Source organism: Equus przewalskii, chromosome 16 (genome assembly GCF_037783145.1).
Source record: "Equus przewalskii isolate Varuska chromosome 16, EquPr2, whole genome shotgun sequence".
NCBI classification, from domain to species: domain Eukaryota; kingdom Metazoa; phylum Chordata; class Mammalia; order Perissodactyla; family Equidae; genus Equus; species Equus przewalskii.
The window spans coordinates 11,999,574-12,071,662 of record NC_091846.1 but is presented as its reverse complement, the minus strand read 5'-3'; the positions used below and the strand labels follow the sequence as shown (position 1 = coordinate 12,071,662).

Here is a 72,089-nt window from a genome sequence, read left to right as displayed (position 1 = left end):
ACCCTTTTAAGGTATTGCTGTATTCAGTTTGCCAATATATTGTTGGGGATTTTTTCATCTATGTTCCTAAGACATATTGCCCTGTAATTTTCCTTCTTTGTGTTGACCTTGCCTGGCTTTGGGTTTGGGGTGATGCTGGCCTTGTAAAATGTGTTAGAAAGTGTTTTGTCTTCTTCAACTTTTTGGAATAGTTTGAGAAGGATAAGGTATTAAATCTTCTTTGAATGCTGGGTAGAATTCTCCAGAGAAGCCATCTGGTCTTGGACTTTTATTTTGAGGGAAGTTTTTTATTACTGTTTCAATCTCTTTACCTGTGATCAGTCTATTCAGATTCTCTATTTCCTTTTGATTCAGTTTTAGGAGGTTGTCTGATTCTAAGAATTTATCCATTTCTTCTAGATTGTTCAGTTTGTGGACATATAATTTTTCATAGTATTCTCTTATAATCCTTTGTAATTCCGTGATATCCATTGTAATTTCTCCTCTTTCACTTCTAATTTTGTTTATTTGATCCTTCTCTCTTTTTTTCTTAGTGAGTCTGGCTAAGGGTTTGTCAATTTTGTTTATCTTCTCAAAGAACCAGCTCTTAGTTTCATTGATCCTTTCTACTGTTTTGTTTGGTTGCTTCCATTTCATTTATTTCTGCTCTAATTTTTATTATTTTCCCTCCTTCTGCTGACTTTTGGCTTAGTTGGTTCTTCTTTTTCTAATTCTGTTAGATGTAGTTTAAGATTGCTTATTTGAGATTTTTCTTGTTTGTTAAGGTAGGCCTGAATTTCCCTCTTTGGACTGCTTTTGCTGTGTCCCATATAATTTGGCGTGGTATGTTTTCATCTTCACTAGTCTCCAGATATTTTTTTACTTCTCCTTTAATTTCTTCAATGATGCATTGGTTGTCCAGTAGCATGTTGTTTAGTCTCTACATATTTGTCACTTTCCCAGCTTTTTCTTGTAGTTGATTTCTAGTTTCATAGCTTATGGTCTGAAAAGATGCTTAATATGATTTCAATCTTCTTAAATTTATCGAGACTTTCCTTGTTTCCCAAGATATGGTCTATCTTTTAGGATGTTCCATGTACACTTGAGAAGAATGTGTATTCTGCTGGTTTTGGATAGAGTGTTCTATATATATCTATGAAGTCCATCTGTTCTAGTTTTTCATTTAATTCCACTATTTCCCTGTTGACTTTCTGTCTGGATGATCTATCCATTGATATAAGTGGGGTGTTAAGGTCCCCTACTATTATTGTGTTGTTGTTGATATCTCCTTTTAGGTTTGTTACTAGTTGCTTTGTGTACTTTGGTGCTCCTTTGTTGGGTGCATATATATATATATTGATAAGTGTTATGTCTTCTTGGTGGAATGTCCCTTTATCATTATATACTTCCCCTCTTTGTCTCTCATTGCCTTTTTATCTCGAAGTCTGCTTTGTCTAAGTATGGCAACACCCGCTTTCTTTTATTTGCTAATAGCATGGAATATCATCTTCCATCTCTTTACTCTGAGATGTGTTTCCTGGAGACAGCATATTGTTGGGTCTTGTTTTTTAATCCATCCAGCCACTCTATGTCTTTTGATTGGAGAATTCAATCCATTTACATTTAGAGTGATTATTGATATGTGAAGACTTAATGCTGCCATTTTATCATTTGTTTTCTGGTTGTTCTGTATTTCCCTTGTTTCTCGTCCCATGTGTTTTGGACTGCTAATTCAGTTTGGTAGTTCTCTGTGGTGGTTTTCTCAGTTTTCTCTTTATTTATCATTTATGTCTCTGTTCTTATTATTTGTTGAGTGATTACCATGAGATTTGTATTAAAAAATCTCATAGATGAGATAGTCCATTTGCTGATAGCCTCTTATTTCCTTAGTCTAAGCAGGTTCCATCCTTTTCCACTTCCCCTTGTAAGTTATCATTGTCACAACTTATTCCATTTTGTGTTGTGAGTTTGTGATTAAAAGATTATAGTTATTTTTGATGTTTTCCTTCCCTTTATCTTTATGTTATATTTAAGTGTTTGCTAACCTGTTCTGATAGAGAGCTGAAATTTTCTGATTTTGTCTGCCTATTTATCTCCTTGCTCAAGGCTTTGTAAACTTTTCAATTTTTTGTCAGGTGTGAGGGCCTTCTTGACCATTTCTTGTAGTGGGGGTCTTGTGGTGATGAACTCCTGCAGCTTTTGTTTATCTAGGAAAGTTTTTATTTCTTCACCATATTTGAAGGATATTTTTGCTGGATAGAGTATTCTTGGCTGAAAGCTTCTGTCTTTCAGAATTTTGAATGTGTCATTCCACTCTCCCCTAGCCTGTAAGTTTTCTGCTGAGAAATCTGCTGAAAGCCTGATAGGGGTTCCTTTGTATGTTATTTTCTTCTGCCTTGTTGCCCTTAATATTTTTTCTTTGTCGTTGACTTTTGCCAATTTTACTACTGTATGCCTTGGAGAAGGCCTTTTTAGATTGATGTAATTAGGAGTTCTATTATCTTCTTTTACTTGTAATTCCAGCTCCTTCCCCAGGTTTGGGTAGTTCTCAGCTACTATTTCTTTGAACAAGCTTTCTTCTGTTCCTTTCTCCTTCTCTTCTCACTTTGGAATAACTGTAATCTTTTTGTTGCATTTCTTAATTGAGTCAGATATTTCTTGGAGAATTTCTTTACTTCTTTTTAGTCTTAGTTCTCTCTCCTCCTCCGTCTGGAGCATTTCTATATTCTGTCCTCCAGATTTCTAATTCTGTCCTCCATAATATCAACTCTGTTATTCAAGAACTCCAGATTTTTCTTTATCTCATTCATTATGTTTTTCATATCCAACATTTCTGATTGGTTTTTCTGTATAGTTTTGATCTCTTTTGTGAAGAAGTCTCTTTGTTCATTAATTTTATTCCTGATTTCATTGAACTGTCTGTCTGAATTTTCTTGTAACTCATTGAGTTTTTTTATGATAGCTATTTCGAATTCTCTGTCATTTAGATTGTAAATTTCTGTACCTTCAGGATTGATTTCTGGGTGCTTGTCATTTTCCTTCTGGTCTGGAGTATTAATATACCTCCTTATATTATTTGATGGAGTGGATTTGTGCCTTTCCATATTGGTAGTATCTGGTCGCAGATTCCACCTGTTGCCACTGGGGAGTAGGGGCAGAAGGTGTGTATTCTGAGCCCACTGCAATCCCTGATGTCTGTGCCTGTCCTTTGGAATCTGTGCTGACAGGGTCCATCTGCAATTGCCTGCTCACAGCTGCTGCCTTACTAATATATGCATAGGCACTCTGGCAGGGGTCCCTTGCTCTGGCCAACCAGCTGAGCTGGTATGCTGGGTGGGAGGAGGGGCACTTTCTTTCACATGCATGATCCCAGAGGTGTTCTCACTCTGCCCTGGCTATCTGCCCTCCTGGGGTGCTGGCTTGATGAAGACACCCTACAATAGCTTAGCCTCCTTTGTGTAGAGCTTTCCCATGGCTGGGAGGCAATTCAGAGAGCGAAGGCTTTCCCACAGAAAGCTGCCCCTCCCCACTCTCTTCTCAGGGCCAGTGCAATCCCACACCCTAGATCACTGCTGGGGATGGAGAGGGGATCCCCTTACCTCCTTCCACTTCCTCCCAGGGGGTCCAGCACCTCCATCTTCAGATGTATGGCTGCATGGGTCTCTCAGACATCTTTTGTGTTGTGTGAATGTCCTCTGTTGATTTATGAATATCCTTTTCATTGTATCTTAGCGGGGAGAGTCTAAGGAAAGAGTTCATTCTGCCATGATGCTGACATCACTTCCATTTTGTATTATTTTTAAAAGTTATAATTCTAATTGGAATTGCAATATTATCATTATAAGTTACATGCAAATATTATATTTGTCATATGTAAATATTATATATACATTTATATAGTGAGTTTGGAAGATCTAACATTTTAATTATTTTCAGTCTATACATCTAAGAACTTAGTATACAGTAGTCTGCCCCTTATCCACGGAGGATATGCTCCAAGGACTGCAGTGGATGCCTGAAACCACAGATAGTACCAAACCCTACACCCACTATGTTTTTTCCTGTACATACGTACCTATGATAAAGTTTAATTTATAAATTAGGCACAGTAAGAGATTAACAACAATAACTAATAATAAAATACAACAATTATAATGATATACTGTAATAAAAGTTATGTGATGGAGGTTTCTTTCTCTCTCTCTGTCAAAATGTCTTATTGTACTGTGCTCACCCTTCTTCTCATGATGATGTGAGATGATACAGTGCCTACATGATGAAATGAAATGAGGTGAATGATGTAGGCATTGTGATGTAGCATTAGGCTGCTATTGACCTTCTGATCATATGTCAGAACGAGGATCATCAAGCCATTACCGTGTCTATGGTTGGATGTCAGGAGCAGATAATGTCTGTGGCTGACCATGGAGAACTGAAACTGTGGGAAGTGAAACTGTGAGTAAGCGGGAGACTACTGTCTATCTAAGAACTTAGTAGGATTTTCCATTTGTTTGAGTCTTGTTTTCAGGACTTTATAGTTTTCTTCACACAGTATTCCTTTGCATTTTATCACAATCATGAAGTAATTCTTTCCATTTTCATGTTTAGGTGATTTCTGCTATAGATTGTGTAAACATATTTTTATATCTATCCAACTTACCAATTCAAATACTTTCTTCTAAGGCTCTTAGGTTTTCCAGGAATATAATAAAAAGTAGAGAGTTTTGTCTTTTCTTTTCCACTGCTTATACAAATTATTTTACCATCTATTCTTACTGCATTTGCTGAAACTTCTACGACAATGCTGAATAAAAATGGCAAGAGCAGCAATCTTATCTAGTCCCTCATCATAATTAACGTGATTTTAGTGTTTTGCTATTTAGAATAATGTTTACCAATGTTTTGTAGTCTTTATCATCTTTAAAGTGTTCCTCATGTGCATACTTTCTTAAAGTTATTATGAAAAATAGCTGCTGAATGTTTATCAAAATAGCTTTTCAGCATCTATTGACATGTTCGTTTATTTTTCTGCTTTAATATGCTGATGTAATGAATTATATTGCTTGATTTCCTGATACCTATGCAACCTTGCATTCTTGGAACAAACTCTACTTGGCCATGGTTTATTAATCTGCTAATGTACTGCTAGATTATTGTAGCTAACATCATATTTAGAATTTTTTGCATCTAATGTTATATTGATCTTTTTACAGCATATGATCAAGTTATATTAATAAGACTGGCTTCATAAACACTACGAGAACTTGTCTATCTTCTTCTATAGTCTAAAATAATTTAAATTACAACAGAATTGCTTGCCCCTTAAGATTGGATAGTGTTCAGCTATGCAATTATCAAATCCTGTTAACTTATCAATAATACATATTTAATCATTTTTCCAATCTCTTCTGTGGTGCTTGGTCTATTTAAGTTTTCTACTTCTTCATTCAATTTTTAAAATTTGTATTTTCCTAGGAAATCATCAATGTTTTATCAATTTCCAAATTATCTTTTTGAGATTAAGATTTTCTGCGCAGTCAAGTAGATGATCAACATTTTTTGTAAATATTACATTAAGGTTAAAAATCTACATATTCTTTAGGGGTCAATAAATAAATAAATTTGTGTCTAATAAATAGAAATGTATTGAATGTACCTTGTAGTAGACACTAACTATAAGCTTAGGATAAATAGATCAACTTTCCCTGTCTCCCCCAAAGCTCATCTCCAAACTTTTTTATGAAGGTATTCACCACACCAGTCCCAATGGCTAGGTAACTTTTATTTATACTTAGGTCTCTATTTCGTGTTACTTCCCCCAGGAAGTTCTCCTTTGTACCCTAGACTGAGTTGTGGAACAGGCACAAGACACAGAACGTTTTCTTCTTAACACTTATCTCATTTGTAATTATATTGTTATTTGTATAAGGAATAGAGTAATATCTTTCTCTCCTACTTTTTAGTAACCTCCATGAGGATGGAATAATGTCTGCTTTATCTTACCCCCAAAACATAAGTTGAACATGGTAGAGTGTGTGGCACATCATAGGCATGCAATAACTGTTTTTTACATGAACGAATGAATAAAAGATCTTTTAATCAAAGGAAATATAAATCCAGGAACCATCACTGGCAGTTTTCCGCCATGTGGTTGGAAACCCAGGCTGCCTGCATCAGAGAATTTTGAAGCAGACATGGAAGAAAAAAGCACAGTAGAGAAACCGAGGAAAAGAAAATTTCCTAGTTCACAAGAGCATAAAAGTTACTGTCTAAAGTTTGAATCAGAGGCCCAATCGCCTCCCATTCATTGGGTCTGTGAGACCTGCTCTAGCCTTGTAATTCCACTTTTTGTTGAAGGTAAAAACAAAAGCACATTTCCTTAGTTTTTACCTCATGTCCATTTTCTGTCCCAGGAGCCCATCCGGGACACATGCTACATTCAATTGTCATGTCCCTTAGGCTTCTCTTGGCTGTGAGTGTTTCTCAGACTTTCCTTGTTTTCTATGACCACATTTTATTTTTTGTACTTTCTTTTATTCCTTCTAATTTTATGTTTAATTTGTGTTCACCTTGGTTTACTTTGTTGTCTCCTTCTCCTCTTGCTATTTTTTGTCGGTTTTCATAAATTTCTTTTCATTATCTTTTTCCGTTTGTTAATATTGTTATTCTACTGTAACTTTCTATTCCATAAATGTTTGCCCCCCCCCAGGGGCTCATAACAAAATACATAACTTTGTAATATTTTTTAAAAAGCAAGACGTAATTTATTTCCTTCACCAAGATACTCTGCACTAATAAGTCTTTTAGAATGTTTTCACTCTTGCTCTTCTCAACTCTGCCCTTATCCAGACCAAGATAGAATCTCTGAAATGCTTTGCTTCATGACTTTTCTCCTCTTTCACCTCTAACTTCTAGATTTCTCTGAGATAGTACAGTACTTTTGGTTCCAGATTATTATTAATAACTACCCTTCCATGGTTCCTTTCTATTCTAAGCATTCTTATGTAGGATAGCTAGCACGCACTCCTACTCTATTCCTGTCCGTCTGGATTTAACTGTCTATGCACTGCTGAGCATTGCTCCTTTTCCTCCTCATGTTCTCCTGTCTTTGGTGGTGGGGCTGGGAGTGGGCAGAGGTGTAATTGTTTTGGTGTCATGGTTTGTCACCTAGTCCTCCCTCTGGTAGTTTCCTCTGGTACCCAAGATGCATGAGTGAGATGCTCTGTGGGTCACAGCACAACCACCCTTCCAGCATCTTGAAAGGTGAATGACATGTTAGTGGGTAAGGGGTTTCCGGTTGTAGTCTTTTTCTCTCAATAGTCAGATGCCATTCCACCATCTTCTACTTAAGGCGCAGCATATGAAACATTGTATAGCAGTGTGATTCTTTAAGAAACTGGTTATTTCTGTATGGAAGTTTGCGATGGTTTCTCTTCATTCTTGGACCTTAAGAATTTTCCAGACTATCTTCTGGGACTTTTTTTCTCATTCCTTCTGCTTGGAACATGGTGAATAGTTTCAATTTGCACATTTAGGTCTTTCTTAATCTTGGGGACGTTTTCTTCTTTTATTAGTTTAATTATTGCCTCTTATCCATCTGGTCCTTTTCTCCTCTCTAGATCTTCTTTTAGTCACATGTTAGTTCTTCTGGATATATTCTCCAAAAACATTTGTTTTCCTCTCATGATTGTCTTCTTCTTGTGTTCCTGCTCCATGTTTTGAAATACTACTTCCAGTTGAATTTCCAGGCCACTAATGTAAGTCTTAACAGTGACCATTACTCCCCTTCAATTCATTTGCCAGCATTTTTAGTTCAAAAATCATGCAGAAACTCTTGTAAAAATATAATTGAATACTCTCACATGTTTCTATATTTATGTTCAAGTTTTAATCCTTTCATCTAAGGGCTTATCCTGCATATCTCTTGTTTTCCCTCTCTCAAGCTGCTGGGCCCTCTCAACCCTGGAGGTTGGGTCCAGCTGTCAGAGTTCTTCAAACAATGCCACGGAATGTGGTTCTCAAAGTGTGGTCTGCAGAGCCCTGGAGACCCCTGAGACTCTTTCAGGGGGTCTACAAGATCAAAATACTTTTCATGATAATCTTAATGTGTTCTTTGCCTTTTTCCCTGTGTTGACATTTGCTCTGATGACGCAAAAACAACGATAAGTAAAACTGCTTCTCCCTTGGCAGGAATCAAAGCAGTGTCACCAAAATGTATCAGCTGTCACTGTAATGTTCACCACCACGTGTGAGAAAGTGAAGAATTAAGGACACGAGTTGTTTGTGAAGGTCTCATTGCAATAAAGGGCCAAGCCGGGCTCACATACGGATCTCCAGCCAAGCATCACAGACACCAGGCTTGTCTGTGGTCTCCCTCTCCATAATAAACCGGCTCTAATTTTAGAAAGAAGAAAAAGAGGAGGAAAACAAAAATAGCCATAAAACATTTTTTACAAGAGTAGTGACTAAGGAAAAAAACAATCCGTTCTCCTCAGACTTTCTTCATCTTTAACATCATTCAACACCTAATGTGCTGCTTTGGCAACCAGAAAAAAGGCACAGACTGCTCCTAAACCGAGGCTTCCCTGGCCGGGTGCCAAGGCCACGCACCCACCCCTCTGACTGGCCACTCACTCTGCCGCAACCCTGAAGTGACCATTCCCTCTGCTGCGGGGCTGTATTTTTCATCAGGATAAAAAGGAAGCTTGGACTTTTGGTCGAGAATCTTATACCCCTTGTTTCTCCTGTAATATCATTTCCTTCTTCTGGGCTCAGGGTCGGATATATATCTTGAAGGACCCAGTGCCAAATGAAAATGAAAGCCCCTTATTTAAAAAGCAGGAGAACGTGCTATGAAAAGTACTAAGTATAAAGATTTTTCCTTTAAAACTATTTCGTTACTTAGAAAATAGAGGTAACAGTGATACACAAGTTACAACAAACTTACAAATTTACAAAATAGTATTTTCATTTTTTTAAAGATTGGCACCTGAGCTAACAACTGTTACCAATATTCCTTTTTTGTTTTTTTTTAAATATTGGCACCTGAGCTAACAATCGTTGCCAATCTTTTTTTTTTTCTTTCTGCTTTTTCTCCCCAAATCCCCCCAGTATATAGTTGTATATTTTAGTTGTGGGTCCTTCTAGTTGTGGTATGTGGGACGCTGCCTCAACGTGGCCTGATGAGCAGTGCCACGTCCGCGCCCAGGATCCGAACCAGAGAAACCCTGGGCCTCCATAGCAGAGGCAAGAACTTAAACACTCGGCCACAGGGTCAGCCCCAGTATTTGGTAAATATTATTTAATGGGATTTAAAATTATTATGTAATGTGATTTTAAAATATTATGTGATGTGATAAATGGTAATACTTTACTAACGTAATAGCTTGATTGATCATATTTTATTCTGGTTTACTTTTCTACAAATTTATATATTAGGTCATCAAAATCTATACTTTTTGCAAAGGTATTTTTAATAGACATAACTGAAAGCAATATCGGTTGCTCTTGCAAATGCAAGATTACAAACAATTTTTGACAATTTTTAATTTTGAGAAGGATCTTTCTTCATATGCAACTGTTGCTGGAGCTATTAAGAGTATTTTATGGGCTATGACAACATTGTTGGGATTATTTGGGGAGATTATATTGGGATAAATTTCTGATAAATTGTACCAAAATATAAATTTTATTACCTCTGAAACTGATGATTGTCACGAAATAATTTTTCTAAAAGATTCAGCTCTCTGTACAAATGGGTTTCATGTAAGTTTGAAGTTAACTTTAAGTGTAAATGTATACAGTATTATTTTAATGTTTCCTGGAACTTGTGGAGCAGCAGTTGCTACTTCTGCTGCTGTTGGCTTCTGTCCCCACCACCTATCTGGACCCAGGTCCTGTCCTGGCCACCCTCTCAGGGAGCCTGAACTGCCCAGAGGCATGCACAGGAGACGTGCGCTGGCTGCTCCGTGCCTGCACTGCCAGCTGCACCCGTGGGCTGCGGGGAACCACAACCACCCACATGCGCGGGGCTGCCTGGGTATCTCCACTGCTCATGTGCACACTCCATTGGCCCATCAGACATCATCACAAACACAAGTTCAAAGATAAAATGACCTTAAGAATTTTAAGACAGTCACAGTAGAACATTAAACCAAGATCAGGGCCCGTCTCAACTCAGGCCCTATGCAACCACCGCCCCTGCCTGGGAGTCCAGGCACATAACAAAGGTAATTTCTGGTTTTCCACTGGCTAGTGGTTTGGACTGGAGTGTTTAATGCACTTTTTATTGGCAATCTAGTAAGTAATTTGTCTTATAAATCTGCCATTTACAATCTCTCCTTCTGGAGGCTATGCACAGTTCTCTAAGCCAGCAATTGTCTCCCTTCTTATAAATCAGTCCACCGCCTTCTTTAGGAAACCAATGTGAAACTAACTCTAAGTAGTTACTAATGACTTGAATAAGTTGCTGGGTCTTTCTGAGCCCCTAATTTTCACAGGACTGATTAGCTCAGGCATAAAGAAGCTCTAGAATCACCCAGCCACTTAAAACATGATAGGCATAAATTCCATCCATAGCATAATTCAGAGAGCAAGTTCTGGAGCAATCCTGACTGTTCAAATCCCACTTTTACCTCCACTTTCCTGCTGTGAGCCTTTCGCATGTCACTAACCTCTATAAGCCTCAGTTTCCTCTTCTATAAAATGGGGATAACAGCATACCTTTAAATATAGGGTTTGGCAAATGTGTGTTATTACTAATCAATTCTAGATTAAGTGAGATGCAATCTCTTAGTTTATAGCAGTGATGTTCTTAAGAAGACAAAAAATGCTAGCTTTGACTGACAATTTTTTTTTTTGTAAAACGTAGAGGATGTTCACTACTGCTTTCTGAAGGTGTCTACAAAGAAGCAGAAATGGAATCCAATTCAGGAAGGCCATTCAGAAAGCAGAGTTGGGCGAAGGTGGCTACGGGATCAGCTGTGGTGGGAGGTAACTGTGTGTGCGTACATGCATGTGTGTGTGTGTGTGTGTGTGAAGAAAAGGCTCTGAGTCTGCATATGATCAGCCCTGTACTTACTTGAAAGCGGGCCTTGAGTGTCCATGTCTACAACCAACAAGTACACTTGACTTTCTTTTGCTTCCTGGGATTGCCTCCTCTTGTTTCCATGGCAGCTGTCAGCAGAACTGCAATGGGACAACACAGTTAAGGAACATAGAACAGAGCACCTCCTTTTACCCCCACAAGACAAAAAACAGGCATTTTTCAAAGTTGATTTTTGTTCTCTTCAAAACTGGGAAGAGGCTTTTCAAACCTACCTTATGTTTGGTCATGAATTTGAAGCTCTAGCCAACAGCAGGGTTTGATAAAAAGGAATTCCAAATTAAAAAAAGAAATTCACAATTAGGTTTCTTCACCCTTAGCAGTATGGACTAAAAGATCAATCAGGGTTCATTAATCAACCCTATGTATCAATAGATAGGCACACGTAAAAAATTAATTTCTTTTCTGATGGACTGAATAAAATGTAGTGTGATCTATTACAAGAAGTCAAATCATCAAAAAATGATGAGATTAGAACATTTCATTAAGTATTCCCATAAGATTTGTGTTACAAAAGATCTGCAGGTGTGTCTTCTGCTAAATGAGTGGCCTCTTAAATGGTCACTAAACCTGTGTCCTTCCCACTGCCCCATCTCTACTTGTCCAAGCTTTGTCTGCCTTCCCAGCCAAGACTGGGGATAGCTATCCAAGGCCGCCCCCTATTATGCTTAATTCCCTTTTCAACCAGCTGTCTTAGTCAACGTCTGATGAGAACCCGAGTGAGGAAAAGAAGAACCTCTTTGAGATTTTACCACAGAGGGAATGTTATGCAAAGAATTAGTTATAGGGGTGATGGAAGAGCTGAGAAGCCAACAGGGGATGGTGAGGAAACTCAGAGAGCAGCAACGGCAGGAAGCCATTGCTTCCCTTGAGCTACAGGATAAAGGAGGAGGTGTTCCTGGACCCCAGGGGCTAGGATCACCTGGGAGAGACTGGCAGGCCCATCCAGTGGGCATTGGAGCAATGAAAGAGATTCAGGGCAACATCCCAGACCAATTAAGCCAGAATCCCTGCAAATGGGACCAGGCATCAGTAGTTTTTAAAACTCCCCAGGTGATTCCAATGTGCAATCAGGCTTGAAAATCATTGCTTAAAGCATCTACTCAGAATCTGCATTCCTAGGATTGCATCTGTCCCAGACTGAGCAGACACAGGGAAAAGAGTTGTCAACACACCATCACTCGATGTCCAGAAGCAGAAACCAAACACGCCAGTAGATCAGGCAGCCAACCTGCTCTAAGATGCCTTTGAAGGAATATTCAAGAACTGTATTTGATTTATAGAACTTTGCTTCATAGGTAACTTTTTAGTAATTGCTCTATAAAATAAGTTATTTGAAAGAGCCGTATTTTGCTTAATGTCTACCAAAAAAAAATGGTTAAATATCACACTGTATGACAACTATAGTAAACCATTATCTAGCACAATTGATGGACAAGGCATTTCAAATATACATAATTTGACTAAAGTGGAATATCCTGCTTAATAACTATTAACTTTCACTTATTAAGTGTATGCTAATTATTTTTTGAATGAACTAATCATCAAAGGAAGATTAATGTTCACTGTGATATTATTGTGATTTTTTTACTGTATTTTAATTCTTTTAAAATGGATAATCCATGATGATACATATAAAGAATCTGTTAACTAGAAACAAACATCTTAATATGATCTTCTTTTAAATGACTGAGAAGGCATTTCAGGATTTTGTACAGCCCTAGGGTAATCACTATGAACAATTATCATCATAAATACTGTTAAAGAGAAGCCAGATTGGCAAAACTCCCAGGTAATTAGAGTTCAACCAAGCCTTGGTAACTGGAGAAACAGTTAACTCTGTTTAAAGAACCACATATAATGAGTTTCTACCCCTTTTAATTAAGCATTTATTCATACAGGAAATGTTTATTAAGAAATTAATATACATGCTAGGGAATAACAAGACAAATAAGATGAGGTCCCTGCCTTAGAGCACTTTATAATCTCATGGAAGAGATTAAACAATCACACAAGTCCTAATATGAGGTAGTAAGTACTGACTCTAGTCTTCAGGGAGGTTTGAGGATGACAACACCTGAAGACATGAGAAAGGAGACTTGAGAGCAAATGCCAGCTGATCGTGAGGAGCAAGGACACACATTAAAAGTATTTGAAGAGAGAAGTGACAATCAAAATGGCACTTGTGTAGAATGGATACAAGCCAGAAAACCATTTAGGGACTATTGAGAATATCAAAGCAAAGGATTCAAGAAGGACAGTTGCAGAGCCAGCCCTGATGGGCTGGTGGTTGAAATTTGGTGCTCTCAATGCTTTAGCAGCCCAGGTTCAGGGCCCAGGTGTGGAACCACACCACTCGTCAGTTGCCAAGCTGTGGCAGTGGCTCACATAGAAGAACTAGAAGGACTTACAACTAGAATATACAGCTATGCACTGGGGCTTTAGGGAGGAAAAAAAAAAGGAGAAAGATTGGCAATAGATATTAGCTCAGGGTGAAACTTCCCAGCAAAAAAAAAAAAGAGTTCAAGTGATGCTATAAGTTTCCTGTTCCTAAACTTAGACAAAAAAGAGAGGAATAAAAAAAAGGACAATTGCAGCAAGTATCCAAAAGAAATGGGGATGCAAGAAATATTAGAATTTTAAAAATCCATAGAAATTCATTCCTGAAGGCCTCTAAAGGATGACTGGGGAAAATTAAGGAAACAAAAAAAAAAAGAGTTTGTTTGAAGGGAAAGATGAATATGCTCCCGAGACGTATCTGGTTGAAGGCTGGAGAGACATCTAACAAGGGACATCCACCAGGAATGCACTGAAGAATACACACTGTTTGCAAAGTCGTTTTATTATGATATTGTCATTGTGTAACTATCCAAAAATAAAACACTCACTTGTCATTTGTATTCCAAAATATTGTGAATAAAAATATAAATTCATGTGTTAACACAACATTCTTAAAGGCTTTCAAAAACAGCAGTGAAGTCATCTTCACATGCATCAAATCTCTGCTCTTTCCACTTCACTTTAACAGAATCATGATGGCGATGATGATATCTTCCAGGCTTTTAGGTTGATGTTGAAGAATACCAGATCCAACTGTTTATATGTCCGTCATATGAACAGTGATGATCTTTGGTGCACTTTGCAGATTTGTGCTTTACTGGCCAGGGCTGGAGAGACCACTGAGATGATAGAGATTGTATTTTGCAATTGTATTGCAATTAGGTTGGCAATAGCCCTACCCTTTGCCTTATAAGCTTAAGGGTATTTCTTTGACTCTTCCCTTTTTTTCTCTATCTCCTTAAGAAGTGACGGGAGGGATGTCATCACTCCATCCTAACAAGTAAAAAGCTGAACAGACTGAAAAATTAACAACTCTTCTTGGATCCATAGGGAGAGGAGGACACAGGGCAAACTGGTGCCACCAAGATTGGAGAGAGAGACAAAAAAATATAGGAAGTCATGGCTTACCCAAGCAGAGTCATGAGTGGAAACCACCTTGGGAACTAGTTCCAGGGTAGGAAAATCTGAACTGTAATTCACGATTTGCCAGAGGCTCAGTGTGGACAACATTGAGAGTTAGAAACTCCACATAGACCCGTCATAGGGGGTCCCCAAAATTTTGTGAGATTTACCTTCAGGAGCTCAACCAGCTTCCCACAGTAAATGTTGAAGAAAGATCCCCTCATGCTTCCAGCAGGGAATGGGGAAAAGGAACCATTTTGAAATATGTCAGAGTACTCTGTTCTTCTAAACAAGCCCTGTCCTCAGGAGGAACTGTTTAGCCAGAGCGTAACCTGTTGGGGGTATTATCAGAACCTAACTGACCTGGGGGAAGGGAAATACCCAACTCTAGTCAGCTCTAGCCATCCACATGAAGGAAGGAAGGGAAATACCCAATTGCGTCTCACTCTAGCCATATTGATTAAAAGTAAACAATGAAGAAAAATATACCATGCTAACACTAACTAAAAGAAAGCAGGAGTAGCTATATTAATTTTAGACAGAACAGACTTCAAAGCAAGGAAAGTTATCAGACATAAAGATGGGCATTGCATAATGATAAAGGGGTCAATTTTCCAAGAAGACATAACAATCTTAATGTGTACATGCCTAACAACAGAGCATCAAACTACGTGAGGCAAAAACTACAAGGATAAATGGATGAATCCACTATCATAGCTGGAAATTTTAGCACCCCTCTATCAGAAAATCACAGATCCAGCAGGCAATAAATCAGTGAAGACATAGTGGTACTCAACAGCACCAGCGACCAACTGGATATAATCAACAAATATAGATTACTCCATCCAACAACGACAGAATACACATTCTTACCAATTTCTCATGGAACATTCACCAAGATAGACAACATTCTAGACCATAAAACACACCTCAACAAATTTAAAAGAATAGAAATCATACAATATCTGCTCTCAGACCAGGATGGAATTAAAGTAGAAATCGATAAAAGAAAGATAAGTGGAAAATCCCAAAATACATGGAGATTAAACAACACACTTCTAATTAACACATGGGTCCAAGAAGAAATATTTAGAGAAATTTAAAAATATTTTGAGATAAATGAAAATGAAAACACAACTTATCAAAATTTATGTAATACAGCAAAAGCAATGCCTAGAAGGAAATTCATAGTATTGAAAGCATATATCAGAAAAGAAGAATGGTCTAAAATCAATCATCTAATTTCCATCTTAGGAAACTAGAAAAAGAAGAGCAAATTAAATCTAAAGTAAGCAGAAGAAAAGAAAATAATAAGAATTAGAGGAGAAATCAATGAAATCGAAAACATAAAATCAATGAAACCCAAAGCTAGTTCTTTAAAAGATCAGTACAATCAATAGGCCTCTAGCCAGGCCAACGGAGGAAAAACTGAGGACACAGATTACTAATATCAGAAATAAAAGGGATGGGCCAGCCTCAGTAGCCTGGCAGTTATGTTTGGTGTGCTCTGCTTTGGCGGCCTGAGTTTGGATCCCAGGTGCAGACCTACACCACTTGTCTGTTAGCAGCCATGCTGTGGTGGTGGCCCACATTAAAAAAAAAAAGAAAAACAGAGGAAGATTGTCAATGGATGTTAGCTCAGGGCAATCTTCCTTAGCAAATAAATAAATAAAGTAAAATAAAAGAGAGGACATCACTACATATAACAAGGACGTTGAAAGGATAATAAAGGAGTACTACGAACTCTATGCCTACAAATTTGATAATCCAGATGAAATAGACCAACTCCTAAAAAGACACAATTTGTCAAAACTCACACAGATGAAATAGACAATCTGAATAGGCCTATATCTATAAAAGAGATTGAATGAATAATTAATAATCTTTCAAAACAGAAGGCACCAGGCCCAGATGGGTTCACTGGTGAATTCTACCAAACATTTAAGGAAGAAATGATACCAATTCTCTAAGGTGATGGGAGTGGATTTAGTGTGAAAGAGAGTCAGACAATAACAATAACTTACATCCTGATGATACTTTGACATTTACTAACTACTTTCTCATATGACATTAACACACTTAAGTTTCATGATAACCCTGGAAGGTGGATGTCATTAACCACTTTACAACAGATGCACCAAGCACTGAAAAGAAGTAGCAAATAATTAAACCTAGGTCTCATGATCCCTCCAGGTGGGAAAGGGCCAGGTTACGACAGAGTTTTGCTGGGTTCAGAAGAGTTATATCCAGAACTATGCTATTTTTCTGACTTTAAACTGCCCAACTCAGCAATCCTCCTTCAAGACTAGATTCATTTGCTCTTCATTCAAAGCATATTTTTTGATAAGGTCTTTTTTTTATTGAGGTATAATTGACCTATAACATTATATTAGTTTCAGATTTACTAGATATATTTTTAATGATGAAAAATTCCATTAAACTTATAAATTGTATGCCTCACAATTCATATCTATATCATCAGTAAATATACACACAATTTCATGTAGTTAGAACTAATATAGACGTGTTTTTATCATTTTGTATTAAATACACATTACCACAAGATATTTCAGCTTATAGGATATTTGTATGCTGAGCTCTTAATTCAGAGTTACTGTTCTAAAATGTTAAGAAAGAGAAAGAAAAGAAAATTCATCCTAGTTTTATTTTATTTTATTTTATTTTGTGAGGAAGATTGGCCCTGAGCTAACATCCATTGCCAATCTTCCACTTTTTGCTGAGGAAGATTAGCCCTGAGCTAACGTCTGTGTCCATCTTCCTCCATTTTGTATATGGGATGCCACCACAGCATGGCCTGATGAGTAGTGGTGCATAGGTCCATGCCCAGGATCGGAACCTGTGAACCCCAGGCCACCAAAGCAGAGCATGCAAACTTAATGACTATGCCACAGGACCAGCCCCATCCTATTTTTTCATAACTTTTTCAGATTGTATTATTTTTTTATTTTAAAAAGTATAGTTATTTAGATCTAGAAGTCTGATTCAAAAATGATTATGGATTTGAGAATTTGTTATTAGAACACTGTATCTTAAAGTTCTGATTATGACGGCCCTAAATTGGCACCTGTTTACCGTCCATAGCACCATTCTGTTTTGTTCTGGCCCTTTCTACCATTCCAGTAGAAACAGACTAGTAGGTCTTTTCTATCTCTTGGTATCCACGTTAGAACAAACTACATCCATCCTTCAAACAACCATAGAGGGCCCTTCGCCCCCTGCTACTCAAAGTGTGGTCCACAGAACCATGGCATCTTGGGCATCCCCAGGAAGGTTAGAAATGCAAGGTCTCAGGCCCATCCCAGATCCATGGAATCAGTCAAGCCGCGTCACCAAGATCCCAGGTGATTTATGTGCACATTAAAATTGGAGAGGCGTGGATTTAGATCATCTGTTCACAGTTTTAGCTTCCCTTTGTAATCACCTGGGAGCTTTAAAATATACCCATGCCTGGATCCCACCCCCGGAGATTCTGATTTAATTGGTCTTGGGATTTTTTAAAAGCTCCCATCCGACTCTAATGTGTAACCAAGATGAAACCACATTGGTCTTGAGTAGCTCCCTCTCTTTATAGACAAGAACAATAAGGTTTAGTGGGTTAGGTGACTTGCTCCAGGTTATAAAGTAAATTGGAGAGCAGAACTAGAAATTGGAAGATCCCAATCTGCTTTGGGGCTGCCTTCATTATATAGGAGCCTGTTCCTTCCAAAACTAGTCGTCTCTGTTTCTCAATTTAGGAATGTTTTGACTTTCTGGACATACTTTAATGCCTCTCTTACAGTTTTCATCTATACTTTGCTTCCCTCCTCTCTGCTGTGATATCCAGCTTCATAAGCCCCGAAATCATCCTCAGCCTTTCCAGCCTCTTTGTAAATGCCCTTCTCAGTATCTTGGACTGACCCTCTCTAAACATCATCACCTCCAATGGCTCTGCTTCTCTTTCAACATAGCCCTTCCTGATACAAACCAAAAATGCTTCACCTCTAAGCTCTTGAATTCTGACATTTCAATTTCTGGCTCAATCCTCTTTGTCCCTCAATCTTCCTTATCTTCTTGCATCCACTGAATCTGTCCTTGACTACACTCTTTCAGGTAACCCAAGTTTCTCAAGGTACACTCTGTAGAATCACTTGGGATAGCCCCCTTGCCAAACCTCAGGTGCTGGAGCCATCTCCCCAAGGGCACTTCAGAAAGCGGGGAGGTGAGGAAAAGCTCTGGTCATCTGCATTTTGAAAGCACACCCCAAGGCCCCCAGATCCAGAGGCCCTGCTCCACGCATGGGCTCTTCCCAACCCTACAGGACCATGACATGCTTTCTGGCTCCCCTCATCTCCTTCCTTCCTCTCTAGGTGAACCACTGCAGCCACACCCCCAACACCGCTGGAATCTTGCGGCTCTCATCTTGTCGGTCTGATGGACAAGTAACCCCCACTGACTGTGTTTGTTTGGGTTGTTAGGTCCATGACAGGCATGGCTAAAATAAGAGCATTTTTAAATGGAACCAATTTGAACCAAAATCTTGTTCATTTTTCATCTGTTGTCTTTTGCTAATGGAATATTTTCACCTGACCCGTCAATCTTTCTCTAATTATATCTCCATTTCGCTGCTCTGCTGTTACCACAACTGCCCCTGTTGACTGAAAATGTTGTATTTTGAAGCCTTTGGGCTACTCACCAGATACTCTTAATATCTATTATTTAAAAAGAAAAAAAATAGTTACAAAACCTTCATGTCTTAAATGCAACAGCATGGCCTTGAAACACTATAGAACTTGTATTCTAATCACTTGGAACTAAATTAGCCAAAGCCTTGAATCACATGCAGCTGGAGATCAAACAGGCTGAAATGCCTTAGGCGACACTTATACTTAAGGCTATAATTAGACAACAACTGCTACAATATTGCAAGGAAACTGAATTTTACAAATGAATCAACCGAAATTTGAAAAAGAAGAAACGTCAGCCTATTCTAGCAATTGATTAAGGGGTAACGTTTCAGTTGCAAATAATTTATATAAAATAAACTCAATTAAAATTAATTAGTTTTATTAGAAAATAATCATATTGAAAGATTATATCAAAATCAGAAACTCTATCAAAGATTTTTTTTTTTTGAGGAAGATTAGCCCTGAGCTAACATCTGCTGCCAATCCTCCTCTTTTTGCTGAGGAAGACTGGCCCTGAGTTAACATCCATGCCCATCTTCCTCTACTTTATATGTGGGATGCCTGCCACAGCATGGCTTGCTGAGCAGTGCCATGTCAGAATCTGGGGTCCGAACCGGCAGACCCCAGACCCTTGAAGCGGAAAGTGCGCACTTAACTGCTGCGCCACCCGGCCAGCCCTATCAAAGATTTTTGAATCACGTGAAAGTTTAGTTAATGGCCCTTCAATTATTTACCAACTAAAGACCAAACATACAAATTTCAGTGTTTTGTCTATGTCATTAGATTGTTTCAAAAGAGCAGATGGTGCAACATACTGATACAGAAACATCTGCCAAATTATTCTATCAATCCAACATTTGTAAAATTCAAATCCAAGAAAATAATCTAGTATTATATAGTAAATGTGGGGAACAATTTTTTTCGTTTAGTCTTACGGAGAGCATTCCATGAAGATGCATATTCAAAGCCACAAATAAAATAACTAAAGGGCTTCAGGGTGAATTATATTCACTGTAATAGTCCTGGTTTTATGTTACTGAGCCCTAAATCTGATTAACATGCAATCACATGCACATTAAAAGTAAGTAGAATTAGTCTATTAAAATAATGTCTGGGGTAGGTGCTTTATTTATCAAATACTTACTAGGTTTGCACTGTGCTATGATAGATGTTACTCCCATTTCAAAGATGAGGAAATTGAGGCTCAGAGAGTTACCCAAGAGCACACCACTGTGAACCTGGGTCTTGCTGACTCTCTCCCTTGTGCCTTTCTCACTCAATTAATATGTAGGTTGAAATTTTTTTCTTGTCTAGCCTATTAGGTCAAAAAAGAGCTGGAATATCAGTCATCAAGTATTTTCTGGTGCATAGCAATCATTCTAGGTGTCCCATCACAGTATTCATGGTATTTCCACCCTTTATTAAAGGTTACTTGTCATTTTTCTTGACCCTTTTCTCCTTAATATCACACAACAGGTATTTACCACAAATGTGAGACAACTGTTTCAGGAAATGCACTGCAACAAACAAAACTCCAAAGACATTAATTGGTAATAAAAACGGAAAAATGTAACAGGTCTGAGCAAAAAGCTACCCATTCTAGGAACTTCAAAGTATTTGCAGATGACATAAAAGGATTCCTTCCAGAAGACGAGTTCCCTATTTTGACTTGCAGATAAAATTGAACTTAACCTGGTAAATCTTGCAAACACAAATATTACTGACGAGTTGAGGGACATTGTGAAAAATGAAGAAAAAGGTACCATCTTCTCACTTAGTGATCAGTCTGGAGGTGATGATTTAGGAGAGCAGTAAGTTTTACTGCTTTGTCACCTAGAGAGGATAGAAAAGGTTATTGCACATAAGCTTATCATTCCTTCCTGTGAATACCTAGAAGGGAGCTGTGCGGCATCTAACACACAGCCGTTTCTGATTCTTGATAGTCAGTCCCTATCAGGTCAGTCTCTGGACAAAGGTGACGTCACTGAGCTAATTTTGTTCATTGTTTTATTCCATCATTCATTCCTACATTTATTCAACTAATCAATATTTATTGAACTGTATTTTGTATAAGACACTGGGCTAAATACTGAAAAAAAGAAGTGGCCTCTGCCTTTCCCCCTAGAACCAGAGCTCTCCTGTCAAGGCTGGCCCATGTCATCCAAATTAACACTTTCCTGCCCCGGCAGAAATTCTGAACAGCATTGTTCAATATGAAATATTAAATGGAGATGCTACAGAACAATATAATTGGTCTGTTAATTTGGAAAAGGGCAATTTGAACAAGAGAAAAGACTGAATTGTAGACTATGCAGAAAGAAAAAGTTTAATTCCACCACCTGAGTTACTACACTATTCAGAACTAGGTTGCAGAATTCCTCCTTCCTAAGATGTTTTTAAAGTACCTGGTTCAATCTGTAAGTTTAGCTTAGTTGTAAATTTACATGTCAGTCCTTTCCATGGATTATAGAGCTCAGAAGAGTCTTGAAAAATGTTGATTCTTCTAATCTGTTAAGCGTTTTGGATATCTTAATCACGCTATTAATTGACTTAGCAGAGCAAGTCTTTTTTTACAGATCCGCACTGTCCAACACAGTAGCCATTAGTCACATGTGGCGACTGAGCACTTCCAGGTAGCTAGCCCAAAGGGGACACAAGGTGTGCCGTACATGTAAACCACGTGCCAGATTTCTAAGACTTAGTACCAAAAAAAGTACGTAAAAATCTTAATCATTTTTATATTGGTTACATATTGAAATTAAAATATTTTGGATATGTAGGGAAAAATAAAATATATTATTAAGCTTTATTTTTTCTATGCATTTTTTTAAAAGTGACTGCTAGAAAATTTAAATATGTGGCTTGCATTATATCTCTGTTGGTGAGCACTTTTATAAATAATATAAAGGAAAGCTTCCAAGGAATTAGTAGTTTCTAATTATTGTCTGTGGAAGACAAAAATAAAATGAAAAACGTTCTAGTGAATCTGAAAAACCTTCCTCCCCAACCAAGGCAAAATGAACTTATACAAAATCAGCGTAAGTGAAAGGGGCACGCCCATTTCAAAGGAAAAAACATGAATGCAGGGCGAATGCAAATAGGGCAGAAAACAGCCATGAGGCCTCAGAGAACCGCGGCTCACCACTTAATGCCTCTGTAGCGTTGGCCCCACAACGTGATAAGAGGTGTAGGAGTTCCGGGGGAGTGCTCGCTATATTTTTTTTAAAATGTGAAGTGGCAAAAAACCCAGAATTCATGAGAGGAAAGCTTCAGTGGAAGGAATGTAACTCGCCCTGAGAAGCGGGTTAAGAAATGAGAAGGCTTCCCCTCGTTGGACCAGAAAGTCCCTCCTTTGTGGCCCCTCCCCACCTGCCTCTGGAGTTCCAGTTCCGGAAGTTATCAGAGAGGTGCTGTCTCTCTTTCATGCTGATGGTGAGCCTCTGACCTCCTCCGAAGGTCCAGGGGGACTCAAAGTTAGCCTGATGCTCTCATTCTAGCTTAGTTGAAGGGTTTTGAGGTGTCATTTCTCCTCCGCATTTCGGTGTCTCTTTTTTGTTCCTTTCAGCTCTTCCTCTATCTTGCTCTCTCAAGTGTCTGAAATTCTCTCCCTCACCCATAGGTACTAGCCTGGGGCACCCTGCCTGCCCCTCTCATCTTTTAGCCTCCAAGATCATTCCTCTTGCTGTCAGATCCATTTCTTCACCCATCCAAACATATTCCACATGGTTTGGTCAACTCAAAAAAACTTTTTTTAAAGAAATTTATCTAGCAACCAAATGATTATGAAAGAAGGCAAAGCTGTAGGCAGATTTATTACAATACTTTATCAAGGGACAGAATTACTTCTCTCTACACTCAAAGGAATTAAGATAAATATTGTAGCAAGAAAATCATTTTTAAACAACCTTCATTATTTAACAGTAATTAACAATAAGAAACTAGTCCAACAAGTAGGAATGGTTAAATAAGTTGTAATAAATTCATACAGTGGAATTACTCTACAAGTATTAAAAATCATGCTTTTGAAAACTAATGACAAAGGAACCGCACACAATAAAAATTAATAAAGATACATAACTATTTACAATATGATCTGCCTCTAATCATATCAAATAAGATACATAGGCTATGTTAATAGTGGCTACCTCAGGGTGGTGAGATTGTAGGTAATTTTTTTTCTTTACATAGAGTTTCTGTGTTTTTAAATTTTTTACAATGAACATGTATTATTCTTATAATCAGAAAATATACACATAAAATAAACAATTGTTCTCTAATTTCCAAATTTAATAATAAGTCTAACATTTAAAAGAGTACCATCAAAAGCTTCTCTTTCATGGAAAAAAGTCATTCCACCTCTAAAGGTGATACAAAATATAGGACAGTATTTTTTATACACTATAACTCTTTGTCAGCAAGATTGGTCATGTCTGATACGATATTGGCTTATCTATAACACAAACATTAGGATCACCTGCAGCTCCAGTGTAATAGACGTCCCTGTCTGAAAATCAGCAAGACTTATTTGAGGGGCATTAAAGGATAAGACCTAATGAGACCTTTTCTGGAAATCAGTAGCACATTTCAGTGTAAAAGTTCAAAGCAAAACTAGTTCAAAGCTAGTTCCACAGAAGCAGCAGCAAAAACAGAAAATGGACCTCAGCGATCACAGAAACCAGTCTTCCAGAGTGATCAGACCAAAGGCTTTTGAACCTATTATGAATTTTTAAAACTCAATTCAAAGAAATTATGGCCCTTCTAGAAACAGAAAGTGGAGTCACCCTTCATGGGATGAGTTATTATTTCATTCTTATTCTCTCAGGAAAGAGCACGTCATTCATTCCAGGGTGTGCTCTAAAATAAAAGGCTTTATAATCAAATTCATCATAACGTTGCTCATAATAAGCGCTTTTTCCTCCCTTCCTCCTTCTAGAGCCACAGCAGTGTAATGCATTTCACAATTGGTTTATCCTTCCTGAAGAGCCCAGCATCTCATGATTCATGTTTATTTCTCTGCAAATGTTTAGTTAAGGTCCCCTATATGCAGGCCCTCGACCAGGCCCGAGTAACACAAAGCCCTCAAGAACCAGGGGTTTAGAGAGAGGCTTGAAAGTCACATTTAAAATAAAGTTCTATAATTTGCTCTGCTAAGTATATCATTAACCACATAGGTAAATTACTATTAGCAGCATTTGATAGAAACACGGCTTTTAAAAGGAACATTCCGTCCAAGGGCCCTTTGTCATCTCTCCTCTATTCTGCCATCTTCCTTTGCAAGGGAAGCTTGGTTCAACAGAGACAATGCATCAGGCATATCATGGCAGTTGAGAGATGGTTACTTCGGACTTAACTTTTTATTCCAACACTGCAATTATTACTTTAAGATGAACATTACATTTAGGAATGGGCACGGATAGAAATATTCCTAATCTCATCATTCAATTTCTGTAAAAATGTTACAGAATGGTTCCCATTTCTCACGCGTTTGTTACAGAATGTGTTGGAGAAATGCTGGCCCCTGTCAGTTTTTTGATCACCCTCCCCCCCAAAAAAAGCAAATCCAGGCACTAATCACATTATTCAGTATTTTACAACTACTCATGCACATTTCACAGCCTCTGTCACATACCACAAAAAGGTTTTCTAGGAGTCAGATATATGAAATCTACAGTTTCACAACATGAGGAGTGCAAATGGTTAACAGCTGATATGTGTGCATAATTATTCAAAATGAAGAGGAAAATGTTCAGGACTATTTGTAATTTCTTCTGCCTTTCTTAGAGTAGTAAAAAATAAGAGAGAGAGAAATAATAAAAGCAAACAATAGAAAAGCTATGAAAGCCAGTAAGGACTTTCGGGTGTGAAAAAAGCTGCACTCGGTGCACAGGGTGAACTCTTCCGGACAAAATCTTCCCAGAGTTTTGGGACCTGGAAAGCCATTGTTGTCGATAATTTTCCTGTAATGTTTCATGGAAGGTTTGGGCTCAAACTGATTTGCGGCATAACGATAAAGGCCAAACTTCGGAGCCGTGCGATCGTTAAATGAATAAGCAAAGTATCCGCAAAGATTGATACCATCCAACACGTAGGCTAGAAAAACAAAAGGACAGGAAAATAATTATTACAATATTTTGCACACACCACTTTACAGAGGCTTGGTGCACCGGGGTAAATTTCAATGCCATTTAATAAAACTTCAGACTAAATTAGATTTAATCAGAAAAGGCTTCTTTCATGCAAAGATAAATGATGTACTTGGGTCAAATCCTTGTGTACACAGAGCAGGGGGGGCTGCTGTGAAGCCTCTGAGATGGAGGGCAAGATGGTCCATGCTTTTACAGGCCCAGAGTAGGTGCTAGGGATTTTCTGGCTCCCACTTTTAGCTAAACTCCTTTCTCCCTGGGGAAAATACTAGCTCTCTTGGACTTTTTCCGTGCGGTGAGGAATGGACAGCACCTCCCTCTGAGGGTGACAGTGGCTGTATATGTTTGAGAGTTTCTACGGGCATCAGGCCCTCGGGTGACATAACCTTCGAGTCTGCTTTTCAGAGGCTCCTTACCTTTCAGAGCTTCATTTACATAATTCTGCATATAATACACTCTCAGCCTGTCTTGGGCTTCCTGGGGGTCATCATCGATGCCGTTGGCTATTATATACATGGGGAGGTCTCCATACTTCGACTTTAGCCAGTTCAGTACCTTGCGCAACCCCCAGGGCACTACTGCCACCTGACTGGGAGAGTTGAGCCAGGTGATGTCGGTCATTTCCTGCACTTCCAGGTAATCGTTATATTTCATTGGATCTTCTTTTTCCCAGTCCACAAGGATGGTGGTGTAATGGCTCAAAGCCAAAAAGTCAAAGGAACCCCGGATCAGCTTTTTTTCCTCTTCACTGAAATAAGGTAGAAGGAAGTTGTTTCTTTGGTTCAGCCAGTCCCTCATCACAGGCGGATAATCTCCAGAGCCGAAAATGGGCTCGGCCAGCCAGCCAATGTCAAATTCCAGAACTCTCTCCGCCCCTTCTTTGTCCTGTTGGGAGAAAGGGCAGGCCGGTTCTATCCAATCAGCCTGCAAGGCTATAGATATTTTGCCTTTCTGAGCGTGCCTAAACTTGTCATCATACACGCGCCAAGCTAAGGCGTGGGCCTTCAGGAGATTGTGCCCCGCGCTGTACGTCATGTTCCGCGTGTACGGCTCGCTCATCGTGATCCAGAACTTGACGTGGTGGCCGAGCTCTTGGAAGCACAGTCTGGCGTACTCTGCAAAGGCCAGGGCGGTGTGGGGGTTCTCCCAGGCGCCGTGCTTGGCCAGGAGGCGCGGCAGTCCTTGGTGCTGGGGGGAAGGCCGCCACAGCGCCACCACGGGGGTGATGTTGGCGCGCACGAGCTCGCTGACCACGCAGCGATAGTAGTGCAGGCCGGTGCGGTTCACCTGGGACTGGTTCCCCAGCGGGAGGATGAGCGGCCAGTCCAGGGCGAAGTGAAAATGCGAAACGTGCATCTCCTGGAGTAAGGCAATCTGGGGCCGGATGGCAGCAAAGTCAACACAATAGGATGTCCTCTTCTTGGCCACAAGCCCGTCCACCTTAATGAGCCTCTTACTGTGGTGGACATCCCACAGGTAAACGTTTGGGTCGGTAAACTGAGAGAGAGTGGTGTCGACCTACAGGACGAGGGTAAGCGTTACAGTATTACTTCACCCAGACAGTCCTGGAAAAGCAAGTCAATGCATTTCTTTCAACAAAACTAGCAATCAAGATGAGCAAAAATAGAAAACTTTGTAGCTGAAAAGTTAAACTATTTTTCATCACTACTAAGTTCCTGGGAAAGAAAACATTCTACTTTGTCTTATGCACATTTGTTTTAACCACAGTTCTAACTCTTAAACTATTACTTTAATATTAAAAAAGAAATCTGAATGTTTTTGGTCACTTCAGTTGACAAACATTAATGATTCTAGAGGTGTGTGAGAATCATTAATCCCACACCTCTGGTCTGTGTTAAGCAAGCAGAGTGCTTTTATCTTTCTTTCTTTCTTCCTTTTTTTTTTTTTTTTTTTTTTTGGTGAGGAAGATTAGCCCTGAGCTAACATCTGCGCCAATCTTCCTCTGTTCTCTATGCGGGATGCCTCCACAGTGTGGCTGATGAGTGGAGTAGGTCCTCTTCTGGGATCCAAAGCCACAATCAGGCCATTGGAAGCAGAGCCACAGACATTAATCACTCAGCCATGGCCACCCCCAATTTTTTTCTTTTAATTTAAGAAATCATTAATGACATAAGATTTTCAATTAGAAAAAAAACTAGACAGAAAAAAATAAAGCTTAAACCTGAGTGAGTTAAGAGTCAGAAAATGAAATATTTAAAATTAAATTGTGCTTCTCAAAATCACGCTCTAAATTGAAGTCTGCTCTAGATAGAGGACATGCTAAATAAGTGTAATGTCCCCTTTTATTGGCTTTAGTGTCAATGACAGAATTTAACAAATTCAATCTGAGCGATGGTAGAAAGTGAGAGAATGTGGAAATAAGGTGGAAAGAATGTGGAACAATATTGTCATTCATTCATACCGGGATATTTTAACATAGTTTTAAATTTTTTCCTAAGTTATTTTTCTATGCCAATCATGACAATAATGGTTCTCAGAGACCTGATATACAAGCCTCCAAAATGAAAAAAGGTATGTAGGAAAAGTAGACAAATTGTAAAATCGAAACCGCAAAATCGTCCATGGAGGTAATGCAAAGGGAAAGTCTCGCCCAGAGACCCGATGCCTCAGCCAGTTTTCTCCTCGGAAATAATCCTGTTAGAACAGGTTCCTTGGTTTGACCCTCGGTATAAAAGCAGGGGTCAGACCAACTCCAGTTTTGAATCTGCAGCAGAGGTTTTGTGGCATTTGACAGGCCTTTGCAAATGAACCGGTGCTTCTCTGGAGGGGTCAGTGCTGCCGTATATAAAGGAAAGCAATAAAGCGCAGCGTGGCGGCAGGGAAATTGCTTTTCTGGAGAATTGCTCCTTGTAGGTCACCCACGCGTGCATTTCCCCTAATGCTGCGGGAATGCTGTCAGAAGTATTTTTCCACTGTGATGCACCCACAAATCACATTTCCTCAGCTTTGCAAGAGAAAATATTTGCATGCTCTTTTGAAATGAAAGTGTTCATAGCTGGAAGGACTTTTTTGGATTAATTTTATAGAGCTCTGAGGTGACTAAATTCATGACTTTTCTACCATAACTGTTCCAGAACAACAGCTTTTATTCAGTCCAGCTAAAAACGAATATGAAAGAGTAACGTATAATTTCTGGGGGAAAAAATCTATTTTGTAAAAATACAGGATATTGAGGTACGAATATTGAAGCAAAATTCTATCTAATCTCCATTAATTTGTTGCCGTTTCTTAATAAAAAATGAAATAAGAAAGTTGACCCTTTCAGGAGGAATGGGTATAAAGAACGTATTTAGTATGCTATAGAAGAAACTTCTCTTAACAGGGACCAATGTTAAAGACACTCTCCGTCTCTGTCCTCTGGAGCAGGTGCTGAACCTGTGTTTACCGTGGGCATTAGCGGCCATGGGAAAACGAACCTGTCAGCTGGGAAATTAGGTCCTAGTACAGTGACAATGCATGTGAATAAGCCTAAGATCAGTCTTCAGACAGGTGGTGTGCTTAATGGAGTGTTATTTTTAAAGTTTTTCAGGCAAAACGCATGCCTTCGTTAATATGAAGAGTTTGAAACACTAGCCAGGAGGGAAAAGATAAATTTCAATGGTTTAAAAATCACATCTCAGGACTTTAATATGATGTATTAAAAGTATAGAGTAGGACTTTAATATGATGTATTAAAAGTATAGAGTACTGCTTGTAAATTAAAACACACAAACACACGCACGTGCATGTGCACCCACACACACACACACTCCTCAGAACTGACCCAACAAAAAACTAGGTTTTACTGTATCAGTAGGAAGTTAGCTTGGGAAAGGCAGTGCCAAAATAATACAAAGCTCAAGGTGAAAAGCAGAAAAAAGAAAATAGCAATTGCAGCCTTTTTCCACTATAGAGCTTCCGGAGAAGTTCGAGTCCGCCGTGAGTTTGAGAGTGACAATTTTGTGTTTGGCTGGTTCTGCCTGGAGAGGACTGGGAAGCTGTGCTGGTGGAGGAGTAGGGACCCTGAGCTATTGAGCCAAAAGGGCAGCGCCACCTGAGAGCAAAGGTCCGGGTCAATGAGTGGTTGACAGATCAAATTCTAAAACAACTGCTTCTGAGGAGCAGAAAAAGGAATTCTCTCCCCAACTTCCTTCCTCTTCACTGCCATGCTGGTTGCTTCAGGCCAGAGTTTCTCTTCTCTCTCCAGGAAAAACTTTCTCACTGATCACCAGTTCCCAAGGCAAACACAGTCCTTGGATGGGGAACAGAGCAGGAGGAAAAGGGCTCCCTCCAAGGTCCCCAGGCTTCCCTGAGCTCACACCTCTGCACAGAGACGCTGGCGGAGACCTCTTCACAAAGGACTGAACTGGGAGTTACCAGCCCAGGCTCAGGCTGCTATCAGGGATCAGGGCAGAGCGTGAGCCCTCAGTGACAAGGGGCCCAGGGCCCAGCAGGGAACAGGCCATGGCAGAAGGTCAAGAGAAGAACAAGGACCAGGGATCATCTGTCCCGAACCCAATAAAGGGGAGGAGGAAGGAGGGACTGCAGAGGCCATCTTCTCCCTTCGTCCCTCTCTCCCCTGCTCCTGCTCCCTCACCAGCACCACTTCCGCCCCTTCAGATCCTTCTGGACCCCCACCGTGGATCCCACTTGCAGGAGAGAAATTAGGGTAGGGAGGTTCCAAATAGCAGAGGGCTGAGGGAGAATGAGATGGAGGAGGGAGGAAAATCCCAAACTGAGCAGAGAGGAGCTGAGAAGACTTGCTGTGCTCAGATATCCTTGCAAACACAACAGCGTTCCTCAGTCGCCTTTCAAATGTAAGGACGGGATTTAAGTCCAAGACTGCCCCCTAAAACTAACCAGATGGTCTGAAAAAGACATAATAATAATACAAACCAGCAAAAAAAAAAAACGTGTTAAGGATAGTGGTGATTTATTTCCTTATAAATAAAAGATTTCAATTTGATATTTACAAGAAAACAGCAACTCATTTCAACTGGAAGGCCCTTCCTCTGATCCAAGCATTCCTCCAAACGATCCTTTTGAAATGAAGGCTAACAAAATGTGCCTGTAGGAGTTCAGCGCATGCCACCCCAAAATATGCCCCTTTGGTATATTGATTATTCAAGTGGCTACAGCCTGATTGAGCTGCAGGCACTTGAAAAACAGCAAATGCAAAGAAAGGCTTTCTCTGAAGTCCCTTTACCTGCCTCAAGACAGAGCCTCCACTCCACTCCAGGTGTCATCAATCCCCTCCTGGGAGTTTCAAGGAGTTTTGTCAACTAGGGAAGACTGACTCTTGTCACAGGAGAGGAGACTAGAGGTCAACTTGTCACATACTATCTTAGCTCCCATCTGTTCTTCCAAGGGCCCATTCATCTTTCCTAAATCATGTACTCTCCCTTAAGAGGCCTATATCCTCCTTTCCCCTTTCCCTATTAAGATGAGATTTAAGCCTGAATTCTAAACCACCTTGGAGAGTTACTCATTTCTCTCTGTCTCCCATGCATACAGGAGGTATACAGGTTAACAAATTTCTGTCTGTTTTTCTCTTGTTCATCTGTCATTTATTACAAGGGTCTCAGCTAAGAACTCAGAAGGGTCGAGGGAAAGTTCTTTTTCCTCCTCTCCAGAACCAATGGACTGGCTCGAAGCAGCCGGCAGGCTGACTCCCATTGCTTGTCTGGGATCCTGAACTCAGCCCCTGTCTTGATCTCTGTTTTCACCCTCAGACTCTGTTCAGCAACACCCACCGCCACTCTGCTCACTCACCGCCATGCTCTGTTCATTCTGTCATTTTAGTTGTATCATCATTTCTCTCCACAGACAACTTCAAAAGCAGGGGTCGTATCTTACTCATCTCCGTGTGGACTCCCCGCGGCCGAGCACCCCCAGCAACTAACCAGGGCTTTGGACACTCGAAGCTTCCAATAAGTGCTTACTAAAGTATTCAATATAACTCTAGAAAACAAATTCCTTTACAATTGGTGACAATAAAAATAATATTGAGGACTAACTACATAGTGGGTGCTCAGTAAATACTGGTTGACCATTCTGAAGAACTTCTTTACCATGTCAGTGACTATTGCCAGAAATGACACTGATGAGTGAACCACTGGAGCAAGAGTTTTCACTCTCCAAGTCTTTCCGCAAGCTTGGGGGGTGCCGAGTTTAGCCTCAGGAGGGCTTTGCCTGATGTTCCTGCCTCAGTGTCAGTAGCTCCACTGAGATCTCAGATAATCTGGGGCTCTGTGTTATATCTTGTCTATGGAAGAACTCAACTGCTTTAAAAAGGATTAAAAACCATTAAAAGAGAGAATTTTATCTTTTTACTATCTTATCTGGTCTTAAATATTCACATATTTTTAATTTGTTCCCCTTGGGGCTGATTTAAAGTGCAAGAGGGAGGTAGGAAGATTGTGGAGAGAAGGGTGCAGTGTTCCAAATTGTGCCCTAATGTGCTCATGAAGGAACCGTGTTTGGCCCAAGGAACGGACAATGTGCCATGACAACCTAGTAAGGAAGCACTACTTACTAGTGACAGGGCTTGGTGACACTGCTGATGGGTTTTGTCAGCTGACTTACTTGAATGTAGTTGTCAACAACTCCCCAAGCAAAGTCACAGGGAAATGTCCCTTCTAGGGGCTGATTTTCAGGTAAAGGAGGGAAGCCGTTTTTCTCTATCAGCTTTTGGTAGAACAAGGCTGAAGACTTCGGCAACAATTTCTTATCCTGGCTCAGGAAGTCGACATAGAAGAGTCCACGTCGGATGCTGTAGCCTCTGTGCCACTCGAAGCCGTCCATGAGGGACCACGCCGTGTACCCGATGACGTCCACCCCATCCAGCCTGATGGCTGCAAAGGGAAGAGAGGACAAGAGCAATGTGACCCTTCACTGGGCACTCGCCTCCTGATTCAAGAGCATTTGAGGGTTTTACTACTTAAGGAAATAAATTACGTAGCATGCTTATGGTTTGGTAAACCAGTAATCTTTCTTACTGACAAAAGGCTCTCATCAAACCTAGATAATTCTGCAAATAAATGTCTTCACCATAAGCTTATCTCCAATATGGTTTTATTTGGGTTCCCCTTATTTCCAGTGGGTACTCTTGGAGCCTGGGAAGATGTCTGGTTCCACTTTCTATCCTAAGCACCCAGCATTGTGCCTGATGCAACAAATGAATAGTCTTTAAAAGCATGAACTACTTACTATTTTCTCCAGAAAATGTTGATATTCCTTTTTTTTAAAAAAAAAGTGTTTATTCGGTACAAGGAATAAGAACTCCAAAATATGTAGAGATATATCCTGGAATTTACTTAATCCTTAATATAAGCTAAAAATCTAGAACAGTAACTCTGAAAGTCAAGTGGTTTCGCGGCTTGTAACCCAGTTTCTCATTTACAAAATGAGCTGAAAAATTAATTTAAGTTCCTAAAATCCCCAAACGAGAAAGGTGTTGCATAAATGCATTCCTGCTATGCCAAAATGAGTTTCTACATTATGATTAAAAACTATAAATTTACATAGTTTATTACAGATCATCTTAAAGATTGTTTTTCCAGTGGATTTTGGCAGGAAATTAGAATTTTGTCAGGCATCCTACCTTTTAAAGTTTCCATTATGAATTTTTTGAGGTAATACATATATTTGGCGTCATCTCTCTTGGTGGTCCCTGAGACAAACCAGCCATTTTCCACAATAAATATTTGAGGATGGTTATATTCAAGGTCAATCCAGGAAAGGAGTTGCCTCAGGCTGGGAGATTCTAATTGGCGGAACTTCATGTGAGGGTCCAAGAGTTGAAAACTCAGGGTCGGCCCAAAGGAAAGAGCAAAAAAGTCAGCTGTTCCCTTGATGAACTTTTTCTCAGATTCGGTAAAATCAGGCAGAAGAGAGGAAAGATTATTCTTCATGGTCTCGGGATAGTCACCATCAATAAATATGGGTTTGGCAAACCAGCCTAGTACAAAGTCAAGAGATTTTTGACATTCTTTGATGCTATGGTCGGTCATTCTTCGAGGATTGATCCAGTGGGAGCTTAGGGCAATGGACACCTGGCCTCCCTGAGTCGGACGGAAAGAAGTATTGTAGAGATGCCAGATTTTGGCATGAGCCTGCAAACAGAAAAACCATGGTGAATTTATCTCTGATTGTGAGGAGAAATATAACACATATTTGAATCCCCAAATCTAGCTGTATCTGTTTCTCATCAAGCCTAATCTAATGACTAACCCCACAATGTAAAAATCACCTGGAACCAATAAATTATTTCTGAGGTAGGTCAGCCCAAAGTGAGCTGCTACCAAGACTGGAATTATTTCCATTGTTTTTCAGCAGCCAGTGGAAAAATGTGGAATTCTTGTGTTGAATGTGTAGTTATTATTCATACTTTGTAAAGTTAATGAAATAAGAATTTGTTATAATATCTTACTAGTTAATTGACTTTGGATTATGTACTTTTTAATTAATAGGCTTTGTGAAAAGAACCAACCTCGCATCTGTGATCACACCAGGAATTTCTAAATAGGATTATATTTTTTTTTATCCTAAGAGACTGGGAGTTTTCAAATTGACTCAAGTGTTGGAGTCATCTAACATTTTGTATTCATCTCTCATAGCTAAAATTATAATACATGTGCTCACAATCTTTGCTCTTCCCTAAGAAGAATAAGAGCAATAAATTAAAGGATTGACTCCAATATCTAACCTTGGCCCACCTTCTAGACCTCTCGGACAGTGCTGGCTTCCTGCAGGATCCCGCGTGCAAGGTACAAACCCAGAGCAAAGAACACGTAAATACAGCTTGGAGGAGATGAGCTCGCCATAGGTAGTCAGCACTCAGTCAGGAGCTTCCTACAGCAATGAAATGGGCTGCGCTTCCATAAAACCAACTTTATACTCTCATAAAATCTTCCCGACTTCTAATATTTTCATTTGTTTCCTTTTTGTTTACGAAGAATAGTGAGAATTACAGGCTTTTTCCTCCCTTACTTGAATTGTTTCTCTTTACTTTTGAACTCCTTGATTTACTCTCCTTGTTTTTCTACAAATGCAAGTGCTATTTATCAACCTTTTACTCCCTTAATATATCCCCTTTGATAAAATTCTAATTCTCTGTTTCACTCGTGTTCTCCAAAATGATCGTGCCAATTTTCATTCCACTCCCTGAGCCTGAAGAAGCTCTGTCACTCAGTATGCCAAATGTCCTCTTCATTTTTCCTAAACATTCTTCTCATTGTTCATTTCAGTGCAGGCGTCCAAGAATGGCCTCATCCCCATTCTTATGAGTTCAGCCAAACATTTCAATGGAATAAAATAGTTTATCTCTAACTTTCATTTTGAGTTTCTTAGTAAACATCTTAGTTTCATTTCACTGAATGTATTTTTTTTATGACCTGAAGCACCTATCTATATGCTAAGAAGGAAATGAAGAATAAAATGTTGATCAGAAGAATAATGGCATTTGCCCAAGTGATTCAAGAAACTGGGGCTTAATCATGCTGCTGGCTTTGTGATATCTCCCACCCTTCTCTGTCTTCCTCACCTCCACCCCTCTCTTTCTCCCTTCCCCATTGACAAGAAATCTCATATGTCCTATAAGAGTTAAACAGAAAACAAAGGGAGCAGTCCAGGCTAGTCCTCAGGACGTTGGCAAAAGGGACTTTCCTAATTTTGTCCAAATGCGTCCTACAGACAGTCATGTCCTCAACCTAACGGACCTACCTCTACAGAACAAGTGCTGTGATGGGGTGGGTGCTGAGAGTGGGGGGATCAGGTAGGAGTGAGAGCAACCCAAGAACTTCCTAAACTGGGTCAGTTTTGCAGGTAGCTGAAGTAAGAGTCATGGAGTAGAATTGTCTACAATCATGGACCACTCTTCTAACCTTGAGTACTTTATGACATGGTTCAGAAGGGGTTTGGCGAGGAAACAAATGACCTGGACCATATGGAAGTACACACGTGGTCTTTGATGTCAGATAAAATTCCTACTCTACCACATCTAGCTGTGTGCCTTAGACCACATTAGTTACCCCGGGAAGGTAAGACTAACTCTCCTCTGTCTCTCACAGAGCTGTTAGGAGGATTAAATGAGATAATTTACATAAAACATCTAACACAGAGTTTGCATATAGTAGGGTCTTCATGAATGCTTATTCCTTCCCTCTCTAAAGGATGAGCAGACCAGAAAGAGCATTGCAACTAAGGGAAACACCACCTGCTGAGGAATTCAGCCCATAACCAAGACATAGTGACACAACCTGGGGTTTGGATTAGAAGAGACTTAGGTTTGGGTCCCAAATCCTCTATCTATTACCAGTGTGGGCCTCAGTTACTTCTCTGCACAAATGTAAATAGCATCTATTCCCCTACAGGGACATTGTAAGGATTAAATGATATGATGCAAGTGAAAGTGTCTACTAAGCAGTTGTTTATTTTAGAGAATATAAATTTGCAGCACTGGGAACTATGAAGGTTAATTTTACGTGTCAACTCGACTGGGTTAAGGGACACCCAGATAGCTAGTAAAACAGTTGTCAAGAGTTTAGCTAAGCTACTCCATGCTATTGCTGCCGCAGCATCCATTTTATTTGGCTACACAGCCTGCAGGAACCCTAAACTGACACTAGCCCCTCATGCAAGTGCGTGTCCTGCACAGCAGCCAGCAGAGTCACAAGTAAAGGTAAGTTCCTGATATGACTTCCTCAACAGCCTTGTGATCAACAGTCTCCCTGCCTCCCAGGGCCCTTTACGTAAGACTCCCATGAGGCTTACCAAAATCCCTCTTTTGGTTTGAATTGGCCAATCTGGCCCTAGCCTGGGAATTTCAAAGCACTCCATCTACAGACTCTAAAAAGGCATGTGTCCCAGGTCCTGTCTTTCTGTCTGCACTCTGCCTTAAACTCCCCATGTGACCCCTCAAGGCATGCCATGTATGCACTTCCTCCAGCACTTATGAGTGACAAACTTATCTTTTTCAATTTCTCTTATGGTCTGTTGTTGAACAAAGGACCCCCATGTGGCACCCTGTGCTCCACTTAACAAATGTTAATTTAACAAAATATTATTTCTTAGTGCGTCTTGAGGGTGTTTTGGGAAGAGATTAGCATTTGAATTGGTAGACTGAGTAAAGAAGATGACCCTCACCAATGTCAGTGGGCAACATCCAATCCATTGAGGGCTTGGATAGAACAAAAAGAGGAAAGAAGGGTGAATTTGCCCTCTGACTAAGCTGAGACACCCATCTTCTCCTGCCTTTGGACACTGGCACTCATGGTCTCGGGCCCTTGGACTTGAACTCGGACTTACACCATTGGCTCCCCTGGTCCTCAGGCCCTCAGGTTTGTATAGAAACTACAACCTCTGGCTTTCCTGGACTTCCAGTTTGCAGACAGCAGATTGTGGACTTCTTTATTTCATAATAAATCCCTTTCTATATATCTATATATGTATATCCTATTGGTTCTGCTTCTCTGGAGAACCCTAATACAGAAAGCATCTTAGATATCACTTGGCTTAACCACTCACCTCACTCAAAACCGCCCCCCCACAAACACACTTGATCTGCTATTTGACTGCTGTCTACAGCAGCCTAACTTGGTGATCATCCCATGCATGGCATCTTCTCCAGGAAGGCCTCCCATCCCTCACCCTGCCACACTGAGATGCTCGTCCCTCCTCTGGGCACCCTCCAAGTCTTAGGCACACTTCTCTTACATCAGTTACTGCAGGTAATAACGTCCCTCCCCAGACTGAGCTCCCTGAGCAGTTCCCTCATCCCCTTCCTGGCACATGGAGGCCCAATTGTCTGTTAAACTGAACTCAACTCTGCTTCATCACCTCCTCATGAGGCAGTCCATTCCATTTTCACATGGTAGACTTGAGTAATCAACTGCTGTGAGGCAAGATGTAGGAACACCACCATCTAGGATATTGCAACTGAGGATGATTAATAAGGAGATGGTTATGTATGATTTTGCATTGCTTTATAATTATTCCAGGTATATTAATCTTATAAGCTTACTATGTTAAGATTGAGATTTCATAAAGCTGGTGGCAAGGACTCGGGGAAATAAGAGTATGAGCAAGAATGTTCATCTAAATACTATTTCTAAAAGTAAAATATTGAAAACAATTGAAATATCCAATATTCAAATACATTTACACTCATATACGCATGATTTAATAAATTATGGTATGACTAAAAATATACTACTATTCAGACATTAAAAATAATACAGAAGAATGTCTATTGACATATAAAAAATGTTTCTAAAATACTAACTGAACAAAAAAGGGTAAAAAGCCATAAGTAGAGTTTAATAGCATTTTTATGAAAGAAAAATATGTACATAAAGATCTGGGAGGATTTACAACTTGCTAAAAGAGGTTTTGCAGCAGGATTGTGGGTGGTGTAATTCTTTTCATTTTGCTTTTCTATATTTTTTTCATTTCCTACCATACATACATACTGCTTTAGAGGTAAGAATAAAACAAATTCAAAAAAGGAAAATAACTCATAGGAGCTGGATGGTAGGCCCTGCTTGAACTGTCCATAATGGTTATTTGAAAGCCATGATCTAATTAAACCCTGCCTAAAGGGTCTCTAACCTGCCCTCAAATCCCCAGTCCTAGGCACACTGAACCCTACGTGAAGTTCTGAAATCCCCTTGGCTTCTGTGCTTTAATAGGGGCAGCTCTTTCATGTTCTACCTACTCCCAGTCCTTCCAGCTTCACCCTCCTTCAAAACTCAGCACAGACATCACCACCTCCATCCCTGACATCTTCCCTCTCCCCACCCTTAAATGTCCATTCCATGTGTCTCCACAGTTGGCCTCTATCAAAGACTTTAACCACATTATGTTACATTATTTAAGTGTCTAGATTGTGTTTCAAAGGCATTGACTAGGTCTTCTATCTCTCTATTCTCAGCTTCTAGCAAAATGTTTGGGGCAGAGTAAATATTCAATAAACAGATATGGAGGAAAGGAGGCTGGCAGGAAGAACCAAAGCAAAGATTCTGGGACAGAAGCAAATGTTTTTCTGAGCCAGAGCAGAAAAACTCACTCATAAGATACCTGGTTGTATTTTATTTCTGAGACCTTGAAAGACAGAGAACTTTCATCCACATACCATTAAAAAAATTAATTAGAAGGAATTTGGCACAGTAGCCCCCTGAGAATAATACCATATTGTGTCAAAATGTACTAATGATCCAGTTTGGGAAATAAGACACTATGGTATGTGATATCCTTCTCACTTCTTCCCCAGCTTTGATGTAGATTCTGAACATTCATGACTCAGTTTACGTGGTTGGTATAACCCTGATACAAAAATCTGCCAAAAAACATTACAAGAGAAGAAAATCAGAGACCAAATACCCCTGAAATATATATGTAAAAAATCCTTAAAATAATTGGAAATCCAACAAGACAATATTTTAAAAATGCACCAAAGGAGAGATGGGGTGGCTATACCAATATAAGACAAAATGTACTTTAAGTCAAAAATTGTTGCAAGAGACAAAGAAGGAGATTACATATTGGTAAAAGGGTCAATCCTTCAAGAATATATAACAATTATAAACATATGTGCACTCAAAGAGAGAGTCCCAAAACTAATGAAGCAAAAATTGACAGAATTGAAGGGAGAAATACATAACTCAATAATAATTATTGGGGACTTCACTACTCTACTTTCAATAATGGATAGAAAATCTAGGCAGAAGATCAACAAGGAAATAGAGGCCTTGAACATCACTATAAAGCAATTAGAACTAACAGATATAGAACACTCCACTCCATCCAACAAGAGCACTTGTTTTTCTCAAGTGCACATGAGACATTCCTCAGGATTAACCATACGATAGGACACAAAATAAGTCTTAATAAGTTTTAAAAGACTGAGAACATACAAAGTATTTTCTCTGACCACAATGAAGTGAAACTAGAAATCAATATGTTCAAATATGTGGAAATTAAACAACACACTCTTAAACAACCATTGGGTCAAAGAAGAAATCATGAAGAATGTTAGAAAATACTTAAAGATGAATAAAAACAAAAACACAACATACCAAAACTCATGGGATGCAGCAAAAGCAATACTCACAGTAAATTTTATAGCTGATAATGACTATATTAAAAAAGAAATATTCAAATCAACAATCTAACCTTCCACCTTAAGGAATAAGAAAAAGAAGAGCAACAGCAGAATAAAGAAACTAATAAAGATGAGAGTAGATATAAACAAAATAGAGAATACAAAAATAATAGGATCAACAAAATCTAAAGTTGGTTCCTTGAAAAAATCAACAAAATTAACAAATCTTTAGCTAGACTGGCTAAAAAAGAAAAGAGAAGACTCAAATTACTAAAATCAGAAATGAAAGTGGGGACATAACTACTGATCTTTTCTGTATATCTATGTCTATAATAAAAGGATTATGAGCAAATAAAATGAACAATTACATGCCAACAAATTAGATAAACCTAGATGAAATGGACAAATTCCTAGAAATACACAAATTGCGAAAAATGTCTCAAGAAGAAATAGAAAATATGAACAGATATATAAACAAGTAAAGAGATTGAATCAGTAATCAAAAACCTCCCAACTAAGAAAAGCCCAGGCCCAGTGGCTTTAATGGTAAATTGTGCTGAACATTTAAAGAAAAACTAACAGCAATCCTTCTCACATTCTTCAAAAGACAGAAGAGGAAGGAATACTTCCTAACTCATTCTATGAGGCCAGCATTGCATTACCCTGATACCAAAGCCAGATAAGACATCATAAGAAAAAAAAGCTGCAGACCAATATCCCTTATGAACATAGGGACAAAAAACCTCAACAAAATACTAACAAAACAAATCCAGCAGCATATCAAAAGGATTACACACTACAAACAAGTAGGATTTATCCCAGGAATGCAAGGATGGTCAACATGTGAAAATCAATCAATGTAATATATCACATTAATGGAATGAAGGGAGGGAAACTCCACAAAATCACCTCAACTAATGCAGAAAAAGTATTTGACAAAATCAAAATATCTTTCAAAAAAAAACACTAAAAATACTAGGAATAAAAAGGAACTTTCTTAACATGTTAAAGGGCATTTTTGAAAGACCCACAGCTAGCATCCTACTCAATGGTAAAAGACTGAAGGCTTCCCCCCTAAGATCAGGATCAAGACAGGGATGTTTCACTGTTGCTCTTAAACAATGCATTGCAAGTTCTAACCAGAGCAATTAGGCAAGGAAAAAAAAAAAAAAAAAAGGACATCCAAGTTGGAAAAGAAGTAAAACTATCGCTATTCACAGATGACATGATTCTACATGAGGAAAATGCTAAAGAATCCACATATGCAAAAATATTAGAGCTAATAAATGAATTCAGCAAAATTTCAGGGTACAATATGAACACTCAAAAATCAGTTGTATTTCTATACCTTAGCAATGAATAATTTAAAAAGGAAATTAAGAAAACAATTCCATTTATAATAGACTCAAAAAGAATAAAATACTTAGGAATAAATTTAACCACTCTTACAACTTTTATTTACACTGTAGTGGAGGTTCTAGCCAGTGTAGTAAAGCAAATCAAAGAAATGAAAGGCATGTTGATTGGGAAGAAAAATAAATAATGCTATTATTCATAGAAGACAATTGTCTACATAGAAATCTTAAGGGATCTTTAAAAAGAAACATAAACTATTAGAACTAATGAGTGAATTTAGCAAGTTGTCAGAACACACTGTCAACATAAGAAAACAATTTTATTTTTATATATGAGCAACAAACATTTGGAAAATAAAATTTAAATATAATACCACTTACAATAGCACCAAAACCATAAAATACTTAGGATAACTTAACAAAAGATGTGGATGACTGCTACAATGATATCTGCAAAACATTACCAAGAGAAATTAAAGAAGACTCAAGTAAATGGAGAGACATACCATTTTTATGGATTGGAAGACTCAATATTGTCACATTATTCTCCCCAAATTGATCTCTAGATTCAAGTCCCATCCAAAATTCCAATATGTCTTTTGTAGAAATTGACAAGTTGATTCTAAAATGCATATGATAATTCAAAGGACATAGGACAGCTAAAATAACTTGCAAAAGGAGGAACAAAGCTGAAGCATTCACTCTACCTGATTTCAAGACTTACCATAAAGCTACAATAATTGATATAGAGTGATATCGGCATAAGGATAGATAAATAAGTCAAAGGAGAAGAATAGAAAATTCAAAAGTTAACCTATGGCCAATTTATTTCCAACTGTCAACCTACAAAAACAGAAACCAGGTTAGGAGGCAAGGCATTTATTTGGAATCAAAGAATTGCAATTCAGGGAGCACAGATTCAGGGAGAAATCCAAATAGTGTCCCAATTACAAGATGAAAGAGGGTTTTTATGGGGAAAGGAGAGGGGTAATTAGATGGAAAGAAGAAGAAAAGAAAAAAATGTTCTATAGGTGTTAACAAGCTAGATTATTCTTTAGCGATACATGGCTGGTTACGATTCTATCTTCAGAGAGAGTGGTCAGGATGTCTGCTTTCCTGTTAGCTTTACAAACAGTTGTTTGGAAGACAATGTTGGTTTGGTCCAGTCCAAAAGTCTGGCCCAGATCTAATCGTGAAAAGGTTCAAGGAGTAAGACCTGGAGAAAGTTCCTCTGAAACGGCTGCCCCAGCTCTATTTTAAAATGGCTCCACTGATGTCAACTTTTCACACAACAAATGCACCAAGGAACTTCTATGGCAAAAGGAAAGACTTTTCAACAAATTCTCCTGCAACAATTGAAAAAATATATGGGAAAAAATGAACCCAACCTTACACCTTGCGTAAAAATTCATTTGAGACAGATCATAGATCCAAACGTAAAAGCTAAAACCATAAAGCTTGTAGAACAAAACATAGTCTCTTGATCTTACAGCAGGAAAAGATTTCTCAGAACATAGAAAGCACTAATCATAAAAAAATGATAAATTGGACTTCATCAAAATTAAAATCTGCTCATCAAAAGTTTACAAAATAGAAAGACAAAACACTGAGAGGAAATACAGTCATGCGCTGCATAATGACGTTTCCATCACCAATGGACCGCATATACGAAGGTAGTCCCATAAGATTAGTACCATATAGCCTAGGTGTGTAATAGGCTGTACCATCTAGGTCTCTGTTAGTACCCTCTGCGATGTTCACGCAACAAAATCACTAACGATGCATTTCTCAGAACATAGCCTCGTTGATAAGTGACATGACTGTATTAAAAATATGTATATCTGACAAAAGAATTATATCTAAAATAAATACGATAATCCTACCAATCAATAATAAAAAAGAAACAATCCCCCTCCTCACTACGAACAAAAAATCTGAACAGACATTTCACAAGAACATGTACACCAATGCCCAACAAGCACATGGAGAGGTGCTCAGCATCAACGTCACCAGAGAAATGCAAGTTACACCCACTGCAGTGTCTATGATTAAAAAGACCCAGAGCAAATTCTGAGAAGGATGAAAAGCAACTAGAAGTTACATATATTGCTGGTGGGAGTGCAAAGAGCACCACCACTTAGGAAAATTATTTGGCAGTTTCCTGTGAAGTTAAACACAGGCCTTCTCTATAACTCAGAAATTCCACACCTAGGTATTTACCCAAGAAAAATGACAAAATAAGTCCACAAAAAGACTTGTACAACATCAAGATAAAAATCTGCAAAAACGACTTGTTCAAGGATGTTTACAGTAGCATACAATAGCAAAAAACTGAAAATAACACAAATGTCCATCAACAGGAGTATGTATAAACACTGGGTCTGTTTATACAATGCAATACTAGTCAGCAATAAAAAGAATGAACTACTGTTGCACAAACAATGTGGATTAATCTCTAAAATAAATGTAGAGAAAAAGAACCAAGACACAAAGAGTTCATGCACATAGTTGCATGATTTCATTTACATAAAGTTCAAAAATTAATCTATGGTGATAGAGATCATAACAGTGGTCACCTATGGTGGGTGAGAATTGACAGGAAGGAGGCAGAAAGAAACTTCGGGGTGATGGAAATGTTCTATATCTTTACTAGAATGTCGGTTACACAGGTATACGCTGTTGTCAAAACCTGTCAAATTGCACGTTAAAATATGTGCATCAACCTTGAAGATCTATACATAAACATCCAAATAAATAAACAAATAAATAGTGGATGAATTCCTTAGTCACAGGTAAAACTATTTTGGGACAGAAATATGATTACCTAGGATTTACGTGGCAAGAGAAAACTGATCTTCTCTGAAACACAACTTCATTTCTGAAACTACAGTAGTAATTTGTTACTTAAAAAAAAATTCAGTTATTTAGCTTTTAACTAAAGGGATCAATACTCACTTATTCACTCATTCATTCATTCATTCAACAAATGTTGTCCTAAGTACTTTTTTAAGTTCCTAGAAATCAGTGGAATTCAAAACAAGGTTCTGATCTCATGGAGCTTACATTCTAGGGAGGAAGAGAGATAACAAATGAAATAAAGCTGAGCAGGAGGGTTAAATGCAACAAGGATTGGGATGGGGGAGTACAGTTTAGATAGGAACGGCTTCTCTGGGGAGGCACGTTTGAGGAGAGATCTAGCAATAACAGGATAAATGAAGGACCAAATAAGATCTGGAGGGGTAAAAGCATTGGAGGCAGAGGATGGAGCAAGTGTAAAGAGTGCTCTGTGGGCCCAGAGGGAACATGGCAGCTTAGAAGAAAAGCCATATGCAATGCAAAGGGGCCACCTCGTATGAGAAGATTAGACACAGGTATTTAGCTCCCATCCCCACCTCCAAACAAAACCAGCAGTTGCCAATGACTTACAGGTGTGGAAGTTAAAAAGTCCAGGTAGGAGGCAGAAAAGTGTGGACCTAATTTACAAGCCAGAGCTCTGGGGGGTCGGGGTGGGGGGGTGGCATGGGATCAAGCAGCCTCCTTTCAATGGCAGCCTCCCTTGCCTTGTCATCTTCCCTGGTTCTGCTCTCACGCCCTTACTGATTGCTCCTGCCAACACTTCTCGGCTAAAGGCCTACTTCTGGGGGAGCCAGACCTATGACAGGCTGGGACCAGATTGGAGCAGCTTTGTAGAGCCCAATGAAGAGTTTGGATTTAGAGTTTTCGATTTTTAGAGTTTCATCTCTAAAGGAGAGGAAAGCCACAAATGATCGAGCATAGTGGTTAAGAGTGTGGACTCAATCAGACTGTTCCAATTCTGTGCACTTATTAGCGGTGTGACCTTGGTCACATAATCTAACTCTCTATGCCTCTGTTCTCTCATCTGTAAAACAGGGATAACAATAGCACTTTATGTTCACATCCTTATGAGGATTAAATAAGTCAGTATACAGAAAGCACTTAGAATTGTGACTGGTAAGTCTGTTATTCAACTGTGGTAGTTATGTAATTTGATTTATGAACTTTAAAAGATCACTGGCTGCTATGTGGCAAATAGATCCTAGAAGGGCAAGATGGGAGCAAGGAGATCAGTTAGGCAGCTATTGCAATGGTCCAGGCAAAAGATGACGTTGGTTTGGACCAAAGGAGATAGTGAGAAGTGGCCAGGTTTAGGGTATCATGAAAGGGAAATCAGTAGAAGTTGATGATGAATTGGATGTTACATATGACTTGTGACGGGGAAAAAAGAATCAAGGACAACAGAGAAAGCAAAAAGTAAGGGACTGGGGAAGAGAAGTGATCAAGTTCTGTTTAGGTCCTGGGTTTGATATGTCAGTGAAGACGCCTGGTTGGCAGCTGGGTAGATGAACCTAAAGTTGGAGAAGACATGCTTCCCAGATGCATTTAGTCATTCTTTCCACACCATACACTGAATTGGAGTAGATATCATGCTTCTTCATAGTTCTTCATAAATTGGTGCCTCTTCACCAAGACTGTACGCTCTCCATCAACAAGAGTTGAATTGAAAAAACCTGAACATCTAACAACATGAGATTATTCATTTATTTATTCTTTTAATCAAATATGTATCAAGTAGCTACAATGTGCCAGTCATAGTTCTTAGATTAGTTAAGACAATCTAAAGGGGCAACAATAAGGACTAGTTGAAATAACCCAAGAATAAGGGATTAAATGGAACAAATATTTGTTAGCTACAAATGATCATCAGTCACTTTAATAAATTATAATTAGCTACAGATAAAGCACATGTGGTATTACCTAATTTATGGACTCAAGTATATATATAAAATAAATATTTATAGGCCAGGATTCAGTTTCAACTCTTAAGTTGAATGACCCAAGCCAGGCCAATGAGATTTCTTCCCTGAGACTTTTCTACTGTAGTAGAGGCAAGGGTCTTTCCCACATTTGGAGTGGAAGAAAGTAAAACTGGAATTGCTGACCCAAGCAAGTGTACACGTATATGTGTGTGAGTGCGCGTGTGTGTGTGCATGTGTGTGCCTGTGCGGGAAAGAAAGATTGCCCTCCTTGACGGTAATGATTACTTGCAAGTCCAATTTCTAAAGTCTCTGGAGCTCTTCCCCAATTCTGTGAATTATCCCAGAATCCTAATAAGTCTCTTTTCTTCCTTAATCTAGTTTTAGAGGTTGGTCATTTGCAAATATAGAATTCCTTAATATGTATATAACCAAATTTGAGATTCTGTAAGAACTCACTCAGTTAAAGGCATACTTTTACAACTAAGCAAGACAAAGGCAACATAGATTTTTAAAATCATGGTGTAACCTCGGAGTTTTGTTACTTATGATCATTTTGTCTGGAATTTTCCAAAGCAAGTTACTTAAAAGGTCTTATTCATCTGTTTTTAAATAAAAAATTCCTTTACATGAAGTAAAAATGATTTTATAACTCACTTTGGGTAAATACATCAATAAATCAGAGATTAAGTTTCTTGCCTCATTAATTTATCTGTACAGAACTAATCAACATCAGTTAAATCATTCTATTTAATACTAAATCACGCTGCTATGAAAATCCTTCCAAATCACTAATGCTAAGTAGTTAACAAAATATCCGGCTTGTGACCAGAATCCATCTAGTCTATTAATCACAACGTTATCAGAGACACAGAGGAGTTCCAATTCTTGGTTTTTATCTCTCTTCTTCTAATAACAAATGAGAACCGTGAAGGAAAAGGTAGGGAGACAGCAGGCAAGATGAGAAAAAGAGACAAGAAGATAAAGGACTCAGATAAGGGATGTATTCACAGGTCAGCAAAGCATCCCATGGTTCATCAGTCAACAGGATCTTTTCAGTAAACATCTACTACTATAATCGCCAAAGTAATTCTGTCATACCCTCATGAAACAGCTCCTCTTCCATTTCAACAAAATTGAGCAAAGTGTTTGCCCTCCATAATAGTCACCTCTACTTTCTAAATGTTTTACCTCTGCCTCCTTACCTAATTCTCCTGCTTTGAATTATCAACAGCAGATGCCAGCTGACTGACTCTCTCTGGGACTTTAAGATCATTTATCAGTTCACAGGCTCATTTATAGCTCTTTGCTTTCGAGATAACTCAACCCCCCTTGCAGTAGAGAACACTTTTCACCCAAAGAAAAAGTGACATGTGAGTGTGTGAGGGATTCTACCTTGTCAGACAGGAAAGATTACAGGAATATAAAATAAGTTTCATGGAGGAGCGGATAGCAGAAAGCAACTGGCCTGCCCTTTCTTTATTCCCTCTCTTTCCCAACATTTGCGTTTTTGTGGTGGCAGTTCCTACATGGTCTTCAGTCAAAGCTTTTCATACGACAGATTCCAGTCATGAAATCAAGTTGTGAGTAACCACAGCAATTTTGAACATTCAGATAGAATAGAACCAATTAGAAAATATCTGAGTGAATTGCATGTAGTAAGGGTAAGTGAGCACTGCTTCATGAAACTTCTGTTTCAGCTGTGTATGCGTCAACACACAAAATGCCTTCCTTACTGCGGATCAAGTCAAAAAAGTTTGGAACTCACTCCTCTAAGGTAAGGGATATTTTCATTCCACAAGTATTTATTAAGCACCCTTGCATGCCTGGCGCAGTTCTAGCACTTCAGGACACAACCACGAACAAATCAGACAAAACCTCTGCCCTCGTGGAGCTTCCATTTTAGCAGGAGGAGAGGCAATAAACAGCAAACATAATAAATGTTAACTACAAAGAATGTTAGAAGGTGACGAGTGGTATGGAAAATATAGAACCACATAAGGGAGGCCTGGGTGCCAAGGAGAGGAGATGCAATTTTGGGGGGGTGGTGCTCACAAGAATCTTTATTTTCCTTTCATTAAATATGTTGTAGTTTTAATCTTTTCATTTTACATCTCTATAGGACAAAATCCATAGTGTTCTCATTAGGCAGAAATCATTTCCATTATCATTTGCCCTTACAGAACTTAAAATACACTCATCTGTAGGAAATAGCCGATCAAACAAAGTCACACGTCCTTCTGCACCTCCAGAAAATCAGAACCAGAGACTGGCATTAACCCAGGTGGGCCAGTTCCAGGCCTCAACTCAGGTCACCAGTAATCCTTCTGCCCCATTTCCAAGTTTAGGAAAATTTTTCCTCACAGTCTCCCTTTGTGATCATAAATAATCCCCAAAGATTATTCTTTATCAAAAACAATGCTAGTCTCCTCGGACTTTAGTCGGATTCATTTACAAATGTTCATCAGGGGGTGTTAATTAACACATATAAGCCTCTTGGCCCTACAGTGTTGAGCAACTACTAAATCCAAAGAATGAGTTTCTGTCCGGGGATTACATAAGGAATCTCAGACTGCATTTTCAATAGCCACTATCATGCCAGAGGGGTTTTGTTCTTTTCTTTGTTTTGTTTTTTAAGTGCTCTTACTGGTTCTTCTAAAGCTAAAAACCAAAGTCAAGAAATTCATCTTTGCACATATCATCTGCAGTACCTATAAATTTGGTGAACTCCTCTCTCCTCGAGGCCCCCAGGAAGTACTTCTTGCCCCCGGAAGTAGTCCTCTCCGCTCTCCCTAAGGCCTGGTCTCTGGGAGAAGCAGTTTTATATGGAGTGCTCAGGTGTGCCTCACTTGAGAAAGTGGCTTCTGACCACTAAAAGAGGGGAGGGAGCTGGTTCTGAGGGTATGGGAGAAGGGTGCGGTGGGGAGGACATTCCAGGCAGAGAGAAGTGTCCGAAAAAAGGCCCCAAGGCACAAGAGCAAGGCCTTCCGTGTGGCTGGAAGGCAGTGAGGGAGGAAGCAGGAGGCAGAGTTGAGGCCAAATGCATCAAACACCTCTGAGCGTGTTTCCAGAATGGGGAGCTGCAGCAATAACAGGTGCTTCATCTGTCTTCCCCTAGGACGAAAGGGAAAATTTAAAACTGCAGGGCTTAAACATGAAAGGAAAAGAAAAACCTTTTTAATCAAACTGAAAATGACATGGTTTTCACTCCTCCATCTCCCTTACTTCTCAGAGGAGCAATAAACACAAGAAAAAAGCCACATATGGACTACTGCAACTCCTCATCAGAGATTGTTTGGTTTCTTTCATTTTTCAGAAATGAGAATTGCAAAGAAAAAAATAAGAGCTCTGAATTGAAATGCACTTTTCCGTAACTATTTGAGTTATCAGGTAATCCTTATTTCACTAAGCAAATATTTACTCAATGGGCAAGTTCTTCTGCCAGGCGTAATGAGAGATCAAAGCACAGGTACACAAGATGAGTATGACACAAGATTGAAAGAGAAAGTGTCATAAGAAGGATTTTTGTAAAAATACAATGGGGATTCAGAGAAAAGAAAGATTCCTCCTTGTTGTGGGAAATCTTCATGTAGGAGGCAGTTTCTAAACCATGTATGGAAAGATGTGTAGGCCCTGGGGAGATGGAAAAAGGCATTTCAGGCAGGTCACTGTGAGCTGGAAAGCCTGAGATGGTGTGGGAAAATGTATTTTTCAAAGAGAGCACATCCCCCATGGTCCTCTACAAGGTGACTTTGCAATTCCTCCCACTGGGAGGTCGGTGTTCCCTCAGCCTTGAGTCTGGGGCTTGCAACTGCTCTGGCAGAAGTGAAGCTACATGACACGGAGGCTAAGTCAGAAGTCTGCACCACTTCCCCCTAGTTCTCTTGGGATGCTTGCTAGGGGAAAGCTTCTGTGTCAGAAGTCTGACTAACCTGAGACGACTGTGTCGATGAGGCTCATAGACGGTCTGGTCAACAACCAGCACCAACAGCCAATCCTGCATGAGCCGTCTTGGACATCCAGCCCAGTGAAAGCACATGACTGCAGCCCCCAGGAAGACTACCCAGAGGGGCCCTTCCCTAATGCAGACCCACAATAGGTAAGCAAAATAAAACGGTTATTTAGAGGCACGAGGTTTGGGGATATTACACAGCAATTCTAAGTGGAACAGAGGTGCGTGGGTTAGTGGTTTTTTTAAATTAGTAATGATGAGTCTCTAGATGTCAATGAAGGTTAAAGATGTCGGTGACAAGTTAGGACTCACATCCTCCTCCATTTCGGAGGGCTAATCTGTGGACAAGGAGGAACCAACTCCGGGTCTAGACACTCACTAGCACCCCTAGTGAAGCCTGTGCTGGGTTGGAGGCAGCACCGGGTCAGGGAAGGAGCTCTGGGAGCAGGGCTTCAGAAGACCTGAGTTCCAGTCTCAGGCCTACCCCTTGGCAGCCACGGGAAAGTCAGCTAAATTCTCTGAACCTCGCAACGAATTTACCTGCCCCCCAAAATGCACAAAAGCAGTTCAGAATCTGTAAAGTATTATTCAGTGGTACAGGGTTTCTAAAATTATTCTTAATTAAATAAATTCATTCATGTAGTTTAAAATCAAATAGCACTAAAGGTTTACCTTGAAAAACAGTGAGCATCTTTCCGAATCCCTCTCAAACCCCACTTCTGCTCCCTACAGACAGCATATTTAGCTTTTAGCTGTTTCTCCTAGTAATTACCATCCGATTCCTAAATAATATGCTAATTCTAAAACTTAATAATTCATCATGATTAGGAGGCATTAGCTCTTTCACATCCTCCAGTTTTCTTCCTTCTTCTCCCACATGCCTGCTCTTATTTAAATCATTAATCAGTATTTACATCAAGGTTCTTATGCAAATATTGTTCATTGCAAAGTCAAATAAGACACTACAACATTTCCCTTTTTTTGAACAGCTTTCTATTTTCCCTTGAAGAAATAATCACCTCATTATTAAACTTGCATAATATTCCACATCTTTCTTAATGCTTTCATGGTTCTCCATCATATCCACTACCACACCACCTATTCAGTTGAGTCTACTTTTTCACTTAGGGCTCTCCCTTCTCTGCTAGAACCTTCCACCCCCCGGTCCCATCTGGACTAGACGCTGTCTAGAGCTGCTCTCATCCAGGAATTTTTCTTTATTTCCTATGAATTGGAACCATGCTTTTCTAGATCTCATTTCTTCTTATTTATTTACTCTGTAATTTTGCTGGTGGCTACCTTCCACCAGCTTCTTAGGAAAGATTACATCGAAGGTAAGCTTTCTAAATCCTTACGTAACTGCAATCATTGTGCTAGGAACTCAGTAGGATCTTTAAAGCTGAAGGCCCATGTTCTTCAGTTCTGAGGTATCTTATATTACTTATATATATATACATATTATAATATATATTATTATAGGTAATATATAACATGTTATAAATTATATATTAATATATTATTATATTTCCTTAATAATGATAATAATAATTCTACTCTCCATTTCCTATTCTCTTTATGAAACTCCTGTTAGTCTAATGTTGGACCTTTGTGCTCGATCCTTTAACTCTGTTCCCCCGTTCTTTAATATTTTCCATGTCTTTGTCATTTTGTACTACTTTTGGTACATTGCCTTTATTTTCCTTTTCAACCTTTTTACTAAACAGTTTATTTCAACAATCATATATTATCGATGTTCAAGAATTTTTTAATGTTCTCTGATTGTTCCTTTTTCAGTTTGTGGGTGTGCATTTAACTTCCTGCATAATCTATTTTTCCTGGTTTGCTTTTCTGTTTATTTATTTCATTCTTTGTTTCATGTTGAGTGCTTTCCTCAAATATCTTTTGATGTTTGGCTGTCTAGTCCTAGTTAAGAGAAAAGTACTTAAAAACTGGTCAAAAGTCACAGGCATAGGAACACCTTATAGAGAGCAAGCTATACCCTATGTCGATTTGCCAGGAAGCCAGTCGTTTAATTAGGGGACCCACCCCAATGTCAGTGGGTAAGATCCTTACTTTGGAGCCATTCAGGGTCTTCACAGGGGGGAAAAACCTTCCCTTTTCCTACCAAGGAGCAGATGCTATCTGCTTACAGAGTGATGAGGCTGCAAGGAGGTGATAGGAAGTCTGTAGGTACAATTCCAGTTGAGCCCCTGTGTTTATCCCTGTGCCTCACACCTTCTGCTCTACCCAGCACCCCAAAGCTCCACTTCCTTCTCTTTCAATTCCTCCTGAGAGTAAACCTCTAGTCTCAGGCCTGGGAGCAGGGGCAGAGTGTAAGCATTCTCAGTGATTAAGTAGATGGTCTAATGATTTGACAAAGACCTATTTATCTCACCAAATAAAGTAAGTTCAAATGAATATTTATTATGTATTTAATATTGCAGGACCTAGAACTACCCAACCCATACATTAAGGAGCTAACTGCCCAAAAATCCACATTCTCCAACATATGTAACCAATCAATTTGGGGAATGTCTATGAGCACCACTCAAGTGGGAGGTGAAACCTGGAGAAAGCCACAGCCCTGGTCTAGAACCTCAGGCACATAACAATGAGTGAGGCACACTGGAGCCATGCCACCCTGTTAGCACTTTCAGATGAGCCGAATGCTCTAGGTTGGGGTTATAAATTCTAAATCCATAGGGATCTGTTTGGCTTTTGTCACGCTTAAATTCTTTTTTGAGATAACCTTTAAAAATCAGGAAGTGCTGGGGCCAGCCCTGGGCATAGTGGTTAAGTTCATTGCGCTCCACTTCGGCAGCCCAAGTCTGTGGGTTGGATCCTGGGTGTGGACCTACATCACTCATCAGCCATGCTGTGCTGGCAACCCACATACAAAGTGGAGGAAGACTGGCACAGATGTTAGCTCAGGGCTAATCTTCTTCAAGTAGAAAAAGAGGAAGATTGGCAACAGATGTTAGCTCACAGCTAATGTTCCTCAGCCAAAAAAAAAAAAAAAAAATCAGGAAATGCCACACAAAATTCTGAATCTTTAGCTTCTTTTGAAATCACAGGGAATCTAGCAGGACCACACCTCATCCCTCCTGACAGGGATTTAACTGGCGCAAATGCTCACCAAAGGCCACAGCTTTTATTACCCCAGCCCGCTGTGCTCAATTAAACAGCCTGTCTGCCCCGTTAGGCATTACACTTTGCAGCTGGTCACCCAGCAGATCATGAATTTATCAAGTTATCAATCCCCACATTCCTCTGAGCTTCGTCAGCTGAATTGCAGCTCTGTGAAATAAGATCCAGGATTATAAACTATACACTATTGTTGTGGTATAACAGGTATAGGCACTCAATAAGATTTGATTATTGAACTTATAAAACTTGTAATCAGTTCAATCAGTGTAATCAGTTTATTACCCCAACATAATAAAGTTGATTTGAAAGTCAACATTGCCTTCTGAGGGCATAGCCTCTGATTGTTTTGATTCTCTCACTTCCTTAATCCACTACACCTATTGCATCTCCTGAAGAACGTCAGTCCTGTTCATGTCCTCCAGATGTTTCTCAGATTGTCCTTATCTATCTTGAGGCATCATTTTAACTACTGGCACCAGCACTTTTGATTCTGTTACCTCCTGCCTTTCGATTGTATCTATCCTCAGACAACCTCGAACTTAGATTCCTAATTATTGCAGGAGTCGTCTGCATTCCATTCCAAATTCATCATATCCAAGAGGGGCCTAGCAAAAGAATTTGCAGTTATGATCACGGAACAGTCATCAATTACTTTCATAGAAAATAAGGTGCTTGAAGAATGCAAACTTTCTTAATTTTAAAAGGGAAGAAAATGTGAATTTCAGAAACAATAGATCTATGAGTGAAATCACATAATGGCTTCATAAAAATATATCAGTACTAAGGAAGAGAAGATAACTAGGAGGCAACATGGGTTCATAAAATAAGTTTGCCAAACTAGCCTCAAATAATTGTTTACAGTATTGTACAGCTTATCTGGGAACACAATAAACATGTCTCCGCATGCAATAATTTTGACAATCACCAAACCTTCTTGTGACCTACTTGGAATCAAGAAGAAGAAAAGCAGGGTATGTATAAGGTAGTACTGTTGCTGCTTGATTTGATTTGATTTATGGTTGAAGGACTATTTTAAGAGTATTCATTGATTAAACAAAAATTTGCTGGTTGCTTAAGCGTCAAACACCGATAGATGTTTGAAACATGGATTAATGGGACACATCCTCTTTAGAGAAGATGACTAACAACATCCCACAGGGTTTACTCATAGCCCTATTTCTCTGTAACATTTTATCATCAAAAGGATGAAAACTCACAAGGCATTCATCTGAAAATTTGGAAATGCCCCAAAGTTTGATTCAAAAAGAGCTCGACAGGCTGAAATGCTACAAATATGTACTATAACTAGCAAAATTAATGTTTAAAGTGATAGTAAATTTTGTTTTATTTTTATGCAACTTATAACAAAAATCACAGTTCCCTGTCCTAACTCTCTCACTTCCCCTCCCCAGAGGTAACCGCCTTTGACCCTTACGACTTTTTCTTTTACACATTTTCACCCTTCCATACCTTAGACAGTATCCATTGACTTCCTGTGATGGTAGAGGAGGAGTTAGCTCGCTTACACAGCCAATTTAGTTACACAGTAAGTTTGGGTTTAACTAATATTCCATACTGATATTATTCTGCCAACATGACTATTACTCACAAATGGGCATTATACTGTAGTAATTAAGACTATGTTTTCTCATTTCTTTTCCTTGAAGTCAATAATTGCCCTGCTTTTTCATTTCCTCTATTGTCTTTGTGCCTGTGACTAATTCTTCCCACATTTTCTAATAGCCTCTCAGCACGAACTTCTGCAAAGTCACATCAGCCTCCAATATTTTTCTTGGAGACACACTTCTAGAATCTTCTCCCCTTCTGGACTGGTTGCTCTTAGGTCTGCTGCACAGCTGACTTTCTGGGTCTACACTTCATCATCATATTCCTGGCTTAGACCTACTGTTTTGTATATCATATGTCTTCTTCCTTTTCAGCTCCATCACGTTAAGTAGAGTTTATCCTCCAACAACTTCCTGAGAAAGGGTTCATGGAAGATTTACTTTTTAAGACGTTGAATGTCTTAAAATCTCATTATTCTACCCTCATGAATGATTGATAGTTTAGATAAATATCAAATTCTGGTTGGAAATAATTTTCATTCCCTTCTTCTGAGTGGCATTCCTCGTTGGTCTTTGTGGTGGCCATAAAAATGTGCCACTCCATTCTGCTATGAGGCACATAATTGACTGATGGCACCAGTTGCTACCCCTATGGACTCTCCACTGCCTTGGCCCTGAGGCCATGCTTCTCATAGGCTACTCTCTTATGATTGAACATGGCTGGGGCACTAGCACAGACCCATTCCCGCAAGCAGTGACCCCTTCAATGGGCAATGTTGGCTCAAGGACTCCTCATTGGCCTGCCTGGATCTTTCTTAGATCTGTACTGCCATCTAAGTCTCTTCCCACCTAATCCTCCTTCCTGCCCACTCTCTTTCCCAGGTGTCAGACATGCATCATGGTCTAAAGGCTTACCTGCCTTCTCTGACTCCTTCCCCTTTATCCTTCACAGTTGTTTCCCTCAAGAAATGTCTTGCATATCTAACCTGTCTTGACGTTTGCTTCTCAGAAGGCCCAAACAAACACAAGTAAGGTTTCACTTCCTAGAAGGCAAAGAGAATGCCTTTCTGAATGATATTTAGGGGGCGGATAGTCCCCTGGCACAAGTGGGTGGCCTGATTGCTAAATATTTCACCAGTGGTAACCTGGGGAAATGTCCTGGTGGAGGGAAATGTTATTGCAGGCACAATGATTCAGGCATTTCAAGGCCTACAAGGAAGGGGAAGTGACTGGTTCCTGCCATATTGTCTTGAGACCTTACAGAGATAATGAGAAACCAAGGGCCTTTAACAAGCAGTTACAGACTCAATATGAGAGCAAGAGTGTCTCACTGGTAGCTTATAGAGAGGCCCTTATCCTCTGCAGTGGAAGCACAGACACAACTTAGCATCAGACCTAGGATCTGATGTGGCTGCAGAGCAAAAGAGATGTTCGAATGCTCAGCCATGGTAGGTCTGCTAGGCCAAGGCCAGAGCCCTGGTTGGGAAAACCAGAGACTCTGAAACATAGGAAGTAGTTGTCCCTGAGGAGCCAGGCTCATCAGACCCCTGGGAACCCTGGAAGCTTACAGAGGTGGCCACCTTTCCCTAATAAGAGACAGCTCTTCCCTATGCTAAAGAGGCCTCGCCCCTAAAAGGCAACAGGTGCACCTTTTAGGAGATGACAGGCTACTAACTAGAGTTAAACTCCAGCACAACCCAACTGGAGACAGCTGGGCCTGACAGAGGAGGAAAGATATAATCCACCAAAGTAGCTTCAAGATTTAGCGTGCCCTGGCAAGAAGCTGAGGAGTATCATTGGGATTGAATTTTGAGGGTCCTTGACCAAGGGACTGAAATATAAGACAGGACAAAACAGAATTCATTGACTAGGGGACACTTTCTCCAGAAAAGTGTTTTAATGCCCTGGCAAGGACCCCAGGGGATGGGGCAAACTTGCTGCTAGGATGGCTCTGAGAAGCCTAGAAAAAGTGATGCCCAATGTTGAGTGGGCAGAAATGCTCGAGTTGCCCTGACAGCTGATAGAGGAAGGAATAAAAGGAGCTGAAAGAAGAAGGAATCCTGGAATTAGTATATTATGTGAGGCCAAACAACCCCCCAGAGGTTGATCTTTCACAGGAGTGCCAGGTAGGGAGACACACCATTCACGAAGGCCATCAGGAACATGCTAGTAAGTGGGTACCAGCAGCACTAAGAAATTCAGCAGTGCTGCTGCTCTGCAGGCCAGGGCTGATGGTAGGAGAGGTGATCACAGAGCCAGCCTCATTAACATCCATGGCGACGATGAGACCCTGAAGTACTAGAGATCAGGTGGTGGGTGGCACTTAAAGTCAGAAGCCAGGAGGCCACAAATACCATTAACAACAGCATGGTCAGAGGGGCTGCAACACTCCAGGGAGTTGTGAAGATGGTTAATAGAGCATGGCCAAATAAAAGGTCATGATCCGTTGCTCAGATCGCAGACAGCCAATTTTCAGATCTATAACCCACTAACTAAAGGGATGGCTGAGTCCCCAGGGGAAGGACCCTCAACACCACAGCTGGTACGTTCTGTAATGATTCCCCCAGTAGCTCATGTTCAATATAAAAAGTCACACCCTCCAGTTTTAGGACATTTTTTAAATTACTTCATCATTTCCTTTCTCTTTATTTCAGTTATCTATTACTGTGTAACAAACTACATTGATTAAGGGATTAAAATAACAAGGATTTATTATTTCTTTTGACTCTGTAGGTTAACTAGGCTTAACTAGGCTTAACTAGGCAGTTCTTCTACTCCATGTAATGTAGCAGAGGTCACTCAAACAGCTGCATTCAGCTGGGGTCTCAGCTGGGGCAAGAATGTCCAAGATGGTCTTTGATCTCTCAAACTCTCTCTCCACATGGCCTCTCATCTGTCAGTAATCTAGCCCAAGTACTGAAGCTGGCTTTTAAGAGGGAGTGATCCAGGAAGAAAAGTTCCAATGTGAACATACTTATCAAGCTTTTCCTTACATCATACTTGCTACTGTCCCATTGAACAAAATCAGTCACATGGTCAAGCCCACAGTCTGTGCAGGAGGAAGGACACAGGGCATGAATACTGCCCAGCATGGTTCAGGGGGCAGCACTGGCAGAACACTCTACTGCATCCCCATTTCTCTCTTTCTAGAACTCCTATTATTTGAATGTTGGACCTCTGGCTGGTCCACTATTTTCTTACTTTTTTTCTTATTTTCCATCTCTTTCCCTTCTTGCTCTGTTCTTAGAGAGATTTCATCCCCTTTATTTTTCAACCCTTCTATTAACTTTTTCACTTCTACTGTAATGTATTTAATTTCCAAGTGTTCTTTTTCCACCTGTTTTGTTACACCATTCTTATTTTCTAGATGCAATACCTTCTCTAATCTCTTTAAGAATTTACTGAGGTTTTTTAAATTTTATTTTTCTTTATTTAGATATAATTGACATATAAAATTATATTAGTTTCAGGCATACAACATAATGACTCAATACTTGTATATATTGTGAAATGATCATCACAATAAGTCTAGTTTACATCCATCACCACACCGCTATAATTGTTCTTGTGATGAAAACTTTTAAGATTTACTCTTAGCAATTTTCAAATATACAATAATTATTAACTATAGTCAGCATGCTCATTAAGTCACATCCCATGACTTATTTATTTTATAAGTGAGAATTTGTACCTTTTGACTGATTTTTTTAAGCTTTGTTCCTCCCTGCATGAACTCTGTTTTCTCCAAAAAAAAGTTGTTGTCTTTTTTTCTGTTTATTTCTGTGGGTCTCAATCTTTCACGTTAGAGGCTTTCCTCAGATGTCTGCTGATCTTGATTTTCTTCTCAGTTAAAAATGAGAAACAAAACCCTGAGTGGAAGTTCTGAGCACGTGGGCGGGTTTGTTAACTTGGAGCCTCATTGTAGAGGGAACTGCCTTGGCCATTTGTTGCGGAACCTCTAGGATCAGCATCTTCAGTCTTTCCACATGAGCTCATCAGATTCCCTGAAGAAGACTCTTCCAGTCCCTACCTAGAAAGTAAAAGTCACACTGCCAGCATTCTGAGAGCTGGGCTGGAGAATAGGCTGGGGTAGGCAGTGGGGGGTGGTTCTCAGCTTCCAGTTGCAGTTGTTACTTAATCCTTATTTTCAGTATGGTGCTCATGCCCTCAGATGTGCCTGATGTCCTCAGTCCAGAAACCTTCCATTTTACACTCTCCAAAAAATTAACTCATAGTTTTCTCCCTGAATGGTGAAGTGGCAGATGCCCAGCAGTGAGCACTAGGGTAAGGGATCTAGAAATCTAGCTGTTTCTCAAACAGCTTTCAACCAGTTCTCCTCATTTTAGCACTCACTCCCTTCACCTCCAGTTCCAGAGTATCGGGTCTTGCTACTCTCTGAGCCTTTTGAAGATTCTGCAGTCACAGGGTTGGTTCTTCGCTTCTCCCTCTGCCAACTTAGCAGGCAGCTCTCTCAGGTCTGCTAAGTCCATCACACTTGTCCATCTGCTTTTCAGCTTCCAAAGTTTTGCTGCTACTCTGCTCTCTCCATCATTGTGGGTCTTTCTCCCTTCTCCTTTCCTCATTTATCTCTTTTCCTCCCTTTCTCCCCTCCTTTCTTCCTTTCTTTGTTTTAACAATTTCTTTACTAAAATTTAAAGGGGTTTCAAGAGAGAAAAAAATTAGGTAAATTCAATCTGCCATCTTTTCCCAGAAACATTATTTACTACTTCTCCATCACAAAAATAATACATTTTGCTTATAGAAAAATTAGAAAATCCAGATAACCAGAAAGAAAGAAAAAAATCACCTGTAATCCTACCATCCAGAAATAAACCCGCTGTTAACATTTGCCTTTTGTCCTTTCACATTCGTGAGTGTGAGTGTCCTGGGGGAATGGTACATTCTTTCATTCATGCAACAAATATCTGCATGCTGCCTCTCTCCAGGCCCTGTAAGTCTCTGGGTATAAAATGGAAAGCAAGGGGCCCGCCCTGTGGCCGAGTGGCTAAGTTTGCGCGCTCTGCTTCGACGGCCTGGGGTTCTGCCAGTTTCAAATCCTGGGCGCGGACATGGCACCGCTCATCAGGCCACGCTGAGGCAGCGTCCCACATGCCACAACTGGAAGGACCCACAACTAAAAATACACAACTATGTACCGGAGGGCTTTGGGATGAAAAGGAAAAGTAAAATCTTTGAAAAAAAAAAAAAAATGGAAAGCAAGATAAACATGGCTCCTGGCATCTCATAGCTGAAGTCGGTTTGGGGGAAGACAAACAAACAAGTCATTTCAATAAAATGTGTTAATTATCGTTAGAGGGGTCATACAGGATTTTATGGGAGAAGAAAGCAGGAATATCCAAGCTAAGCTTGGGCATGTCAGAGAAAGGATGGCAGCTAGAGAGAGCTCAGCACGGCCAAAGAACCGTCAAGTGTTCACTACTTGTTCCCACTTATTTACACGGCAGAGACATGTAAGAAGCGTAATATAACTGGCATTTTTCTCTTAACAGACCATGTGCAACTTTTTAATCACCATACATCAACTTTTTAATAGCCAAACACTATTCTACTGAATGAGTATATCCATTTTCCTTTAACTGGTCATCCAATATATTTAGGTTATTTTCAATTTTTAAGAATTACCCATCATCTGTGGTAACCCTCCTCTTACCTTTGCACATTGAAGATGAAATTTAATAAGATTAATTAAAAGCTCAAAAATAAGTGACAAAAGGAGATGACAGCCATTCACATGGGGAAAATTAAAAACCCTGAGTGTTTTAGCTGACTATGAACTAAGTTGGCTCTGCAGGGAGGTGCCAGCCAAAACCATTCATGCAGTCTTGGACGGCATTAACATAATTCTGTGTCCAGAACAAGAAATGTGCACTCAACATCTGGGACAGCTAAAATTTGTTCTGCACATCAAATTTTAAGAGAGGCCTTGAAAAATTCCAGGCTTATTTCTGCAGCTGCTTGTCCTTTTCCTCCTTTCTCACCTGAGGCTTCAGGCCCTCCAAAGGACTGACTCTGTGGTGGGACCTGCCGCCCTGTGTCACCTGCCCTGACTCTGCACAGGCTGTGTCCTAGGACGCCATAATGCCCTTCCTACTTTGGGTGCCTGCACACCAGCCCAAGCAGTACAGCCTACCGCTGAGGTCTGTAAATGAAGTTTTACTGGAACACAGCCATGCCCGTTCATTTATGGGTTGCCCAAGGCTGCTTTCTTGCTGCACAGACAGAACTGAGTAGTTGCCAACAGCCACGGTATGACTGGCTAATCCTAAAACCTAGCCCTCTACAGACAAAGTTCGCCAGCCCCGATCTAATCAGCATGGGTTGTCTTGACTGCTGCCCCACCCCTACAATCCCCCAAACCTGTAGCCCATCTCTCTTTCTTGGTGCCCCACTCTACCTAGTACTTACTTCTTTTAAGGCACTTATACATTTTACTGTAATTATTTGACAAGTGTCTCTCTTCTACTAATCTGTAAGTGATATGAGGGCAGGGGTCTCACCTTGTCCCTCTTTCTGTGGCAACGTAAGTGAGATCCACACCCTAAACGCCCAGAAACCCCCGACCCCTCCCCACCCCTTCTATAGCTGGGGCAAACCCGCAGATGCAGAAAGACGCCTTTTGTCCCCGGTTGGTGCAGGCAGCCTTTAAAATGTCACCCAGCCAAGAAGGGTGAAAAGAACTAGGCAACAGGTTCACACTAAACACAGCTGCCTTGTAAATAGCAGGAAGCTGGATCTCTCATGCAGCCCAAACAGTGCGCTTTGGTAAGAAAATATCTACGCCATGACTCGTGTTTGACTTCAGGTAATTTCAGGGAGAAGGAGCCTGAGCCAGAGGGAAAGCCCAGACCACCAATGCCCCACCTCTGCAGAGCCGGCAGAAAGGCCTGGCGTGGAGGAAAGGACTCAGGACGCTGCGGGAGAACTCGGTCACTGACAGGGAAGGGGTTGGAGGGAGAGGATCATGTGATGAGGAATCCAAAGAGAAGGGGGAGTCATGGAGGAAGGAGGAGGAACAGCCCTAAAAGGCCTAGGCAGGGGCCTGCAGGCGACGTGTATTCTCTACCACCACCACCACCTCCGCCTGCACTGCGGCTTTGGAGCCATCCCGTGGACCCTTACCAAAAGTGCCTGTAAATACACCTTGGGAGTCAAGGGTCCCTATTCTCTTCACGGTACAGAGCCTAGAGACCGTGGGCCCCGTGTCCTCAGTCATCTACACCCATCCACAGCCCCTTGTAAGGACGATGGGACAGAGGCAGGTGCCGCAGACAACTCTGCTGACTCCCATGACCCACAGGGGAGAAAGAAAAGTCAACTTTCCCATCTCCCTCTCCACCTTATCCTCAAGTGTCAGAAGATAAAGAGGCCTCTCAAGGGCTACACTTGCATTCCCAGAATTCAGCAATGTACCCGCCTGCCACACAGCAGGCTCCCAAGACAGGTGCCTTGGCCAAATGTCCAGCTCCCTCTAATTCTCCTTGGAGCAGACTTTAGCATGAGGGAGAAAATACATAGGAAGAACTTAGTGACCTTTGCAGATATCTGAAAAGCTGTCTCATCAAAAAGCAACTCGTTTTATTCTTTGAGATTTAAGAAGGCAGAGACAACCAGGGCAAAACCTGTACAGAGGCAGGTTTCCGTTCAATATAAAAGATAAAATGTCATTAAAAAAAACTTCAAAAAAAAAAAAGATAAAATGAAGTGGGCAGTGTGAGAGTAACTGAGCTCCTCTTGCTGCAAATAGTCAAGCAGGAGCTGGAGGCCCCCAGGAGGGTCACCACAAGGAGTCTGTCCTGAGAAGAAATTTAACCTGGGATGTCCCAGTCCCTTCTAATTCTAACATTCTAATTATCAAATAAAAGTGCACTTATAGACATGGAAATAATATTTGCTTAACCATTCTTTTTAAACTTAGTGTATATCACTGCTTTCAGTTTGAGTATTTGATCATACTATAATGATACTGGTTCATGGACGATGTTCCATACTTCAAACAATAATGTTATAAATAAAAAATCTATTCAGACTGGGGCCAGGAAAGTCCACTAAATATCTATCTTCAGTTTAGTCAATATATCAAATTAGCTCAGTCATAAACTTTAGCATATTTCTTTTATTTATTTATTTATTATTTTTTTTTTGAGGAAGATTAGCTCTCAGCTAACTACTGCCAGTCTTCCTCTTTTTGCTGAGGAAGACTGGCCCTGAGCTAACATCCGTGCCCATCTTCCTTTACTTTATACGTGGGATGCCTACCACAGCATGGCTTGCCAAGTGGTGCCATGTCCGCACCCAGGGTCCGGACCAGCGAACCCCGGGCCACCAAAGCAGAATGTGCGAACTTAACCACTGCACCACCAGGCCAGCCCCCAGTATATTTCTTTTAAACATCAAGCTGGGTCCAGAAAAAGTACTTGGTAATATGTTTTATGTAAAATAGGTTATTTCACAAATGATATGAAAATCTTTGAAGTCATCGCAAAGACTTCATCCCACTGAATGCTACAGGTTGCAAATGAAGACAGTGAGGCAACAATTTCTAAAGCGTTTATCTAATTCCTTTCTTCTAAACAGCTCAAGAGGACCATTTCTCAAGTACTTTTGCTTTTATTAATATTATTGACAAATATTCATATCTCACCTTTGTAGAACTCTTTACATTTTTCAAAATATACTGACAGACATGATTTTGTTTTAGTGCTTGCAATATATCTAGGAGGTAGGCAGTGGGGCAGAGAGTGCTGGTTGTCCTGAATGATCTGTTCCCGCCTGATTTCAACATAATAGAATGATGCACTGAGCACACAGCTCCGCAGTGGACAATAATTCCCAGACTCCTCCCACCATGACTGAGTTCTGCCAATGGGATGTGAGTGGGGGGGATGGGTGCAACCTCCAGGTCAGGCGCTAAGGAGACCACATCCTCCCTCTGCCCCTCGTTTCCTGTCCACTGGATGAAAATATGGGAAGGTCATGGATCTATCTGGACAGGAATTTTTTCCCTGTTCTTCCTCACTCTTTAAAATTCCTTTCTAGACACTGTGTGAGAAAGCAGATTGTAAGTATTCAACTTACAAGAAAGGAAAAAGGATATATTCAAATAAGTAGAGATTATTTCACATCTATATTTATTCATTCATTAAAAATTGTATCGAATATTTCTTCTGTGCCAAGGACTAACATAAGCACTAAAACTTTAAAAATAAATATGATATATATTATGGGACCTCGAGTCACAAATGAGTAAATGATTCACTCTGCCTGTTGTTATCACAAAATGGGAGTATTTGAGTCAAGTCCTTGAGGGATAAATAAGAGTTTATCCCATGATAAAAGGGAGAAGAGGCACAGTGATCCTTCAGATGAAGTTTGTACCCAGAATAGATCAAGATAGAGCATACGAAAGCAGATTATGCTCATCTGTTTAAGTATAGACTACAACTATAACTTTGTAGTTTCCTGAGAAGATGAGGATCTCGGAGGATTCAGTAATAGCATGTATTTTTACTCACCCACTCTTTATTTTTTATCCTCCCAATAGGCACGTATTCTATTCTCCACCTACACCTAAAATTTCCTTGATGCCTTAAAAAGATAACATTCATTGAAAGAAAGGCACCTTTTGTACAAATTAGTTGCAACAAAATTTTGGCTTAGAACAATAATATTGTTTGAAAAGTTAAGATATCTCAGAAGACTTCTATGTGCAAAAGCCACAACTAACTACATATTCATGTAACACAGTTGTGAGTCCATTCATTTCACACTCAAGAAATGCACACTGACGTTATTTGAATGCTTAGTAGTCTGTATTTTCCCTTGTTTCTCCAACTCAAAATAACTGACATTGTTAAACACTGCTATGATTTTAAAATTATGTTATTACTTCTATTCTTAAATATTTTCTTGGACTTGACTGTAACCTTCAAAAAACACTGTGTTCAAAAAAGAGTGAGTCAAGCTCTTTGGGAGATATTTTAACTATTTCTGATTAAACACACTATTGAACTCAACAGTATTCTACAAAATACATTAAATTTCAACCAAGTTGATTATTCCATTCATGTACCAAATACATTTTAATGAGAGGAAAATTGGTAAAGTGCTTCCAAAAAGTACACAGCATACATAATTTGAGCATGTATCTAGTAGACAAATTGCCTCCACTATTACTTGGGGAATAAAAATTCACCCAGATAACAAAGCCACTTCCAATACCTGCTCCTAAAACCAGCCAGGACACTCCCCTCACCACTCATTCTGAAAACTTCATAATGTGGCATAGTGACTATAGATAGTTTCTAATCGTTGGGAAATTTTTACAGTGGAGTCATAAATTTGACGAGGAACCTTAAATTTTTACTGAAAATGTCAGATTCTGCTCCATTATATTTACCGATCTTCCTATCTGGTTAGGATTTGGTACTCCCTGTCCCATTGGAAAGTGGCTAGAAAGGTGGACAAAGAGAGCAAATCCTAGGAGCATCAGTTTATAAAGGCAAAGTCAGGCCATTAAATAGTCAGAAGCTACTTACTAAGCACCTACCAAGGGCAAGGTGGCATTTTAGGACAGATGAAGTGAACATGGTTTCCTCACTTAAGGAATTGCCTGACTAAAATGATGAAAGGAGGCAAATGGTTAAATAAAAGGAAGAGTGTGGTAGGAGGCATCAGAGTGAAGCACTGTGGGAGTTCACAGAAGGAAGGGATGGCATTCAGGTGTGGGGCCAAAGGGAGCATGTGAGCTGGTTCTTGAAGATAAGGTGGTATTTTAATACGTAGGAACTTTGTCTTGTTCACACACAATGATATCCTTGAGAATATCCATCATGGCACACTGCAGGGGGCGAGGGCAGGAACAAGGACATCAGCTAGGAAGCTATTCCAATTATCCAGGCAGAATCTGATGGGGGCTTGGGCCTGTAACTGTAGATAAAGGGAAAAGTAGTTGGATTCTGGATACATTTTGAAGGTAGGTAGAGCTGTAGGATTTGTTGATGGATGGAAAATAAGATGTGAGAGAAAGAGAGGAGCCAAGGTTTGGGACTCAACTTCTGAAAGAGCAAAGTGGCCATGATGGAGATGGGAAAAACAAGCATTTTCTTTTGGATGTGTTAAATGTGACATGCCCATTGGACATCTAAGTGGAGAAGACAGTTGTCTATCCAAGTCTGGAGTCAGCGCAGAATTTCTGGCTAAAGACTCAAAATTTGGAGTCATCAGGATATAGGGAGTATTCAAAGAGATCACTTGGAGTGAATCTAGAGAAGGGCCCCAGGACAGAGACCTGGGCACGGCAACATTTAGAGGCAAGGTGGGGAGAAATAAGCAAAGGGGACTAAGGAGGAATCACTAGCGAGCTGAGAGAAGAAGCAAGAGAGAGTGGGGTTCTGGAAGACAGGATGAGGAAGTGGGTCAAGAGAGAGTGGTAGCTGCACACAGATCAGCTAAGACATGAGCGCTGATGCTAACGTGTAGCCTGATCAATACCAGGCATGTCTGGACTATACATTAATGCCCAAAGTAATATCTCCTAGCCCCACCTCTTTAAGTGAAAGAAGCTGTCTTTTTCCACAGGTTCCCTGTACAAACATTTGCAAGACCCCTTGGGAGGCCCATGTGTATCTTCAACTTGGTCCTGGTCCTCTCAGAAACCCATGAGCAGAACACTCAAAGGTACCGCTGGGGAGGAATTCCCAACTACACGCCTCGATGCTAGTTTGTCAGGGGATATCAAGAACCATCTTTCTTTCAAGAGGCATGAAGGCACAGCAGTCAGTCCCTCTTCAAGTCAGAGAGAGAAGTGTGTCCTCCTTCTGGGCTATGCTCACATGAGCCAAGCAGCCCGGGCTCCCAGAGCTACACAGAGAAATCCTTCTTCCAGTTCTGTCTCTGTCTCTATCCATCTCTCGCGCGCGCTCTCTGTCTCACACACACACACACACACACACACATACACACACGCTATTTTTGTCAAGGTTTACTTCAGTACCAGGAACCCACAAAAGAACATGGAGACCTCCATTCTGAGCAGAGACCCCATTATTTATCCTGCAGTTTATTTGGCCTGCCTCCTATCCTCCAGGCCATGAGACAACGATTCTTGAGTCTCTGGAGAGGGTCAAATTTCCAGTCTCTCCAGGAGCTCCCCTTAGCCCACTTGTAAATTAGTGGGAGCGCAAAATAGGGCTGGGACCGGGGGTGCCGGCCAGCTTTATCTTTCACCAGCATCAGATCCCCAAATGTGAAGGAATTTGCTAGCAGCTCAGTGGCCCCTGAACAGTAATATCTAAGCCCCCACTGAAATGTTCTATTACCAAAATGTTCTACTACCAAAATCTATAGATTATGTTTTATCTTTGCAAGTAAGGTCAAAACTTCCCTATCTCCCACCCCCAACACATATAAACAAGAAAGAACACTGAAAACAGAATGAAAATATCTCATACGAAAAAGTAAGATATCGTCTTTGATAATGACAACTTACTTCTTCATAAGATACAAAATTGACTAAATACCAAATGAAAGAAATTTGAAAGCAAAATTAATATTTTACAGCAACTAGCATTTTGTTTGCAGCATCAGCAAAACCAAGGATCCACCTGCTACTAACTTCTTATGAATACAAAGTCCACTGCATTTCTGAGAAGGACAGTTAGTGTTTGGCAAGTTTTTTGTGTAAGGATACAAAAATGTAACTGAAAAGTTAATCAAAGGGCCGAGAGTGGGCACAAGAATCAAAAGCATGTTGATTATTTAAAATACCAGAGTACCAGAAAGGTCCTGCAGTCTCAATTCCTTATCTTATAAAGGAAATGATCATGTAAGTCTACACTAAAATAACAACTGATGCCTTCTGTATACACACGGAGTCTATTACATGCACTGTAAAAAGAGAACTCGTATGATTTAAACCTAAAGTAGTCATTTTGCAGGAATGGTCTATTAGGTCCTCCAGCTAATCCACAGATCTCTTGTTTCTGGTATGAACCAAAATTTGCTTGTGTTTTCTTCAAAAGAGGGGCCAATTCTTCCCCTAGTTTTTCTGTCATCACCCATAACCAGGTGGCGTTTAGCATCCTTCGAGCCCTTAAAAGGATTGACAGACTGAAAAAGTTTATTACCCTTGCTCTAAAGTATCTTAATGAAAAGATATATATCAATATGAAATCACTAAAACCACAATATTTTTGTCAAACAAACCCAGCATTCTTTTATGATCTGTAGCAAACAAGTTTTGTGGCGCTAACATACAATCTAATTTAGCCATTATTACAACCTTGCCGGCAGCTCAGAGCACTAACTCATCTCAATAACCCAGTACTGTCCTGCCTCAATTATCTATGGCTTCAATTATAAGTGTGTAGAAGCAGTTTTTGCCTTGAATTTGTTCAAAATATGTGGTTTAATTCTAAATTTAAAAATAGGTCTTCCCATAGGGCCACAAATCACCAGAACACAGCACCAGAAGTTATACATTTAAACAGTTTCATGAAAATGTTTGCACATATACATAAAATATTCTCTCATGATACAAAACTCTGTACAAAGTGTATCAACAACTGACATCCTTATAAATGAACCCTCAAATCAATGGGATCCAATCTTGAACACTAAAGTAAAGGAGAAAAAGGAGGAAGGACTATTTGAGAGACAACTTTATCACAGACTATCAGTTCTTCCTGCTGTCAAAATGTATTACGCCTTTTGCACAAGGGTGTTAAAATCAATTTTGGCAGTTAATAATCTCATCCCGAGGAATCCTTTCACTTGCAGAGGGCACTGTGGAAATACAGGTGTTGCAGGACACAATCTGTATCACCCTGTAGCTGTTTCTGTCTTCTTATGGCTAGTTTTGTCTAAGATTCTAGAGTCTTCAGACTCCTGACGATTAAGGAAGGTTGGTGAACACAATTCAGTACCCTGCCGCAGAAAGAGCTCCCAGAGAGTTTAAACCCGGGTCTCCAGAAGATGCGAGTTTGACACCTTCGCATTTGCCGCAGTGAGAACTTCTGCCACAGGCAAGACAGATCTTATTGAATTTACACTGAACTCATGACATCACCACAAACTCTAGCAGAGTAATGCTATTTGCTTGGCTTCTGAACAAACTTGTTTCTTTCATTTACCCTCCTCATTTCCCCATAGCTGCTACTGGTAAATTCTCCCCACCCTACCTCTAGGAATTCCTCTACACCCAGAGAAAGGAGCTCCCTTTTCCTACCCGAGAAACTGATTCCAATTTCTTTTTGACAAACAGGCTTCAAAGGCACTCACTGGCGCGCCCACTGCGAAATTTCCCTCCCATTTCCAACACCACGCCTTCCAAGGAGAGCCCAGGATGCTCAGTTCCCCGCCAGGGGCGAATCCTAGGTGACCTCAGAAACGGGGTCAAACGGTGCCTTGTCTGAGCTGGAGGCTCAGCGCCCCTCTTGCCCCTGGCGTCTCCACAGGCCCTCTCCCCCGCTTGGCCCTCCGCCTGGCCTCTGGAACTCACCAGGAGGAGGTTGTGCGCCACCAAATACCCGAGCTGCGGGCTGCCCCGGACGCCAGGGGCCAGGCGCCCTGTGGCATAGCCGTGCCAGGCCACCACATAGGGGTTGTCGATGGTGATCCAGTACTTGACCTGGCCTCCGAAGTGGCGGAAGCAGAGTTCGGCGTAATCCCTGAAGTGGTCGGCCAGGGCACGGTTGGCCCAGCCGCCATAGGCGTCCTGCAGGCGCTGGGGCAGGTCCCAGTGGTACAGGGTGACCACGGGCTGCACGCCCAGCTCCCGCAGCCGCTCCAGCAGGCGCCGGTAGTAGCGCAGCCCCTCGCGGTTTGGGGCGCCCGCGCTGCCATTGGGGAGCACCCGCGCCCACGAGATGGAGAAGCGGTAGTGGGTGACCCCGAGCTCGCGCAGCCCCTCCGTGTCTCGGAAGACGTTGTTGTAGCCGTCGCTGGCCACGTCCCCGGTGGCAAGAGGGGACGGCGAGGGGCCGCCCGACGGCAGGCCGGACAGCTGGGGGCCGCCTGGGGTCGCCGGGGGGTGGTGGGTGAACGTGTCCCAGATGGACGCGCCCTTGCCGTGCTGCCGCCAGCCGCCCTCCGTCTGGTAGGCGGCGCTGCCCACGGCCCAGAGGAAGCCGTCGGGGAAGGTGCCGTGGAGCAGGCCCGCGGCCTCGGGGGCCGGGGGGCGCGCGAAGCGGGCCCAGGTCTGCGCACCGTCGCCGGGCTCGGCGCGCAGGCGGCGGCCGCCCAGGGCCAGCAGCAGCAGCAGCGGCAGCGGCAGCGGCGGCGGCCGCGGGCGGCGTGGCGGGGCGCGGGCGGGCATGCTGCGCGTAGCTGGGCGCTGGGGCGCTGCGCGGCGCCCCTTTATGCCCGCGCCCCGCCGCGCCGCCCGCCCCGCGCCGCGCGCCCACCCCCGCTTCCCCGGCGGGCCCGGCTGACAATCATTACCTGCGAGCCCGCGCCTCCCCCGCCCTGCGATGGGGGGCGGGGGCGCCAAGGGCGAGCCGGTGCCCCGGGAGGGGGCGCGACCGCAGGCGAGGTGCGGCAGGCGCGGCTCCCGGACGTCGGAGAAAAGGCACCTGTTCCTCGCGGCTCCCAGGAGCGGCTAAGAATGTTTCGGCGACACAAGTTCTCTCCGCGCCGCCTTCGCTTTCCCTTCCGTGCGCCCTCCTGGAGGAAGCGCGGGGCCGGTGCGCGTCGAGGAGGGAAGGCGGCCGACCAACTTTCCCCGAGTTGGGGCGGATCTTTGCCGGCCCTCGCGGAGTCCACGGTCGGAAGCACCTGCTTTCTCTTTCCTCGCACTCGGAGACCGAGAAAAGCTTTAGACTGGCATTGCTACAGCCGATTAGGAATTGGCTGAACGCGTATTGGGAGGGCATGGTGGGGAGAGCTAGGTGGGAACTCGATGTTGCGAGAGGAGGACTCGTGGCGGACTTTCCCTTTAGGTCTCTGGTAAGGTGCTCGCGTGGAGAGCCGCCCCGCTCGCGCAGGGCTGCATGGCCCGTCCTCCAGGCCACAGTCTAGGAAGACTTGAGGAAGACAAAGGAGATATATGGGATGTGTTGAGACTGCTTTACTCTCCCTCTTACTGTTATCTTTCAACCGTTCAAAGCAGTGCTTGTTCTGTAATTAGATCTTGCAGAATCATTTGGTGAACTTCAAATGAGAGTTGTCTATTGTACTTCTAAAAAAAAAAAAGAAAGAAACACCGAGGTTTCCACTTTAACTGGCGTTCACCTTTGTTATCCTTTTGCATCTGTTTTATGAATAATCACATAGTTTAGCTTTCAGCAAGTAACTTATCTGTGCAAAGTTCTGCACGCGGCTGTGCTGCAACTGGAGGACCCTGGGTCCCACACGTGCCACCTGAGCCGGGAGGGGCTTAATCCAAACAACCACTCTCACCCCCCACGACAAAATAGAGTCATGACGTTTTTCCAGTTGCCAAAGGGCCCTTTTGCTGGAAGTTGTGGAGGCACAGCATCCATTTGAATGTGATTGTGTAAGATTGGTGAATAACCGATGTACAATTGGTGGGGAGTGGAAGCCTGGGCTCCGCCTTTGTGGAGACAAGCTCTCCCAGCCACAAGATCCTTATCTACACCGTGTCTCCCTGCCGCCTCAGGGGCTGTGAAGCTCAAAAAATGTGCACAAAGCTACTTCAAACTTGGAAAGCGCAGATAAATGCGAGATCTTGCTAGCATGTTGACCTCCCTTCCCGGTGCGGTGTGCTTCAGGCCCGGCATGTTTTGAATGACTAAGATCCTCACAGAGGTACACCCGGTTCCCTCCAGTGATCATTTCTGCACTGTTTCATACAACTTTAAAATCAATAACGTTTTAAATGTTGCAGATGATGAAGGTACCTTTATTAATTTCCTTAAAATGTAAGCACAACAAATTTATCCCAATATTTTATTAAGTATTGCCAACTCCAGCTAGCATATATTAGCATGATTAGTAAGATTAAGCCATCAGACTGGAACAAGACTTACTGCTATTTTGCTACATGTGGCATTTACATTTTTCAATAAATGTGGAATAACAAACAATGATACTTCAGCAATTAAAAAAATTACACCACACAACTGCACAGTCACACTGTCTTCCAGCTAAATTAAAAAGCTTCTATGTCTGCAAGCGGGATCATATTTCCCTGGTAGAGCTGAAGATTAGAGTGTTTGCTGCATTGTAGCTTGTTAAGTTTCAATTAGAAATGCTCCATGGGTCTCATGGAAAATAGCTTAGGCTAAGTATTCATGAATTGATGAATGGTCTCTTGGCTCAGGGCAGATTGCATCTATTGCTACTTTTATTTAACCAACTGTGAGAAAAAGAGAATTTTTCTTTTTTTTTTTAGACCAGTGATTAAAAAGAAGGGCCAAGTTGACTAATGGCTTCACATTTGAAGTTCATTTCTCTGAGGGCCCCGTAAAGCACATGTACCTCCTAAGTTGGACATCAAAGCTTTCAACATTTGCAGAGATGTTCCCCAGTGATAGTTAATTTAACCCAATGATAAAGACTACAGGATAATTAAACTTTATTTCCAGAACTTGCTGTTTATCGAGGTTCTGTTCTTGGTTATTAAGTTCTGGATTCCTGAGGTGTGAATAACCCACTACTGCTTCTCATTTGTTCGGTTTCTTTGGGTGCTTATCTTTCACAGCCACCTCCAACAGCTAAAATGTGGGTTTCATTCAAAGCTTTTTTCTGCCACAAATAAGAGATTATTAGTTGTTGTGCTTTGAATATGAAGATGAAGTTATTGACGCACCAAAGGAATGGAAATTTTTTAAATTAATTTTTT

The 72,089-nt window shown here is 40.6% G+C and overlaps 1 protein-coding gene across 1 annotated transcript; it reads right to left on the bottom strand.

The window, feature by feature from the left end:
- Positions 1-23,013: 23,013 nt before the first annotated feature.
- On the bottom strand, positions 23,014-69,660 carry KL (klotho). Its single transcript, XM_070577972.1, has 5 exons — positions 68,787-69,660; positions 32,977-33,487; positions 31,959-32,227; positions 25,790-26,891; positions 23,014-25,320 (listed from the first exon to the last, which is right to left on the bottom strand). The coding sequence occupies exons 1-5, from the start codon at positions 69,600-69,602 to the stop codon at positions 24,983-24,985; spliced, it is 3,036 nt and encodes a 1,011-aa protein (XP_070434073.1). The 5' UTR covers positions 69,603-69,660; the 3' UTR covers positions 23,014-24,982.
- Positions 69,661-72,089: the final 2,429 nt, after the last annotated feature.

Excerpts from the sequence above, each read along its gene's own strand:
- KL (XM_070577972.1), bottom strand. The coding sequence starts at position 69,602 with ATGCCCGCCCGCGCCCCGCCACGCCGCCCGCGGCCGCCGCCGCTGCCG. Across the intron at positions 33,488-68,786 it reads TGGCGCACAACCTCCTCCTG|GCTCATGCCAAAATCTGGCA; the intron begins GTGAGTTCCAGA and ends TTCTGTTTGCAG. Across the intron at positions 26,892-31,958 it reads TTGTTGACAACTACATTCAA|GTCGACACCACTCTCTCTCA; the intron begins GTAAGTCAGCTG and ends CTCGTCCTGTAG.